Source organism: Eretmochelys imbricata, chromosome 8, assembly GCF_965152235.1.
Source record: "Eretmochelys imbricata isolate rEreImb1 chromosome 8, rEreImb1.hap1, whole genome shotgun sequence".
NCBI classification, from domain to species: Eukaryota; Metazoa; Chordata; order Testudines; family Cheloniidae; genus Eretmochelys; species Eretmochelys imbricata.
In genome coordinates, this window is record NC_135579.1 from 51,198,151 (window position 1) to 51,269,776 (window position 71,626).

General features: G+C 47.7%; 2 protein-coding genes across 4 annotated transcripts in view; both read right to left on the reverse strand.

The window, feature by feature from the left end:
• Positions 1-5,394: 5,394 nt before the first annotated feature.
• On the reverse strand, positions 5,395-41,915 carry SEC16B (SEC16 homolog B, endoplasmic reticulum export factor). The gene is made up of 25 exons (XM_077824900.1): positions 41,650-41,915; positions 40,279-40,385; positions 39,412-39,532; positions 38,042-38,156; positions 36,672-36,819; positions 35,950-36,107; positions 33,407-33,468; positions 32,185-32,320; positions 31,206-31,436; positions 28,790-28,887; positions 28,215-28,296; positions 27,013-27,130; positions 24,921-25,032; positions 22,110-22,215; positions 18,594-18,734; positions 14,838-14,951; positions 13,560-13,629; positions 12,374-12,667; positions 10,864-10,931; positions 9,722-9,868; positions 9,038-9,148; positions 7,178-7,292; positions 6,975-7,051; positions 6,603-6,698; positions 5,395-5,469 (listed from the first exon to the last, which is right to left on the reverse strand). The coding sequence occupies exons 1-25, from the start codon at positions 41,913-41,915 to the stop codon at positions 5,395-5,397; spliced, it is 3,168 nt and encodes a 1,055-aa protein (XP_077681026.1).
• Positions 41,916-56,338: 14,423 nt separating this feature from the next.
• LOC144268889 (quinone oxidoreductase-like protein 2) overlaps positions 56,339-71,626 on the reverse strand; it is a 23,088-nt gene continuing 7,800 nt past the window's right edge. For all 3 annotated transcript variants that reach the window (XM_077824188.1, XM_077824186.1, XM_077824187.1), the window contains 4 exons: positions 68,771-68,852; positions 66,157-66,338; positions 65,064-65,292; positions 56,339-60,437 (listed from right to left, as the gene is read on the reverse strand). In XM_077824188.1, the coding sequence (XP_077680314.1) occupies positions 60,369-60,437; positions 65,064-65,292; positions 66,157-66,338; positions 68,771-68,852 (562 nt within the window). In that variant the 3' untranslated portion in view covers positions 56,339-60,368. The remainder of the gene's footprint in view (positions 60,438-65,063; positions 65,293-66,156; positions 66,339-68,770; positions 68,853-71,626) is intronic.

Consider the following 71,626-nt stretch of genomic DNA (forward strand, 5'->3'; position numbering starts at 1 on the left):
TCCTGCAAGCCTGACACACACATATGAGTTTTCTAGACTAAGACCTCCACCCTGCCAGCCAGTGCCTGGTACCTTTCATTCATCTGTGCAGTTGCTACTATCCCCAGTGAGCTGGGGCTCCTCCAGCACATACTGTCAGAGTGGAGTGTGGAGTAGCCCATGGTGAGTCAGCATACACATACAGGAGAGGCAAACAGGCAACAGTAGTTCCCCAGGACAGGCCATAGGGTTCTCCCCCACAGTCAGAGCATGCCAGTCTGTTTGTGGGGGCAGCAAACACACAGCCCCTCCTCTCCTTGTCACTGCCTCCCTCTATGCACAGGCTGCACATGAGGCCTGTGACTGGCGAGCACCACTAACAGAAATAGACTTTGTGCAATACTAAGGCATGAAAAAACATTCCCTTCCCAAACCCAGGGAAATGTATCTTTGACCCCAATCAAGTTAAGAGCCGGTGCAAAAGAAAAGAGTATGTGTTAAGTTGTATGGATAAGATGATTCAGTATTTAAGAGCATATAATAGTATATTAACTATGTAAGCAGATTATGGAATGAATGATTATTTTTGCTATCTCAAATAAATGCGACAGAGATTTTACAGTAGGCAGCTTCCCAGCTATAGGGGGCGCTATAGTGTGATTGTACACTCATATATAGAGTAAAATCTAGGAACTTAGAGAACTCTACTTTTAGGAAGGGCTAGTTGCAAGAGGACTGTATACATGGAGGAAAAAAGAAAGCCTGAATATTGTACTGTCTTGGCCTCACTCCTAGCTCTTGTTTCAATGCTGAACACCTCATTAACATATCTTTGCAATGCACATTGGGATTTTGTTTGTCTATGGGTAAGTGATTGTATAAAGGTATATGAAAGCATAAATCCTGAATGTTGCACTGTCCTGGCTCTCTTGTGTCTCTTGCTGGACCACTGAACAACTAATTAGCATATACTTGCAAAGCATGATGGGAAATGTGCTTTCAGCTCTCCCTGACCTAGTACTTTAAGCTGTCCGGAGCCTTATGTACTATCCTAAATTACATCACTTTCAGGTCAGAGGGAAGCTCACCATTGAGGTCATGTAGAGGGTGCTAATCACTCACTAGACAATGCCTTTGTGAAGGTCTGAGAGAAAAGCCAATTAGCTGCATTTGCAGGGTATCACCTGCTGCAGGTGAATGAGTTACCACCTATGTGGGGCCCTGGTTTAGGATACATATGTGGCAGGAGAAGCCAGAGTGGTGCTCCCCTGGCAGATGCCCATTCACCCAAAGGGCGTTGGGACAGGCTCATGGCTGGCACTACTGAGCTCAATGGGATAAGATGAGTCCCTATAACCCAACTCAGACTACTCTCCCCCTGACCTTCTCAGGAAAGGCCATGCTTTTAGCATTAGCACTCATTGCCCCAGGAAAACATCATCAGAATTCAGTACCGAGACTGATGCATCCGATGAAGTGAGCTGTAGCTCACGAAAGCTTATGCTCAAATAAATTGGTTAGTCTCTAAGGTGCCACAAGTACTCCTTTTTTTTTTTGCGAATACAGACTAACACGGCTGCTACTCTGAAACCAGTACAGAGGCTGGATATTTATATGGAGACATTTTAAAAACCACCTCAGGGATTTAGGTGCACAAGTCCCATAGTCACTCAGTGCTTTGGAAAATTCTCCGCCTCTGTTCCTAACACACATACACCAGCAGCATTGCTAATCACCCTGGCTAGGCTACACCAAACCACTAGCTGGGGGTTCTCAGCTTAATATTAATATCTGTTTCCTCTACAGCGCTTTTCAGCAGTAGACCACAATGCACTTCACACTCTTTAATATATTTAGCCACACAATAGGTAGGAGAGTTCTATCATCTCCATTGTACAGATGGGGAAATGAGGCACACAGAGGCTAGGTGACTTGCCCAAAGTACAGAACTGAACCTGGGTTTACTATGTTCTGGGCTACTGCCCTGAACCATCCTTCCTCACATCCTTCCTGCCTGCCCCACTAGAGTATTGTCAAGGAGCAATGGGCCCCAGCACAGGAGCCCCTCTTTCATTTACATGTGGTTAAGTCTGATCAGTACAGTGCCTTCTAGGGGGCATAGCATTACAGAGCTGGCCTGATTAGGATTAATTATTGAGACTGCAGGAGCATCCAGAGACCCTAGTCAGGTTCAGGGCCTCGCTGTGCCAGGCACTTTACATGCCTATATAAAGGCAGGACTTCTCCCTAAAGCGGTTACAATTTAAGCTCCATACCATGCAACCCCTTCACAAACAAATGAGTTTTTCTTACTACGTCTGAGCTCAATCCCGCCAGCCTGTCCCTGGGGCTTTTCATTCATATGTGTAAGCACTAACATTGCATCCGACTGGGACTGTTACAACCCCCAACCTCCCAACAGAGCTGGGCCTCCTCCAGAGCTTACCATCAGCCTGAGGCCTGGAGCAGCCTATGGTGGCTCAGTGTGCATGTACAAAACAAGGCAGGCAAGTAGTTCACCAGGCTGGGTGAACTGTGGATAGGGAGCACTACTAATAGCCACAGTAAACACCTGAAGGGCAGGAAGGATACTGGGCAGCAGCTATCAGTCCAGCAGCGCTCACCTGCTGTGGAGGAAACCCATGCCACACCCCTTAGCTGTGGGCCTGGCAGGGAGCACCTGGAAGCACTGTGGCCCTCTGGCCCTGAATAACTCACCACTCTCCTCTCACAGAACGCTCAGTCTTTCCCCAGCACTCCTCAGCCAGAAATGGACTCTTACAAAGACTGGCCACAAATGCCAGGCAGCGGTGTGAGGCCCCTGCTGTGGTCTCAGGGCTCACAGCTCCAAAATCCTATGCACTTAGTCACTGATGTGCAAGCCACTGGTCTGTGTGCAGAGGCATTGACAAAATCCAGCCACACACAGCACAGGCTTATATACATAAAGAAATGCTCCTAACTCCCATAAATAGCAGAACGGAGCAGGGAACAGAGGGTTCCTAATTAACATATCCTTTCAATGCATGCTAGGATATGTTCCCAGCTGCCCCTAATCTCACAATGCCATATGTACTGGAGCCTCAGACACTGCCCTGGCTGGGTGAGCCACTAGCTCAGTAGGAAGCACACCACTGAAGTCACATGCTGCATGGTTCTTACTGACTGCCTCTAAGATGGGCTGAGACAAGAATCAATGGCTGCCATTACCTAACAGGTAGATTAATTACCAGCTTGGCTGGGAGCTGGGGAAGGACACCCAGTGAGCAGAAGAAACTTAGGATCGCCAGCCCTGGTCAACGCCCCCTCACAAGGATGTGGGACAGAATTGTAGACAGCGCCACTGAGTTCAGTGGGAGGAGATGAGGGCAGTGCCCTACCCAGACCCCATAACCCTGTTCAGACTACTCTTCATGCAAGGCCATAGGAGACACATTTTTATTATATACAGAACATCATTAGCCTGTGGCACTCATTGCCACAGGATACGATTAGCAGGACTCAAGCAGGGATTGGAGGTTTATAGGGATAATCAGAACACCACAGTTACATTCACTAGGATAAAGAAATAGAACCCCTCATGCTTAAGAGCAGAATCCAGCCCTTGGGGGACAGGAAGGAACTTCTCCAATAGGCAGGTCATTCAATAATTATTTACTGTGGCCTTTGTTGCATCTTGTTCAGAACTATTTGGTACTGGGAACTGTCCAACACAGTATATCGGACTAGATGACAATTGTTATCTTCCTAATACACTTTTATTGACAGAAGGTCTAATAACTTCCAGAGACAGTCACACCCTGCACTAGTTTACACTGACCCGCTAGCTGCAGATCTCAGGGTACAGCACTATAGCTGTGTACTGAGGAACTGGCAGGGAACTGAGAGTTTGTACATGTTTTGTGTGACTTCCCCCATGCTTCCTGAACCCCCTCTGTGCTCCCATCCACCCCTCCCTGCACCTGGGGGTCACAAAGCACAGTTAGGAAACATGGAGCTAATCCATGATATGCTTACCCTCATTGGGACAGCATCTCTTTACAGCAACACATGCTAAAAGAGGCATTTGCAGTAAGAAGTCCTTATAAAGCAATATCCCACAGCACAGAGTGACAGAGACTGTGTATAAATATAGGTATTGGGCCAAATTCATCCTGGGGATAACTTCACTGAAGTCAATGGAGTTTCACCAATGAAGAATTTGGACCACAATATTTTTATTCTTTAAAACAGGTTTCCATTACAACCAGCCACTTAATTCAGGTTCATCCCCTCCAGAGGTCAATCTCAGAGCCCCATGCCTAGAGCTCTCACCTCCCTCGAACTTGACTGGGCAAGAGGAGCAGGGCTGGGTCAGGCCTAAGCGATAGCATATGTTTGATCTGTGTTGAGTTTGGCTAACAGGAAGAAGACCAGGGAGCAGGGCAGTAAAAGTATTTTGACTTTATTTCCAAAAACATTAAATACAAAGGCAGCGTAGGTGCTATTAGAGACCATACAAATATGTCCTTTATCGTCAGGAATCTTATACAAATGTGAAGGCACTGCAATCTCTGGCTAGCCCTGAATCCCTCCTCAACCATTCCCATGGCAGATGTTTTGTGGGGAGGATGCACTCTCAGTCTCCACTGGCTTTATGTTGTGACCAATGGCCCTCTTGGCTGGATGCTGCTCCCTCCAGAGACAACTAACCCTACTCCTCCAGTTGGCCTGAGGAGGCATTTGAATGCCATGAGCTTGCTCCCATCCAGAGCTGCATTTACTGTCTTCACAGCACTCCTGGCTCTCCCCAGCCTGGGAGCAAACATGCAATATGCACCTGATGCCCTGCATGGCAGCCAGTCAAATGGCCATACATTTTCTCATGTTACCATTGCTATTACATGTATGATGGAAATCAGAGATGGAAGAGATCTGCAGTTTAGAGCCATTCCCTGGGTCCTGCCCCTGGCCACTGTGGGATTGTTCCCTGCAATATATACACCAGTGCTTTGGCCATTCCAGACTCCAGTGAGTGAAGAGATGAGGACTCCAGTATGGTTCTTGGGAAGAATTCCCCAGGCTAGGAGACATCACTGATAGGACGTTTCTTCTGAAATCCAGCCTGGATGTACCTTTCCCCTTACAGGAACTTCCCTGAAACCTCCTTCCACTAGCCAATCATCGCTGACTGGACACTTGGCCAAACGATGGATGCCAGACTCAGAAAGGAGCAAATCCACCTCTCCTCACCCTTCACATTGATGCCCTTTGCAAGGAGAGGTGTATTGGCAGCATCCCAAGGGGAAATAGGAAAAGGAACAGAGGAAGGGCAGGGGCTGAGTACAAATGAATGGTCTGTTTCTGTCCCTGTGGCAAGGACTCTTGCAGCCTCTGCTCCACAGGAGACACGGTAGACAGTCCAGGGTTTCCTTGTCATGGCTGTGTTGGGTAGTGCCGCTGTGAGAGCCGCTTGGGTTGGCTGAGTCCAAGGGATGCAGCCGTGGAGAGCTGTGAAGGATAGAAATACTCTAAGTAACAGGCCAGTTGTGGGGCTGACCAAAAATGGAAGCAGCCCACAATATTTTGGCAAGCAAGATAAGAGCTTCTCTGGTCAGCGAGTCAGAGAAGGTTGGGGCAGGCCCAGTTCTGTTTGTCTGGAGCGAATGCTCATGAGCATGAGGGATAGGCAGTGACAGGAGCAAACATAGTGCCGGCAGGGTCTCTGCAAGCTTTCCCCAAGGAGCTCTGCCAAAACAGTTCAAACCCAGCCTGCTATTCCAGCCCTGACCCCACAGGCAGCTCCTGGCCTGCTGACCCTTCCTACTCCAGTACTGGGTGTCCCTTGGCCTCACAGCATTCTCACCGTACCTCAGTACCCCAGGTCAACTGATTCGGGCTCCTGGGGCTAAAAATAGCAGTGTAGACATTCAGGCTCAGGCTGGAGCCCAGGCTCCAAGCTCCTTGCTGGGTTTCAGAGCCCAGGCTCCAGCCCAAGCGGGAATGTCTACACTGCTATTTTTAGTCCCATATTGCAAGTCCAAGTCAGCTGACCTGGGCTCTGAGACTTGCTGCCACAGTGTATTTTTTGCAATGTAGACACACCCTTAGTCTTGGTCTGCAGCACCCCCTAGGCTCTCCGGACTAGGCTCTCTGGAAATTAGGCAGTCAATTGAGCAGAATGTGCTCATGCTCCTGCTCCTCCATTCCCCCAGCAGAGAAGGAGAAGGCACAGCCAAATCACTTGTCTTCAGTTGCCAGATGGTCCCTTCTCTAATCCAGACCAAGGCTGAGGCCGGGCAGAGAATCAGGGGACTGTCGCCAACTCCCTGATGCCCCCGCCCCACACCCCCACTGTGTACGGTGGATCTCGACAATAGCAGAGAAGCTGGCCCAAAGTCTGCAACTGAGAGGGCTACAAGGACATCTCTCCCACATCTCTGGAGGCATTAGCCATGCTCTCTCTCTGCTGGCAGGGAGACAGGCAAAAGGGAGCATCCATGCCTCTCCCGTCAGAAACTAGATGGGTCTGCCTTTACCTTTGCGAGGATCTGAGCATCCCCCCTAAGTCAGGAAGCGCCTGTGTGGCGTGCCCACCAGCCAAGATGCCATGTGTGGTTATAAGCCAGGAGGAGCCTCCATACCTGAGGAACCTGAGCAGGATCGAAGAGTGGGATCTGCCCTCCGCTATGGGCAAAAAGGAGACCACCAGGGCCAGAGAGAGGGCCATGTGAGTCATCCTGAAAGAGGAAACAGAGGGAAAATAACAGCTGGTGCCTGCTTTGGGGTTCAGAGAAGTGAAAGGAATGTTCTAGGTCACAGGGTGGGGGAGATGGACAGGGCTGGCAGAAGATGCTCCCGGTTTCCTCAGCCACAGCAAACCACAAACAAAGGAGCCATCTGACCTATCTCCCCCTTCCTGTTCCCTCCCGCACACTAAAGATCCTCCCACCAAAACAAGAAACAGAAAGAACAAGAATCACCCCACACTCACAGAGCCTGCCCTTGTCCCTCACCTGACCTCCAGCTCCGGGAAAGTCTGCTGATTCCCTGCCATCGGGGCCCTGCAAGCCTTTAGCTTCGTTCATAGCTGCTGAAATGAGAAAGAGATTTCAAAAACGTTTGGTTCATTCCGGGATCGTGTGACCAAAACAACCTTAGCAACAACATGGGCCTGCTTCCAAAAAAGGACAATGGTCGTGGTCTCTCCTATATTTACCTGGGCTTCTGGAGAAAGGGCCGCGGGAAGACGGAAGCAGGCGAGGAGGGTGAGATGATGAAGGACTTGCTCCAGTGGCTGGAGGAGGGGGAAATGGGGCTGGTGCATCCTCCTCCTGATGAAAGAAAAACACACACCAATTCTGAGGGAAGAAACCTTCTCAGGGAAGAAAGGAAGAGCAGCTCTGTGCTTAGCCCTGAGAGACCAGCTTGTTCCAAGTGCAGATTCATTATGCTCTGCTTTGGGCTGGCCAAGCCAAAAGACTCCATTATATTTGATCATACAAAACCCAGGGAGTTCAGACACGAGGCTAGGCAGGCGGCTGCATCAGCCCTATCTCACGCTGCGGGGAAGTTGCTACGGGGACAGGTTAACCCCACTGCTCGTCATTTTAGCCCTCGATGCCCCGTGATCCTGTCAAAGCTCATAAGCTAAGCACGGTAGAGCCCAGTCTGCTGGAGACAGCTCAATAAGCAGAACACTTCTCTCTGCATTAGAATGGAACCAACACCCCGGTGTGATGCTAGGGGGTACTGTGGGGCAGAAGGTGCCATCTATGGGATGGGAAGTAACAATGAGTTCCTGATGCCCCATGGTTATTTAAAGAGTGGTCGCAAAAAGAATATTGGGAGGGAGCTAAAACCTCATGCTTCAGGGTTTAAACTTATCTCTAACCACCAGAGATGAGGCTGAGACCTTCACGGGGGGTAGGTCACCCCACATCTGTCTGCTGCAGGGTTTCTTGCATCTTCTGAACCATGCGGTACTGGCCACTGTCAGAGACGTGTACACGTATATATGCATTCACACCCATGGGAGAATGTGGCCAGGATCTGGGGGAACGGCACTCTGCCTGCCTACCATTTCTCCTGCAAGTCATTCTTCACTTCGGCTACTAAAAACTGTGGAAGTGTTGCCATCTGCTGCTATCAGCTGCTGCTTTTTCCCTCAGCAGAGGCCAAGCGACCCCCACGGAGTTTGCAGAGTTCTTGGAGAGCCTTCTGGATCAAAGTTACTTTATAAATATACAATTACTAGTAATGAGAATTTGATTCAGGATGGAGACCTCAAGTTATCAGTTTCCGTCCCACTGAAAAATAAATCCCCAAGTACGGTGGCATGTAAAGGACACACAGTTGTAGTGAAAACCCTGGCAGTGGGGACAGCGCGGTGGTGCCCTTGAGATGGAGAGACAAACTAGTGGAGGATGGATGAAGATAAAGATAAGGGGTGAAATTCTGGCTCCGTTGAAGTCAATGGCAAAACTCCGATTGGCTTCAATAGGGTCAGGATTTCACCAATCATTCCTGTTCACTTAACTCTACCCAGCATTAACTATCCTCTGGCCTGTCTATCCACTGGGGTGTCTCCATGCACCATGTTCCCCCTTACAGCGTGTTTGGCACCAGTTAGCTGTCTGAGAACATGCTTGCACCAAGGGCTTAATCCCCTGCCACAGCAAGGGCCACAGGCCTACCTCTGCCCAGCAATGAGCTCTGGGCCATTCAGCCTTGGCATGGAGGTGTGCACGGTGTGGGGGCCAGGGAGGTTACACCAGAACGGGGAGGACACTGGGAAAAGGGAACTTGATCACGAAAGGGAGAGTCAGGGAGGTGACGGGGAGGAATAGTGCAAGCAGTGTGCAAACTTCACACACTCAGACCCCTCTGCCACGGTCCTACATCCCTGACCTACGGCCACCTCTGCTCTTCCAGTCCTGGCACAAGGCTCCATCAGCACCCCTGCTGTCCTGGGAGTGGGAGGTAAGAGGAGAAAGGCCCCTCTTCAGTCTGAGGGTGGGGAGGAGAGCTCCTCCGAAATCCCTGCAACGTAAAAAGCCCCCTCTAGTTTTCTCGTTACCTGGGACGCCAATGCAGCAGAGACTGGGGCAGGGCCGGACACATCTCTGGAAGGTGTCACCTCCTTGGAGGGCTTTGATCGAAACCAGCTGAACCAGCCAAACCCTGAGCCCTAGGAAACACAGGTTCTTACTGGGGCTGAAGTTGTTTAAATAACAGCAATATATTAAAGACACCACCGCACAAAAACTCAGAGGTGGTGGGTGGAGAGGGACGGTCATTGTGGAACCCAGCCTCATCCCTTCCAACCCCCACAGCTTTCTTGGGTGAAAGAAAGGGTTCGGGGCAACTCAGCTCCTTCTCACTGCGGTGACTGGAAAGGAACGGAAACCCATCCCTACCTCACCATGCGGCAAGGACAGAGAGCACGGCTGAGGACCCCAGAACCACCCCCACCCCATTGCTAGAGGGAACAGAAGAGCAGGGGCTCAGCATATCAGCCTGGAGACAGCAGGAAGCCCGTTCTACCCGGGTGGACTGACTGCAGCACTCCCAGCCATACAGTGAAAGGCTGGCCAGGTGGTGAGTGAGAAGTTGGTGATGCCTCCAAACAAGAGGGCATGTGAGGCCTGATTCTGCTGTCCCTGCGGTGTAGATCAGGAGTAACCCTCTTGCAGCCCTGCTGATGTAAGAGGGAAATCAGGCTGGGGGCATGGCTTTGAAAGCAGCACTGTATCCCCCTCACCTTTGCCTCCTCTCGCTCGGCCCCCTCCTTCGACGGCTGCTCTACGGCAACTCCCTTGCCAGAGCCTTCTGGGGGTTGCAAGGCATCCTCCTCCATGGAGATGGTGGAGCTCTCTGAAATGGTTCGGGCCCTGGCATTCAACACGCTCTGGTACCAGAGATAAAGGGCATCAGTGCCATTAGAGAGGGGCAAGGGAAACTGGGCGAGTGGGGCTGTAAAGAACTACCCGGCAGCCATTCCAAGAGGCAGCAGCATTCATCCCAACAGGACCCAGCCTCCTTTACGATACCTTTTATTCCAGGCCCTGCAGAAAGGTCTGAGGCCAGATTCTCTCCTGAGCCAAGCAGACCTCAGAGCAGGAGAGAGGATCCTGTCAGGGAGTTTGTTATGCCTCCCTGATTCTCACGGTGCATCTGTACCAGCCCCAGCCCATCAACTTAAGTTGGAGGAGCTTAGGGGCTGCTCTGTCTCATATCAGCTGGCTGAGGTCCCTATGGAAGCATATGCCAGTCATGAACTGGTGTCACGCAGGCATATACTGCCCCACCTCTGCAGCATGCCCCCTACACCAAGGTTCTGGGGGACAGGGATATTTTCCATCAGCTCCCCTGCACTAGGGAATTCTCAGCTGGCTGGTGAGAGGCAGAAGCCAGCACCTTGTGTCACATGAGCAGCCCAAGACATGGGGAGAGAATCTGGGCCTTGCTCTTCAGTTCCAATTAACACCACCGGTGAAAGAAACGTTAGGGATCAGACTGAAAGCACCAATCTCATCTCATGGGTGATCAAAGCAAGGGGTTGAACCCAGTGTGCAGCACCAGCCCTATGGAAACAAGCTATCTCCTAGGGGTTAATGGCTGAGAAGTACTTCAGCCCCAGGGTTTGAGGAGGGTTATGGTGCCAGAGCCATGACATAGCTGGGGGAAGAAGGCCATGTTGGCAGCTGAAGCCAGGTTCAGGGAGGGGGCGGCAGGCAGCAAGAGGCAGTAGATAGCACGGGCCAATAGGCCCATGGGGTGAGTGCTAATGGGCAGCTGGGGCGGAGAGGTTGTGGAGGGGTCACACTTGGGTGGCAGGGAGGAGAACAGGGTTTGTCTGACCACATCCTGTGCATCGCGGCACCTGGCTCCCCTTGTTCTCACCTGCTGTTCCAGAATGTTCTTCTGAACCCCAAAGGGTCGGGAGCGTCCTTGAAGCCTCACAGCTCTCCCTAAAGAGCAGAGAGAATGATGCAACTCAGGATTCAGCCTGGGAGGCACATGCCCTTCACGGGAAACTCCTGTCTGGTCCAGCAGGGGCAGTTTTAATGCAATCATTGGTGCGGTGTCGAGGTACTGATGCAACTGGCTGCTTAACAGCAAGATGCTGCCATTGGAGGAACAGGCCGAATCAATCTAGGCGCACACAGTTACTCTGTGCGAAGGCAGATGGACGACCAGAGTCCATCGCAGCTGGGCACCAAAATCTGCTTCTCCCCCTGTTCATCCTTCCCTGAGCGTTGGCAGGGCTAGGTGCTGGTCCCCTCTTCCGGCATTAGAACTACCACCTTTGTGGCAATCCGTTGTACTCTCTCACACGCCTCCTCAGTAACCCCAAGGCGCAGGGCCAAGCGCCTCTTCCTGGTGCCCCCAAATGCCAGCTCGATATTGGCCTTGAACTGTTGGCGCTTGTGCCGAGCAGGGAGAGGACTCGCTCAGCCCAGGAATGAAGGCAACGAGGTTGGGCAGGTGTCGGGGAGGGCAGAAGTTCACCCGGTCTAACCTGGATGCATCCTTCCATCTACTGTGCAGCATAGAAGTGGGGCCTCTCAGAGCTTCAGCTTCCTGCTCACCCTCAACACTACACACTAGGAGCTGCAGACACTTCGGGTACGTCTACGGAGCATGCTAAAAATAGCGTGTAGCCATGGCAGCAGGAGCAGCAGAAGAGGCTAGCCACCCTGATGATGGGCTAATGTCTTGGCCAACTACATACTTGGGGTGGCTAGCCCCCCCGCCGCTCCTACTGCCCTGGCTATGCTCTACTTTCAGTGAGCTAGCTCGAGCCAAACTAGCGCAAGGATGTATCCTGGATCTGGGAATCACCCCCCAGCTCCATGTGTAGACATACCCTTGGAGCACTGGTCTTCTCTCTGCTGGATAAGACACTGTCCGGAGACAGAAAATCCAGGGTGAAATGCTCTGTGCGCAGGAGGCACCAGGTTAAAACGCAAACCATGTTTGCCCTAATGGTAGAGCAGGGATCCTATTAAAATGGGACCGAGGTGAAGCAAAGGCTGTCCGTGAGCATCATTCACGCAGACAAACATTTGAGCAGAGAGGAAACACGGGAACTCTCTGCCGACATGCCACGCTTCCAGAAAGAAAACCCACCGCCACAGGCACGTGCGGGAGCATTCGTAGAAAAACCAGTCAGAACGAAGTGGTGGTTCAGACCAACCTCTGGCTCACCTATTCCCTGGAATGGAGAGAAACTCCAGCACTGAGATCCGTGCCTGAACTTCCCAATGTCAGGAGCCCAACACTCCAGTTCCATCTCTCATCTGAACTGTCCAGTACATATGTGACCTGTCTCCCCCACCAAACACATTTTCCCAACCCTCATCCCAGGAATCATCACAGATGGCCTGTAGCACAGCTCAGGCAAGCTTACCTGGTGGCTGGTAGGCCTGTGGGGAATGGTCATTTGACATTCCTCCTAGAGAGTGGTTTGCCCCAAAGCTGACCTCTGCAGGATGATTCTCTTGCATGGCATAAGGTGGCACAGAAGCTATGGTCTGCTCTGACCCATCCACCCTGGAATATGCACCAGGCGAGAAGGACACATTCTCCTGTAGACCTGGCTGGTACTGGCCTGTCCTCTCAGAAGCAGAGGGGTTATACTGCTGGTGCTGTAGGTTGTGCTGGTAGCCTGGTTTATGCGCAAACTCATGACGGAGATCTCTGTCTGGAAAACAGATCCCAGGAATTTACTCAGGATATTTACCGCTTTATTGAATGATTCAGGGTAACAGAATTCCCTTCGGTGTCATTGTACATGGAAAGTGGGCCTGAGAGACACAGCAAGAAAAGACCCCACAGGAATAAGAGTGTTTAAGGCGTGGGCATGGGTACAGGTCAACCAACACAGGAGAGATTTTACCTTCTTAGTGGGGAGAGGGTGGTGGTGAAAGACAGGAGGGACAATATGCCTCTAGGTGCAAGAACTCCTTAGAATGGGGCCATAACGGAGGCAGAGACAACTGAGAAGGGTGAGAAGAAGAGGAAGACTTCAGAAATTCTGAGGGTCCCATTGCCTCCTGTTCCCCTCCTACCTACACACTGGGAAGAGAACAAAACTCGCCAAAAGTTCCGCAACTTCCTACCTGCAGCGGTTAATCTCCACCCTCAGCTTCATGGGGAGGTGCAGCAGGCCAGGGCTGGGTGATGTCACCACTAAGACATTGATCCACAGGGCACCCAGACCCAACCCAGTAGATCCCTGGCCAAGCAGAGACAGGATCACACTCCTGGAGCTCGACTGAGGCCCCCCACCCAACACCCTTTGTGGGGAGGTGGTGATGCACAGTCCACTTCTAGAGTATGTTGGAGAGATTCCCAGCAAGACTCGGAGTCTTTGCTATCCTGGGAGAGCGACACAGAGGGTCAAGGAGGCAGTTTCCAGTCTGTTCCAACTTGTCTCCCATATATCTGGGCATGCTCCACATTTTGAGAATCCATCTATCTCTAACCAGAGCGGCCTAGATCCTCTAAGGTATGTAAACACCTAACTTCCTTTGGTATTTAGGTGCCTAAATATATTTGAGGATCTGGGCCAATGTGTTCATTCCTTTCTTTACCTGCTGTGGATCCGCTGGCTCTGGAGAGCTCTGGCTGAGTGGGTGCTAAGTCGGGGAGGTCTCCTTCCTTCTGAAAGGATTTGAAAAGTGAATGTTACAAAAGAAAGGGAAAACTAGAAAGAAGGATGCCCAGAAGAATTGTCTCCAAGGCACCGGTAATCAAGACATAATTGTCATCGGAGTGAAAGCCACGTGGGCTCCTGGTGGATCACAGCCACATCGTGGATAGCAATCTCTGCCTTGTTTCGGCTCCTTCCATTCTCCAGCTTCCAGTCAGATCCAGAGGCAATGTCGGAGACACTTACCCCTACCAAGCCACCCGCCCCTGCCTGCTTCTCATTCATCCCAAGCACAGGGTGAGCAAGGAGGCATACTGAATCCTGTGGCTCTGTTCTCCTGCTGTGGCAAGTGAACAACTCCACTCAACTCAACAGCTATCACTCGGATCCTGCAGAGGAGAGTGAACCAGGCACAAGGACACTGTTAACGGCTACCTCTGTAGGAAGGCTGGAGCTGCTCAGAAGACAGTTATTGGGCCCGATTCACTTTAGTGGAGGTACTGCTAATTTCCACCATGGTAGATGAGATCAGAATATGACCATTGTCCTTTTTGGAGGGGACAGGATGGGGAGCCACAGGGAGGGGGAAAAGAGGCAAAACATGGAGACAGACACTACATTTTAAGGGAACACGTTAAGGGAAATTAAATTGCTCAGGAGCATATACACAGGGTACGGGAACTGGAGAGAAAGACAAGTCTCTAAGTATATGGAGATTAAACCACCTGCAACATCCTCACACAAAGAGGAACTCTTTGCACAACAACCTTCTCATCTTCTAATCGCTTTCCTAAAAACAAGACAGGGAAAGGTGCTTCTTACCCACCATAATGCTTTTGGGCTCACTTGTAGCAGTCTCTGGGCTAGGCACAAGTTCTGGGCGATACATTCCCTCCCACTACCACGGAGACCTTGAGGTCCAACAGGAGAGGGCCTGTGATGCTAGCCATCACGGAGCTCTCCATAGTATCAACAGTGTGCTTCCCAAGAAAGAAGGGGAAGGAAAAAGCCTTCCAGAACCCAGGTAAGAAATTCCCTTGGGACCTTAGTGCCTTTCTAAACACTTACCTGGGACTTCTATGCAGGAGAAAGACGCCCCTGCAGACTGACCATACCATAGAGACTGGTCGCACAGCACATCCTGTTTTGCCCACCCCAGAGGACTGTGGCAATCATGAAACATGATGGAAAGAGCCACTCCAAATCCCATCATTCTCACCTCCCGTTGCTGGGCTCGGGCTCGGAGCTGGATGAGCCAGTTGGGTTCCAGGTTCTGCTCCTGCTCAGGTCTTTCCAGTAGCAATGGGTCAGAGAGCTTCAGCTGCTCTGCAAGCTGTGCAGTGGTGGGGGAGAAGGTGGTGGGGAACAGATACTTCAACTTTTTAACCTCTCAGATGCAGAGAGCACAGATTGAGAGTCATAGCAATTAATAGCTGCTAGGCATATGGACCCTGGAAAAGCTGTTACCTCAATGAGTTCAGCATTTCCTCATAATAAATACATAAGAATAATACTCGGCATTTATACGCAAAAAGAAAAGGAGTACTTGTGGCACCTTAGAGACTAACCAATTTATTTGAGCATAAGCTTTCGTGAGCTACAGCTCACTTTGAGCTGTAGCTCACGAAAGCTTATGCTCAAATAAATTGGTTAGTCTCTAAGGTGCCACAAATACTCCTTTTCTTTTTGCGAATACAGACTAACATGGCTGTTACTCTGAAACCCGGCATTTATACAGCACCTTTATTATTTCTATTGCAGTAACATCCAGAGGGCCCAGAACTGTTGGGCTAGGTGCTATAGAAACAGCTCACCTTCCCTCAGAGGATCTCAAAGGACTTTACAAACACCACCCCCGTGAGCTAGGTCAGGACCATTATCCTCATTTTCCAAGTGGGCAAACTGAGGCACAAAGAGATCAGTGTGACTTCCCCAGGGGCACACAGTTATCCATCAGCAGGACCAGGAAGAGATCCCAGATTTCCTGGCTTCCACTCCTGGGCGCTAGCCACATAACTCCTGTGGGAGGTGGAGGGAGTGTTCACAGTGGCTAGAACAAGAGTCTGGGAGTCAGGCTTCATGGCTTCCATCCCTAGCTCTGCCACCAACTCACTGCGTGACCTGAGCAAATCTCTCGCTGTGTATCAGTACAATGCGTATAACACTCACCTCACAGGAGTGTTCAGAGCCTGAATTCACTCCTGTTTGTAAAGCACTGCAAGAACTTTAGAAGGGCAAAATCAGGGTCACTTGGCACGTGCCATTGTTCTCTCTTTTTAGGGTACCAAAGATATGCCAGGATGTGTAGCACACATCCGTACCCATCAGCCTTTTCAGGCACAGAAAGTTGTATTTGGGCTTTATGATTTTTACCATTCTTTCTGACGGTCATACAACACACACGGTAACAGGATGCTCAGCTCCCAAAGCAAGGAGCTTTGCCAAAGGAAGGGGAAAAAAATCACACTATTGCCACTTTACAATTGGGGAGATAGCAATGAAAGAACCTACCTAAGGAGATACAGCAAGTCAGGGCAAAACTGGAACTAGAACCTAGGCCTCCTGACTCCCTGTCCAGGGCCCTTCCTGCTGGACCACACCACTGCTCTGCTAAGCTGTGAGCTGTTAGATACCTGGCTGAACTCTTAGCATGACTCTGTAACTGACACACTCATGAAGGCTGTTCCATAGAAGGTGACAGAGACACACTTTAGCCAGACAAAGAGACGGGCTAATTCACCACTAGCCAGAGTAACACCACTGTCTTTGATCAAGTGACAGCTAATTGGCCAGGGGATACTAGCCCAGGACATTAGTTAAGGGTTATTATTAATGATGATGTAGATTGTGCAGTAAACCATACGAACATAGAGTAAAACACATGCTCTACCCCAAAGAGTTTACAGACAAGAGACACACTCACAGCCTGCAACTAGGGACAATAATTAACAGGAGAGCCAGTGAGGAGAGATTCCTGGTGCATGAGCAAATGGAACCATATGGGAGAAGTTGTTTGTCCAGCTGGGCATGGTCAGATCTTGTCAGATCCAGACATGGGTTTATTCTAAACCAATACCAAGAGAGAAGAAATTAGAAGTGTGATTATTCCTAAATGGGAGGATTTTTAATCCAAAAGCTAATAGGTGCTTTGATCCAGTATTAATGAACCAACACTTGGTTGTAAATCGTTCCTGGCTTCAAAGGAAGGGGAGTCTTAATCAAATACTAATGTGGATCATAATTCGTAACACAGTCTGTAACATCAAAGACAAGAAAGTGCTATGACTGTGCTGGTTTTTCATCTGAAAGCCCGGTCTCGCAGGAGAAGTGTTATTCCCAGCAGAACTGCCCATCTGAGAGGCTGTTAGAGGAAATAGGTTTCCACAACAGGTGGATCCAAGTAAGCGCTATAACGTTATGTAACTCCAACTTTAGGGCTAGTGTGATAGGGATTTTCACAGCACCTGCCTCAGGTGTGTATTACCTAAGTCTTTTTTCTCTCTCTCTTTAATCTGCATTGTGGCAATGACCAGAAAATATTTCTTTTGCTTCATCTCAGGTGAATTAGGTTTTGATTGTATTGTTTCCTGGGCTCCACACAATGGAGCTTTAGAAGGAAACAGAACTCAGAGAATGATGAATGGGATAATGTCCAGGACAATGACAAGGTCGTGCTGCAGAATGGGTAGGTGCCACTGTCAGTACTATAGAGCCAAATGGTACAAGAGACAGCTGGCTACTAAAAGGATCGGTGCAGTCACCTGTATCACTGGAGCTCCATCCATGAACAGGGAGGCAACGTTGTCTAGTAGATTGAGCACTGAAACGGCATGCCAAAGACTTGAATTCTAGCCCTGGCACTGGCTTGAGCACATTACTTCCCTGCTATGTGCTTCAGTCCCCCCATCTGGGAAATGGGTACAAGGATACTGCCCTCCTTTGTCAAGTGCTTTGAGTTCCACTGATGAAAAGCCCTATGTACAAGCCAGGTGCTGCTGCTCATTCTTCTGTTTTTTTGGGACAAAGGGGTTGGCTTGTTTTTCTAACACCATCTAAACATGACAAAATAAGACATTTTCTGGTTTAAAATTAAGACTTCTGCATACTTTAATCACTAAAATAGATGTGAGAATTACAACATCCTACCATAAAATAACAACAACAACAATACCCAGCTCTGACAACTTCAGTAACACACCCCAGATCCTGTAGCTGTTGTGAGATCATGATTTCTTGTGGAATATTCCTTCTAATGCAAGTCAGACCAGTTCTAATAGTGAATAGCAAAGTAGCTGCCTATGAACACACACAAACATCCTCGGAATCAGTTATCACACCTGAGTTTGCATCATACCACGCAAATGTTATCCCAGAATGATACATTCAAGAGGAAATATCAAGAACCATTTTAAAATAGATTTTAGCTTCATAAGTCTCCACCATTTTTAACTTTGTAGAAGCTTCAAAGTGAGATTTCCTTCTTCTGCAATTTTGTGTTCTTTCCTAGTTGGCACATGTTGCCCCTTCCCCCTCCACTCCCCTTTATTTGATATTTGACTTGGCTCTTGTGGAGTTGTTTCAGCACCATGGGTGAGCCCAGCACATATCTCATTTAGGCAGCTGCTACAGAAAAATCACCAGAGGCAGCCAGACAGCACAGCCTATTGCATCCCAAAGGACTCACAGCTGTACTGGGTTGATCTTAGTTGTCATACTCCAGCAAATAGATGTTTGGGGCCGATTTTCAGAAGTGCTGAGCTCTTGGGAGCTCCAGGAGCTCCGAGAATGGTCCTCACAACAGAAGGTTGATTGTAAGTAAAATATAGGCCTAGGCAACTTGACAGCATTCCTGAAATCCTGCCTCACGTAAATCAAGGGCAAAACTACCAACAGGGCCAGGATTTCACCCATTAAACACTTCAGCTAACCCCCACCCACAGCCAAAGCAAACAAGGACTGGTTACAAGAGACGCACCTTGATAACCTGTTCTAACAGCACCGGATGGTTGGCCTGGGTCTGGTCTAGCAGAGCTGTGCCAATCCCTTCACAGTAATGCAAGGCCTGGGAGGTGAGACCATAGTCCGCCAGGCGTGCAGCATAAAGCAGTTTATACACCTTGGAAAAGGAATGAAAAAAATGACTGTCCAGGTGGGGAGAAGAAAAGGAAAGAAGAAGCAGCCCAGCTGCTCAGAAGGTGAGGTCCCCATACAGCCTTCATGGAGGTGTCTGGGTCAGAGGCAGCATGGACCAGTGGGTAGCACACAGGACTGCAAATCAGGAGATCTAGAGTCTAGTCTTGCCTCTGCTTTGTGACCTTGAGTAACTTCCCTCTTTGTGCCTGTTTCCCCTTTGCCTGTCTTCTCTGTTTAGACTGTTAGCTCTTTGGGGCACAGACTCTCTCTCCCTATGCATCTGTGCTGCACCTAGCCTAGTGGGGGCCTCTAGATGCCTAGACAATGAAGTACCAACTTGCAGTCAAGAAGGGAAGAGCCCAGCCCTATTGCAGCACCATGCCATATCTTAGAATTCCACATTAACATGTCTGCTTAGAAAGGCACGAAATAAAGACAGGCTCAGTTGGTCATGTCTTGGGTCAGTGGGGCTGAAGGTCTCATTCTGATCTGTAAGGGGTGTTTGTCCATATCACAAACCCACCATCCATTGCAGCAGGCTAGCTGGCTCGGCTCACCTCGGGCTCACGGCTGGAATTGCAGCGAGGCTGGTTTTGAAGTCAGGGTAAAGAAGTGCCAGCAGATCTCTGGGGGAGGACCCTAGCCAGAAATATTTATTTATTCACCTGATTTGTGCAGGGCTTGAGGCTGCAGCAGCTGGGTGCTTATGCACAATGTTAAAAGTACATCAGTTACGCATGGCTATTAGAGAAGGGAAATCTAGGCAAAATCTAAAGCAGATAAATACATGTGGCACTCTGCCCTGAAACTTGCTAGACTCATGCTCTGATGATCTGTGAAGAGGAGTGAATTCAAAAGACCCTCCTTTGAGGAAGCTCTGATGAGCCCAGGGAGGGCCTGATCTCTCACTGCTTCGTATCTGTGCAAAGTGTGTAACCGTCACCGTTCTGCTTTGCACGTCCTCTGCACAGGCGTGAAAGGCAGCGCAGACTCAAGCCCTCCACGTGGATTTCAAGGGCGGCCCCTCGCAGAGCACATGGCAGTGAATCTAGCCGAAAGGTGACTCTTCTTTTCTTACACAAAACTGAAGAGCTGCAGGCTCCCAGGTCACTCGATGATCAAGGAGACTGAGCACCTATGGACCCTACAGAACCCCAAGGCTGTGAATCACCTGGGATAAAAGCAGCCATGCACTCTCAGCAGATAGTGCTGATGCTGCCTTTCTCCATGACTCCAAATGCTTCCCCTTGCCCACAAGTTAGGTAAAGAGCTGCAAGTCGAGAAGGAGGTTGGACTAGCCAGGGTTGTAGTAGCAGGGGGTGCGGCAGGGCAGGGTTATGATGGTGGCAGCGTTTAAGACTGGACGTGGCGAGAAGTGCTACAGGCCAGGGGAGAGAGGGACAGACAGCGATAAACAGCAGTGACACTAGTAAATGGTAAATGGGAGCCCCAAAGGGATTTAGCTGCTGTACCGCCTAATTTTTAGGTGCCTAGAAAATTGCTGGCACAACAATGGGATCCACAAAACCTGAGTTAGGCACCTAGACTCCCTATACAATGAATGGGGAGACCCAGAAGTAAGGCTGGCTTAGCTGCCATGGAGAGGCCCAAGTTTTTGCCATCCACAAAAGCCAGCATGCTAGCCAATGGGAGATGCCAAGGAGAGGGGTGTGCTCTAAGCCCTGCCCCTCTCACAGAGTTCTGAGCCTATGTCCAGGTTGCAAGGAGGCATCTATCTCAGCTAGTGATCCACAAACGGGGGAAAGATAGGCCCTCCTCCACCCAAGCCACATGTGGGAACTGATCTGGCAGGCATGCCTAACTCCATGCAAAACAGCTGAGGGTGGGGAAGGAGGAGCAGATATGGGAGGCTACCAGGTCAAATCTCCCCCTCTTCCTGATGAGGAGAAGGGATTTGTAGAAGGATCTGCCCTATGGAATAGTCTGATATAGGTTTCCCTCAATCTCTCCTATTGAGGTTGTGCCACTTTAATTAAATACATGAATAATTAAATATTAATTGGGCCAAAGCAAGAATGATTCTACAGCCCAGTGGTTCAGGCACTCACCTGAGAAGTGGCAGAGGCCTGTTCAAATCCCTTCTCATCAGGCTGAAGGGGGATTTGACCAATGGTCTCCCACATCCAGGGTGAGTACCCTAACCATTATAAGTTATAAGGAAAGCTCTCTTCCCACCCCTCACTGTTTTGTATGGAGTTAGGCATGCCCACTGGATCAGGCTGCACACACGTTAGGAGGACAAACATCTATCTTCCTCCAGGTTATGGATTGTTCTGGGCATTAGGTGTTAGACAGGGGTCTGGATGCCTACAGTGAGGCAGCAAACTCAGAAGGTAGAAATTCTGGCACCTAGAGAACTTTTACAGTGTAAATTTAGGCCCCGAGTGAGTTTAGGCACCCACAGCATTCGGCAGCTGCTGAGCAGGGCTTTTGTGGATGGCAGTGGGGCCTAAAAATGGGCCTTAGGTGCTTAAATCTGGGGATTAGGTCCCTAAATCCCTTTGTGGATTCAGGCATGGGGGCTCTGCCTTTTTATAGTTCCTTTCATCCTTACCACTTTACAAATACTACATAAAGCCTCACAACCCTACAGCGACACAGATAAGAGTTAGCACACTCTTTACACGGGCGGGGAAAACGGAGGCACACAGCCATACGACTTGCCAATGGCAAGTCCTAGTCCCTTATTCTAATGACTAGATGACACTGGCCATCAACAGAGCTGTATGTAGTACCCAGGAATGGAAAAGCAAGGCACTCTTCAGGTGAGGACTGAGATCCATTGGCAGAGTAAGGGTAGGACAGAAATAACAAGGGCACAGCAAGGCTGTTATTGACATGCACTGGCAGTACTGGGTGAAGAAGCTGGTGCAGTGCCTGCATGTAGTGTGCCAATCCTAATACGTCCTACACTTTCACGAGCTCCCAATTCACTGCCCAGACATAGAGGGGATGAAAATCACCTCTCTCTCACAACTCTGGATTATAGAAATTGAGACATTGCCCTGAGCTGTCTACACTGGGTGAGGATGTACACAGCCATGCCCAGACCAGCCAGCGACAGTTGAGGCTGGGGATGGTACTTAGCCAGGAGATGGAGGAAAAGAAAAGAGAAAAACTATCTGTAAATAACACTGGGTGAAGCAAGACATGGGGGACAGCAGAGTTCTTTAGGGACCATTTGAAGGCAGAACGTAATTTTATACCATAGTCTGTGGCAACAGGCATATCAGAAATGCATTAGGTTGTGATTTGTGGAGAGGTTACATTACAGCACATTGAGCACTGGCAGCTCTGCACATCAAATGTACTGGCTGTACCTGACTGTTTTCATTACCTGGAAGGAGAGGATGAAGGATTTGGGACGTCCCAGCATCTGACAATACTCAAAGACTTCAGTCCTCAGGATAGATTCTGTCCTGGCAAACTGTACAAATGTCTGACTGAAAGGAGAATGCAGAGATGTGAGGTCAGGGCCAGAAAGCAAGACTCTTCCTCTCCATGATAAACCTGCATGTCTGGGATACTGAGCGTCCATCCCTCACCCCAATAATCTTCAGAATGTTAAACTTACTAGCAGCAAAAGTGAAACTGATTAATGCCACAGCCAGTCAAATCCCACCAACAAAAGCTTCCTTATAAAGCAGGTAAGCACCAAACCCATCCACACAAACCTTTAAAAGCAAGGAAGTGAAGAGGTACAGCAATCCTCTGTAACATCCTATAACACCCGCCCCATTCACTCCACGCAGCACTCCCTTGCCCCTCCAGCACCACAGGCACACCCCAAATCCCTCTAGCTCATATAGCAGCAGAAAACCTCTGCAATATTAATAAGTGTTTACTAGAGGCACCTGTGCATTGTCTAAGTGTGTGACATGGTAATTGTAAATAGGGCAAGTCTGAAACCTCCATGATGCTAAAAAGGAACGAACAGCATAAATGGCGAAAAGCAAATTAGATTGTTAAAATCCCCTCACTGGAGTGCTAGTAACACAGCGGGAATTCTTTAGGAAGTAAAATTTCTAGCTGGGCCCTGAGGGAGGTAAGCTGCCTTGAACTCTTTGAAAATCCCAGCCCGTAAAAAATATTTTGTCCCTTTACAGTAAATTACTCTATTTACCACACTCCATCAATGGGGATCTGGATTCTACTAGGCGGTCCTGCAGACTGTGGACCTGCTTTCCACTGCCTTTTACCCTCTGTGCAATCATTCGCACCTGTGCACAGCGACTGGCAAGCATTGCCCTTCCAAGTGGGCAGCTTTTTACATCCACTTTGCCCAGATGTGAACAATAACTCCAGGCTGCAGTGAATCAGACCAAGTGAGATGGGGCTGCTGAGCAGTGACCTTCACTCAGAAATCCAAAGCAAAGAGCCTCTCCAAATGAAACAGATCATTACTCTCTTCCGGAGACACAGAGCTGAAGTCACTTTTCAGAACCAGGCTGATCCCTGTGGAACTGGAGTCACAGTGACATCCAGTGGCCAGTTTGGTTAATGGCAGGTGGGTTCTCCACAGCTAACACCTGGGGGATACACCCAGTCTCCAGTTATTGATAATGTGGGTAGGGGTATTTATGTTTTGGGGCTTGGAAGGCAAGGGGTGGGCAAGGAGGAAAACGTTCACGTGTGTTAAAACATCTCCCCACATTATCAAATTACTGCTGCCCAAACACCCATCTACCTTCAAGCACTGCACACTGCTGCTGCCTGGGTGCTGGGCTGCTTCAATGCATCCCCACTAACGTGACTACAATGAAAGGATCAACCCACACATCCAGGAGGTAATGTGGCTGCCAATTTGCTTGGCATAACCCCTTCAGTGCCCTGAGAGCATCAGAGTTCAGTGTGTCTTTCTCTCTCTCCAGGGACCTACTGTGTGTCCTTGGGAGCATCCCTTGCCCTTTCTGTGCCTAATCCCCTCTACCTGTAGAATGAGTGCCAAGTGGATCGCCCTCCAAGGCTCTTTAGAACGTGGGCTGGGCCTCCCCCATTGTAACTAGTTGGCTCAACACAACCAATCGAATACCCAACAGCAGCATTTTCCGTCACCTAGGGTGCAGCGATTTGGAGTGTTGCTCCAGCTGCATGGCTGCCATGCCACTGAAATGTGACCCAGCCACCCCTCCATACAGACAGAGGGATGACCGGCCCAAATTTCAGTGAGTGGCATTGTGAACTGGCACACGCGGAGTCTGTTCCTGGAGCGCAGGAGAATGCGCCGAGACCTCGGCTCCTGGCTCACGTGGTATGTGGGTAAGAGAGCGGGGAGACTCCCCAGCCAAGGGAACCCTGGGGTTCCTGCGGGGTGGGAGGAATGAGCAGGGGATGGAACAGGGTCTTCACTGTTGGGTGGAGGCAGGGACTGGAATTTGCCCCCTCAAGAAATCTCTGATTTGGCACCATTGATAGTGCCAGTCTCTGAATGGCACCATCATTCCCAGTATACCTTTGGCCATTAGCACAATGCACAGCACTCTAGCGAGGTTAGCAGGGAACTCCTGGGTTCTGTTCCCAGCTATGCCACTGTTGTAGAGATACCCTTAGGCGCAGCATTCCACCTTGCTGTTCCTAACCAGGAAGACCAAGGGCTATGGGTTTGTCAGCTTCAAGGACCCCAATGACTACACCCCATCAAACTGCGCAAGAGCATGTGGAAGGATCACAACATCGATGTGGTGCACAAGAAGCAGAAAGAGAAGAAGAAACTTGGACTGAGATAGCCCGGGGAGGGCCCCCACCCCGGGGCCCCAGCAGACGCCAGGCAGACTTGGCCCCCATCTGCCCTGGGGGCTATGGTGCTGGGTGGCCAGATTCCTCACCCCCCTTCCGTCTGTCTTGTATGACAAGTCCTGGCACAGGGCAGATTCCTCCATGGACTCTCCAGTGCCCCCTTGGGTGCTACCCGGGAGTCCCAGTGCCCATGGGGGGTGGGCATGTGTGTAACACTCCCCCCAGGGCCAGGGGCTCCACTCTAATAAACGTTCATTTTTAAAATAAATAAACAAACTGTAAACTAGGTCTCCCTCCGAGGAGTGTTAGTTCCTGTTTGTAAAGCCCTGGGAGATCCCTGGGGGAGCTGTTCTGACTCCTAAGAATGACAATTGTAAATATTTGCAGGAGCCTACCTGCTTGGCTTACTCACCTGGGGTCACTGCCCAGCAACACCATGTGGTCTGTCTTAACCCCGTAGTGACCAAAAGGGACATTCGCCATTAGATAGCAGAAGTGAGCAGCTTGTATTAACCCTCTCCCAGCTGGACAGGAAGAAGATGGACAAAAGCCAGTCACAAGAAAAATACACCTTCAAATGCGCACATGATAAAACAGCTGTATTCATCTCCCCTCTCTGCCCATCCAGGGCCCCCAACCCCGAGGCAACCCCTTCACCGTACATCCTCTTGCACGACTGTTATTTTGCTATTCATCAAGTTTAATTTTCCATTAGACGACCTGACTGGGTGGCAGAAGCACGTGCCAGTAAGTGTCTGGCTCCCGTTTAGCTTCTTCAGGTTGTTTCCATGTAGCAAGATCTGTGGTGAGACTTTCTACCATTGTCACCGCATAGCTGGCACTAAGAATAAGCTGATTAAGTCTCTCTGTCAGCCACATCTGTGACCCATGCACTAGGGCAGAGAGGTATGCATTTCAGAGCCTGCAATAGGGATATTTCACCAACAGGAGTATACAGTGTCTATTATCTGATTGAGCGTGCAGGGGAGAGCAGTATTCCCATTCCTTTCCCTGCCACCCTGCACACCTGTCTTTACGCAGTTACTTACACCCATGTCTGCACATATACTGCGGTACATCTCCACACACACGTTACATTGCCCTGGAACATGTAGGCTCGCTGTATTAAAGGCAGCCAGGCACACAGGTGTATGGGCAGGGGTATGCAGGCAGATACAGGCCTTTGGACACAAGCACACAGACACACAGTCACAATTGCATACACTACACAATTACATGGAAAGGAGCAGATGCACAATCTTGTCAAGGCTCACAAACATACACACATCGGTTCACAACAGCTTACATAGCCCCGTATGCTGCCAAGGCATCTTATGGCACTTTAATAGAAGCTGTGCAGTAATTTATTAATACAGTCATGGGGCTGAGCTAAAGAGGAAAATAAAGGATTGTTCATCTTGGAAGCAAAGAGTGAAGACAGCAGCAGAGCCCCAAGGTCACAGTGTAGGGAATTCACGAGAGAAAAGACTGCTGCACCAGTCCCCCAGAATGACCTGTGCAGGGGCAGGCGAGATCAGTGGCTGGCATCAGATGGCTCAGGGGCGAGAAGGCATCTCTGAATGTATGTAAGTCGCCCCAACTCATAGTTCCTTCATGGTGGGCAGTGAGTTCACAACAGCATGTACTGCACCCATTTAAACCACTCCATGATACAAACTCACTCCCAACTGCATACAAGCAGCACAAGCCCAAGCTAGCCAAGAGAACTGAGCAGATATCCACTCACGCCACCAATTCCACAGACACAAATCCAGGCTGGCCAAGAGAGCTGAGCAGATAGCCAGCCGTCCCACCAGTCCTAGATGGGCTCACCTTACCCTGAGGGCACCTTGTCAGCCACCTGTTCTCAAATGGCCTCTCTCTGCCCCACTGAAGTATATGTCGGGGGGTCCATACACATAGACAAAAATTTTAAAAATGAACTTGGCTTCTGCAGGAGGTAAGCCTGGCCAGCGGGAGCTCTGTGTACTCAGCATCTCGGAAAGGCCCTTTTCTAATTTAGGTGTCTAACTTTAGCCATCCACATCAGAAAATGTTGACCTGTGCTTTCTGGGTGGCCTGTACATTTCTGAGTGTCTATTTTGTGGCAGCAAATCTTATTGCAACTGGAATGTAAATATCTGAGCTCCTCTTTTCTGGGTAGCAGTAGTAGGAACTTTCCAGCTGTGCACCACCAATGATCCCAACCACTGGTATGAAATGAGCAAGATGGCATTCCAAGTGGATGCTCAGCGCACGCTCCCAGCAAGGCCAAGCTGTGTGTGGTGGCGAAGGTGATGTGGCTGGCTCTACAGTGGGGACAGAACCGAGACTAAGCTTATTTCCATCAGGGTGGTTTTGAACCCGGAGGCATGTTTAACCATTATGTCACCATCCTCCCACCTCCTGTAATGGAGTACGCTAAAAGTGTAAGCACAATGGGGCGTCCTATCTGACGCTAAGTGTGGGCCGCTCAGCTGGGCCCAGTCATCACCTCTCCTCACCCAAGGTGTCTCCCATGGCGACGATGGCCCGGTGGTTCAGCTCAGTGCCCCCAACCTGATTGGACAGCATCACTGCCAGGTGTGGTCTCCAGTCTCCCCACCTGCCATCCCCACAGCACTGGGAGCAGAAACAAAGAAAGATGAATAAATAGTTTGGCTGCTTTAGCTCCTTGATCTGACCTTTACTAGGTACAGAGCTATTGAAGCATCACAAGGGAAGGAACACTGTCTGTGAATAAAGAAATGAAGTGACTACATCTGTTCAAGTGAGACCTAAAGGCAGAGGAGGCAAAAAAGCTACAGTGCATTTCTCTTCTCCTGCTTCTGGCTGTGGCTTCACAAATGTTGCCTGGCAGTTTGTGCCTTCTGCAAGAAGCCAACTTAATAGCAATTAGTTTATGCCAAGTAACCAAAAACATTCACCTAGCATCATGCCTCTGTGTCAGCCTCCACTCCAATCAGCTGAGCTGGGCCGCTTCACCCTCCCTGCATTCCCTCTGTCAGCCTGAGTTTTCCATGTCCCCTCAAATTTCAGGCCTCTGTGCTCTTTCATGCCTCCACAGAGACCTTCTGCAAGTCAGCTCCATGCCTCCCCCACCCTGTGCCACCACAGCACACTGTCATGCAATCCTATGTGGCGCACTAGGTTCTTACGCTGCATCCCCACTGTATCAGGTTCCTATAGAGGAATGCCACTGTGCTGGTGCTAGGAGGGGTCACTACATCATACTGGGGTTGTCACCCATCCCATATTCACAGGACAGCCCCTTTGGCATGAATCTGTCCTGTCCCTGTGAGCCAGACAGTTAAAAGAGTCCGACTGTTCACTGTGCTGCTCACGACGTTGCATTGGCACGTGATGATATTGGGTCGCCATGCATCGAGGCAGCGCACGGACATGCACATGCAAACGCATCACCGCACCAGGATATGGTTACCCCAGTCTCATGGGGCAAACAGAAATAGGCAGGGACCCTGATGCCATCTGGGAGGTGGCAACAGGCAGCCAGCTTAGCAGCACAGTGAAAAATGGCCAGTTACTTTGCTGTTCACTGCAGTGAACATCCTGAAGGACAAATTGATGATACTGAGATGTCATCCTATGAAGCACTGCAGAGTGCCACTGAGGCCCACTCCCCTACCCTACACCAACACAAGGCATTGAGGGCAGGGAGGGAGCCAGATGCTTTTCCATTCAGTACCAGCGCAGCCTGAGGTATCCTTCCGGACATGAGCTGGAAGAGAGTCTGCAGAGGGTCGTTGAGGGCCAGCGTGCTTGTGAACCTGCAAACCGAGAGCAGAGAGACAGGCCATTATGCTGACAGGAAAGAAGGACGGTCCAGTGATTAGAACACTAGCGTAGCACATGGATAGTCTGGGTTCAATTCCTGCTCTGCTACACTTCCTCTATGACCTTGGGAAACTCCCTTAGCCTCACTGTGCCTTAGTTCCCCCTCTGTAACACATGGATAAAACTTCCTTACCTTACAGGGCTGGGTGAGGATAAATACATTAAAGAGTGTGCGGCCTTCAGATATGGCAGTGAGGGGGCCATGTAAGTACCTAAGATAGAGTGATCGGTGAGCCCAAACCCCTTGCTCATCTCCAAGGTAGGGAGAGACAAACAGCAGAAATCCTCCATCCAAGGGCTCAGGTTGTGTGAAGCACGGACAAAGTGGGAGACTCAACAGGGATGTTATGCAGCTGTGAATGGCAGGGGAGGGGGCCAATCACGTGGAGGGTTCTTGAGCACCATGCTCTGGCAGCTCCTACACACCCAGACAGAACCCAGCTGTAGGTCCTCAGGTCCATCTTGCTTGACAGGAATAGGGCATGACCCCACAGATGACTTCTCATGGCCCAGTCCAGGGCTTCCTACAGTCAGGAGAAAAAAAATTGTCCTGTTACCATTTCTCTCTCTCCCACTGCTGTGAAAGGAAGGTCCTTACTTTCCAAGGCCAAGCATGGGACCTACAGATGGATTCCCCTAGCCTGGGGCTTCTTCCCATCTGCAGGGAGCTGGGTTTGCGAGAAATGAATTGATTTTTCCCATGGGTGTAATATGTCCCCCCAAACATGGGGCCAGCTCAAGCCTGCAATGGATGATGTGACTGTTGGGTTTACCCATCTGGAGCCAGCTTAGATAAATTGTTCTCCATCACCCAGGCCTCCTTATGTTTATTCCTACCTGTACAAAAGTATTAGTGCTGTCCCACTGACTACAAGCTCCAGGCTGCCTATTAGCAATTAATGCCACAAAGTCAGAATTCTAGACTGGGCACTAAAGGCTTCTCTGCACTAGAGGTTTTCCCTCCCACCATTGCGACCACCACTTCAGCTCCAACTGTGATAGCAAACGCAGGAGCTCTTAGATGAGATGCCCTTGGCCATTACAATTTGGAAAACTGTGTCCCAAAAGTGCTGGAACTAGGGGTGCTGGAGGGGTTGCCACACACCCCTGTCTTGAAGTGGTTTCCGTCACACACAAGTTTTACAGTTTGGTTCAATGGCTCTCAGCAACTCCACTGTACAAATTGTTCCAGCACCCCTGCTGTATCTATTGGACCCCACCCCAATAAGGCTTATCTGTCACACTGGTTATCGACAGCAGAGCTCCTGCAATTGCTATCATCAGTGGTGCTGCCTTGGTGTTAGCAACAGTGGGACATTTTTGCCCTAATGCAGATTCAGGGGTTAATTCTACAAACAGGGTGTGACATTATCTGATTAAAATATGACCACGTAGATCATTGTTGCTACCGCTATTATATACTTGCAACAAATGTTGTACAAAATATGTCAAGTAAGGTGTCTATGGAAAGGTTATGAGTTGCTGAATATGATTATGCTATTTGTACGCATGTATCATTTTTGTATCTGAAGTTACAATTATTAACTATGTACCTGTATGTCAAATGTTTGCTCCTGTGGTAACACCAACAAGGTATTTAGCTAGCATATTGTGAAGGGACTATTCAAGTTGAATGGCCCATCAAAGAACACTCAGCTTACAATGGACCATGGAAGACGCCTATCTACACTTAATGGACTTTCCTGAGGACATTCTAACTAGAGTATGGGTAATTGCCTCTGCTATAACTAAGCGAAGCATGCAGTATTGTGACTTGCCCATGTGACTCCAAACTCCATCTTGTTACCTGTAATTTTCCACAAACTAGAACAGTGGGTTTCCCTTCACTTGGCAGAAGCTATAAAAGGCCCTGGAAACATCTCCATTTTGCCTCTTTCCTGCTCAAACCTCTGGACTATGAACTTATACTAATGGGAGCATTCCAACCAAGGGACCGAGGACCTTCCAATGATTTGGAAGCAACCACAGGCTTCACAAGCCAGCAGTTTAATTACATCACTGCTACAAGCCTGATCCAAGAACTTTGCAATTGTTGTATGTATTTGATTCCTTTAAACCAATTTTAACTCTCACCTTTCTTTCTTTTTTATAAATAAACCTTTAGATTTTTGATACTGACGGATTGGCAATGGCGTGATTACTGGGTAGGATCTGAGTTATATATTGATCTGGGTATGTGGCTGGTCCTTTGGGATCAGAAGAACCTTTTGTTTGATTAAATTGGTTTTAAATAACCACTCATCATTAAGTCTAGTGTCTGGGTGTTGAATCCAGGACTGGAGTACTTAAGGAGACTGCATTCCTGACTTCTTGTTAGCCAGTGTGGTGAGACAGAAGATTACTTTTGTTGCTGGATTGGTATATTTCATGGAAAAACAACCACCAGTTTTGGGGTTTGTCTGCCCTTTTTCCCAGTAGCTTGTGCTGAATTTGGTATTCTCAGTTGTGACCTCCTAAGGCACAGTGGCACAGGGACCTTCCTTAGCCACTACCACCCATTCGAGCCCTCTTCAAAAGACAAGCCAGTGTTAGACTGGGCCAAGGGAGGATTAGCAACAGACTCCGCACTGCAGTCAGAGAAAGACCTGGACCCAATTCCTGGCTCTCTGAGCCAGTGACAGTTACAGGAGCACTGTGGAGGTATCACTGCCAGCACCCATGGGAAAATGAGAGCTGCGTTGCTCAGACCGCCTCCCAATCAATTACAGAGAGGGGTTCGTGGCCCTGGAAAACCCACCCTTTCCACTGCAGGCAGGGAAAACGTTAGAAAGGGAGCAGTGGGGAGTCTCTGGAGACACCGGTGTGCATGCACCCTACTTACTTTCTTTCTGCCATAGAAGAGGAGCTTGGTGAATTTCTCCACTCTCTGCTCTGGTGTCTCCATGCTGGGTGGGATCTCCCCAGTGAGGAGGTCTGGTGTCCCGGAGCCCTGCACTGGCCACTCTTCATTGGTCAGGTTGATCAGATTAGTTCCTGGGTCTTGCCTTTTATACTTCTCCAGGCGCTTGCAGTCTTGCATCAGCAGCTCAGCTGTGTCTGAACCCACCATGGACTGCACAGGGAAATGGAGGAACATGAGAACTGACATCTTAGAACAGACCAGTGGCCCATCTAGTCTGGTATCCAGCCTTGGCCAGTGGACAACACTGCATAATATGGAGATAGGTATAAATCCCCCCAAATGCACCACACCAAATATTACCGTACTATGGGGAATAATTCCTTCCTGACCCATCACTCCTGGTCAATCTATGCCCTGAAGCATGAAGATCAGTGGCCCATATGATTTTTGTCCTAGTGAGTGTCATTGTCTTAATCACATATACACAGTGTTAGTGGAGAGAAAGTCAAGGCAATGAGTCATCAACAAGGGACATAATAGCAAAAATCAAACTTTATAGATCTCAGTGGTCTGGTCCTGATTCCTTCTAACATTCAGTGGCAGATCTCCTGCAGATTGGGTTTGATACACTAATCTCCTTCTGGACAGAAATGTTGGCTCATAAATTAAGTTGACAGTGTCTCTTTAGGTGCTGCTGTTCCATTGGAACATTGGTATTTCAAAGGTGCTGCACCTGGTTTGGGGAACAGCCCTGGAGAGGTGTCTCTTCAATGTACCTGGTGCTTTGGGCCGCACTGGTGGTCAGCATTAATGGGGGAGTGAAATGCATTTAAGATCCCCCATAGCAGCACCTGGCTGCTTCAGACACACAAAAGGGACTCTCACAACGAGCCATCCTTAACTGAACCAAAAAGACTCAAAAGGACTGGAATGCATCACAACGCAAAAGGACACACACCCCGTTCTGCCGGCAAAGGAGGACCAAGAGTTTCCAGAGCAGGGCTGAGTCTCTGCCTCTCTGAGTCTCCAAATCACAGCTCATGGCCACTCTGCGCTGGCAAAACGTCATCACATCCACCTTGTGCAAATCCTCCCTGCAGGAACAAACAAAGAAGATGTTGGCAAGTGCAAGGCAGGACATCCTTAACCGCATAAGGGAGGATTCCCAGGACTCTGTGAGTTATGTGGAGGACTCCCGAAATTCAAGGAGAGGTAGAAAATCAGAGATATTCACATGCATATCAATAACACCACAATGCATCCATCAGACAAAACATGTAATAAAGCTGGTTATTACGATTCCCATTTTTCAGATGGCCAAGCCACAAACATTTAGAACGTATCTGAAATCCCTTCTTTGTGTACCGGTGACATTTTTAACCTGATCCAGATCAATCTATCTGCAGAGAACATCACAGCTGATTGGACTCTAGCACCTACAATGCCACTCCACTAATATTGTCTCCTTCTACTGTGCTGTTAACCTCTGGTCCTCAGACTTCCACCCAGCCTCTGTGCTTGCTCAATGCTTTTTGTAATTTCATTGCTCTTCTTTTAAGTAGGCCTGTTTTATCTCTCAGCTTTTCTCATGAGTGACTGAACAGCATCTCATTATAAGCAACATGATGCAGAGCAAACCTGATTGAACATGATGGGTTGAGGGAAGATGTTCCTCAGGTCTACTCTTACTGAAGCTCAGCTCCCAAGGAGCACGACATCAGACTTCGGTTCTGCAGAGCATGAGGGGACTGAAACATCTGCTCATCCGAACCACTGTGGCTGTCCCACAACCCCTTCTTACAACCCAGGTTTCCTTGAACTTGGTTACGAAATAAGAACCAAACAGTCAAACAATGTTCTCTGAGCATTCCCAATAGAGCAAACCCACAGATCCAACCAACCACATGCACATTGCTGAATCTGGACCTGGACTTTGCCGATGGTCCTTATCTTTACAGAGGGCCTAGCCAAAACCCGGACCTGAACACCCCGAGGCTTTGGGGAGTTTGAAACATGAATCCAAATTACATGGCTTGGGCTCATCTCTAATTCCGGGTGACCATATCCTCTTTTAACGGTCAAGCTGTGTGTGTAGCAGCCTGGAGAGAAGCTGAATGCTGGGACAGAAAGGAATGCTGATAGGGCGCATGGTTTACTGTACACCTCCAATGGCATTGTACCTGACCAGAGGCCCTGGGAAGGCTCGCATCTCCTCCTGCTCTTTGGTGTCATGAAGGATTACCTAGGAGGCAAGAGCAGAGACTTAAGAACAGTGACCAAGGCCTGTCTGAAAGCTAAATTGCTTTGGCAAAGGCTTTACTAGTACTGAGGATGCTTTTCTCAAAGCCGTCTTTGGGCATACATGTTATCCCGGAGCATATGCACGGATGTGTTTACCATCTTGATCCACACAACTATAAGAAGCAATTGCCTTTTACAATGGGATCTGGCTCCTATGATTGCAGTCCTTTGGGAGGGAGAAGGCTCCAGCTCAGAGGGGAAAAGAGGGGCAGACGCTGTGGAACACAATCTACCTAAAGTGCTTATATGGCCCCCATCATTGCTATATCTGAGCACCTCACAATCTTTAATGTATTTATCCTCCCAATACCCGTGGGAGGCAGGGCAGGGGTATTACCCCCCAGCACAGATGAGGAACTGAGGAACGATGCAGCTAGGGGACTTGCCCAGGGTCACACAGAAAGTCTGTGGCAGAGCAGGGACTTGAGCCCAGGTCTCACAAGTCCCATGCTAGTGCCCTAGCCACCAGATTGAAAACTCTCTTCTTAGGAGACAATTTGAGGGAGCACAGAGTAGCAGCCGTGTTAGTCTGTATTCGCAAAAAGAAAAGGAGTACTTGTGGCACCTTAGAGACTAACAAATTTATCTGAGCATAAGCTTTCGTGAGCTACAGCTCACTTCATCGGATGCATTCAGTGGAAAATACAGTGGGGAGATCTATATACACAGAGAACATGAAACAATGGGTGTTACCATACACACTGTAAGGAGAGTGATCACTTAAGATGAGCTATTACCATCAGGAGAGCGGGGGGGGGGGGGGGGGAAGGGGGGAAGAAAACCTATTGTAGTGATAATCAAGGTGGGCCATTTCCAGCAGTTGACAAGAACGTCTGAGGAACAGTTGGGGATGGGGGCTAAACATGGGGAAATAGTTTTACGTTGTGTAATGACCCATCCATTCCCAGTCACTATTCAAGCCTAAGTTAATTGTATCCAGCTTGCAAATTAATTCCAATTCAGCAGTCTCTCGTTGGAGTCTGTTTTTGAAGCCCCTCTGCCATGTACTTTGGTCAAACTGGACAGTCTCTACGCAAAAGAATAAATGGACACAAATCAGACATCAAGAATTATAACATTCAAAAACCAGTTGGAGAACACTTCAATCTCTCTGGTCACTCGATTACAGACCTAAAAGTGGCAATACTTCAACAAAAAAACTTCAAAAACAGACTCCAACGAGAGACTGCTGAACTGGAATGAATTTGCAAACTGGATACAATTAACTTAGGCTTGAATAGTGACTGGGAATGGATGGGTCATTACACAACGTAAAACTATTTCCCCATGTTTATCCCCCCTCCCCCCGCAACTGTTCCTCAGACATTCTTGTCAACTGCTGGAAATGGCCCACCTTGATTATCACTACAAAAGGTTCCCTTCCCACCCCCACCCCCCGCTCTCCTGCTGATAATAGCTCACCTTAAGTGATCACTCTAGTTACAGTGTGTATGGTAACACCCATTGTTTCATGTTCTCTGTGTATATAAATCTCCCCACTGTATTTTCCAAAGAATGCATCCGATGAATTGAGCTGTAGCTCACAAAAGCTTATGCTCAAAGGAGAGAGTTGTGACTCCAAGGCCTTTGGCCCAATGAGACCAGTCATTTGGACAGCTACAGGGTATAAGAGCCAACCCAGGTAACTCACACAGAGGACCTGCCAATAAAAGCAATTTGTGCAGAACCTGGAACTGCCTTGGAGTCTCATTCAAGGACCTGTAAGAACCAGAATGGCCCTAGTCCTGTGTGAGATCCCTCCGTCTGCACTATGGCCAAAGGCTCCAGAGCAGAGTACCACAGCTTTGGGTGATTCCATTTTACGATGGCAGAGCGTGCTGGCAAAACATGCAGCCCGCTGTGAAGTTGCACATGATGTCCTCTTGAGCCCAGGTTAAGGACACTGCTCAACCCTAAAGTCTTAGTCACTGTAAGGCATGGCTAGTTCCTAAGGGCATGTCTCCATGGTGTGGTGGGAGGGGTTGATTTCTAAAGCACACTAACATGTTGTTCCTTAACTGGTCTGTGTAGATCCTACTGTGCTTTACCATAGCACTGTTTGAAACAGTGAGACGTGGGCGGGAAGGGAGCTGGCACTGCTCAGGGAAATGGAGAGACAGCACAAAACTCAGGTCCCTCAATCTGGGGCCCTCAGGTTTAAAGGGGCAGTGTGGGTGGTGGATGGAAGGGTACAAAGTGTTACAGGGGCAGTGCGGGCGGAGGATGGGAGGGTATGAGGGGTTACAGGTGGGGGATGGGAGGTCACAAGGGGTTAAAGGGCTGTGCAGGCAGGGGATGGGAGGGTATGAAGAATTATAGGGCAGTACAGGCAGGGGATGGGAGGGTATGAGGGGTTATGGAGCAGTGCGGGTGGGTGATGGGATGGCAGCTCTCAGTTGCAGGTGGCTGGGTGGTTGGTTACCTCCAGGCTGTGCATTTCGATGAGGGCGGGCTGCCCATCAGCTGGGGAGTTAGGGCACACTCGGACCAGCTGGCCTCCTGCTCCGAAGCACACTGGCACATGAGGGAGAGAATACTTCTGGGGTGCCACGGGGTGCGGGGTGGACAGCGAGACTTCCTCTAAACAGCAACAAATGTACACACAGTCCAGAGCCAGCCCTTTCACAGCCACTCAGCAAGCTTTGTTACTGGGGGAAAGCCCTAGGGACAGCACCAAACATGCTTCCAGGCAGCACCAAGCTTTCTCCACCAGCTGGTACAGGGGCCAAGGCCCTACAGACTGTGCCAGGCAGAATTCAGGGAAACAGCCCTTCTCTGAACTGACTGAAGTCCCTACTAAATCTAACACTGGGTTATATGGACATACCCTACAGTACTGCTGGGCAATGCCCAGCATCACCCTGCCCCCACCCTCCAGTACTGCTGGGTGATGCCCAGCCTCACCCGGTAATTTCCACATGCTGCTTTCCAAGTGAGATTGTCTGCACCGTTAGGTGCCTTAAAAGCTTTTTAAAATCTGGCCTTAAGCATCAGTACTGGCCATTCGAACTTCCCATGATGCTTTACAGGCTCATACGTGAGGGCAACAGCCATATTCTCATACAGCCCACTATCCCCGCTGTGAGAGCATCTGCATGTGCCTGCCCACCCCATGGAGGCCTGGTGCCCTCACCTCACACCCACCTGCTTGAACTGGACTCCAGGTCTCTGAAGGATCTGGGGCATACTGACTGGGAGAGTCGCGCATGTACTGACTGAGTTCATAGCTGCTGGAGCTGAGGCCGGAATCCTTGTACTGCACGAGCCAGCTGAGCTCACGTGGGGCGGGGAGCTGAGGGAAAAGAGAAGCCACAGGAGCCATGGGGAAAGGGAAGCAGAGAAAATGGTGGCCTGAGGTTGCCAGACGGGAAAGGTGGGAAGGGAGACTGGCAAGAGGGGTGAGAGTTGCATTGTGTGGAAATGGAGCTGTAACACAACAAAGACATGTTGCATTTATACAGTGTCACAGTGCCTAGCTTGGCCAGCACCGGCACTGGACCAGCGCCTGCAGAACAAACAACAGGGGTCTCTTCAGCTTGAGCTAAACTGCCTAGTCTCAAGCTAAGAGCTGTAACCAGCTTGTGTCCTCTGCGGATCTGGCACAGGGGGACAGACATTGCCCCCACTGATGTGTGTTACAGCAACGTCTCCCCTCAGATGATCGCAAGCACTTTAAGTTCTAAAACTCTTTCAGTCACACTTTGCTTATTCCTGGTGGTTTTGTTGAATATGATTTAGATGCTCGGTTGGTGTAAATCCACATAGTTCCATTGACTTCCATGGAGCTATACCATTTGACACCAGCTGCGCTCTAGCCCAATACCTCTCACTGATCTGACACAGACACCCGCGTATGCTCCTGCGGAAGCAAATGAGCATTTTCTAGATACGTTTTGTCATTTGATCATTTGCAAAATGCAGTCACTCAGACAGAGCCTCCTGTCACTCGTGGAAATAAGCAGTCCTCTGTCATAGGCAGCTGTCACCACCTCTTCTGGGAGCAGATAACCGTGCTGCTGGACAGCCCCCTGGTGTGTGGAGGGACTGGACTAATATAGAGGTCCTAGAATAACAGAGGGTGGAGAAACCCACCAAGACCACCCTTTGCGCCAGTTCCAGGTGCAGCAAAGGTGGGCCCTGCCTCCAGATGCCATGGAGAGTACAAGTGACAGCCCCACAGAAGAAGCCTTTGTGGTAATGATACTAATAGCCCTTCCATCATGTTTCCATGTGAGGCTCTCAAAGCACTCTGCAAACAGTAATGAATCAACGCTGGAAGATAGGGAAGTAAGGCTACCCTCATTTTGCAAACTGGGAAATTGAGGCACTGGGCGGGAAGGCAATTGCTCAACGTCACACAGAGAGTTGGTGGTAGATCCAAGGATAGAACTCAGACCTCCTGAGTGCCTGGTCTAACAACTATGCAACACTCCCACACAGATGGGCTGACAGACACTCTCCAAAATCTCCAGAAGAACCTCAGATCTCCGACTCATCTGTCTCTCTGTGGTTACCTCATACTGCTGGAAGCTGGCGTCCTCCACGTAGTTCCCCCGGGATTCCTCCCCAGTATGCTCCTGCCTGGGAGTCGAGATGTACCTCTCCTCGTAGAAACTGTAGCTCTTTGAGCTGTGGGAGGGAACAGAGTGCCAACCCAACATGAGGGCAGATGTGTTGTGAGCCATCCACAGAACCCACTGCAGATGTGCTCATCAAGTTCCAGTACTGATGACTTTCTTAGGTGAAAAGCCAGTGGCTGCTGCCACATGGGGGTGAAGACTCCTTCTCTTTATTCAAGGGAAATGAGAATACACAGAACCGGCTTGTTAGAACAGACTCAGTCTCCTGCAGAAAGAGCCAGAGCAGTAGTTTTGCAGTCCAATGGCACGGATTCTGTCTGCATCCTGCCAAGATGAAAAGCTGGGTACTGGCTACTAAGGGCCAGATTTTAAAGGTATTTAGGCCCCTATAGAGGCAGATTGGCACCTAGAGGGATTGTCTGCACCATTACGTGCCTTAAGAGCGTTTTAAAATCTGGCCCTAAGCATCAGCCCTCTTCTGGCTGCAATCACACAGGCCAAACCACTGAAATGCATTTCACTGTCATCATTGTTTCCTGCGTGGGGTCAGTGTGTCCGGTGCTGGACAGACACAGTCCCTGTCCAGTAGAATTTTTAATCTAGAGGCCTGATCCAAAGCCCTTTGAAGTCAATGGGAGTCTTTCATTAGGGATCAGATCAGGCCCTAGGAGCACTAGGATGGCTAGCCTGATGCTAAGCATGGATAAGGCACAGGGAACCCTTTCTCCCTTGCCATATGCACACATCATAATCCCACTGCCTGTGTTTTAGGAAGCTAAGGGGATGTGGCTAGTGCTGCCCAAAGCGCTAATCAGCTCCGCAGAGCACGTGACTGAGCAGGGCCAGGCCATGTACACCGACAGAGTGATGCTGGGGGAACCCTGGCTGCACCAGGTTTGAAATACAGTAGAGGACATCCTTGAAACTGACCTGAGAGGCTATTTCAAGAGTGATCTAATGGTGACACCATGGGAAGCTGCAGGAGAGCCAGCGAGCACCGTGTATGCACATTAACACAAAACAGCGTGGGCCAATGGAGCCGCTGGCTGCATAACTGAGACTACTTGCTCAGGTCACAATTCACTAAGCAAACCACAACAGGTTCAGGGTGTGCAGCGTGGGGTCCCACCGGCACGTAGCTACTGGAGACATTCCATGCCAGTGCATCTGGGACGACAGCATAACCACACCCCCCTATGTATCACATGTTATTGCTTGGGTTTTGACGGGGGAAGTTGGAAACCTGCCCGAAAAGCTCATGCACAGACATTAGGTTCTTCCCTTCCCATTCACATCACCCTTACCGGTATTGTGACACATCATTCTGCCCAAATGGGCTGGTCTCGTGGTCATGACGGGAGTCTCTGTAGTAGTTCTGATACCAGTAATTCATGTGCCTGCCATAAGGATCTTCGTGCCCTGGATCTGCACACTCAGAGAAAACCACCATAAAGACCTAGTATTTTTCTTCAGTGCAATTAGTATTAATAAAGTTTTAAAAGGGACAAGATTGAGTCAGGATTTGTCATTTGCACTCCATTGCTTCCAAATTATTCTGCCTAGCTAGTGCTATGATATATGTATGTATGCGTGTATGCCTGTACGGCCAATACACACCTATAAATTACATGCACAGTAACAGACATCCCTTCCTTCACATTTCCTTTAGCTCAGAAATGTCATCAGGTAGCGAGCTCTGATCACACAGTGAAATCAGCACTATCTTACACTGTCTGGGACTCGTAATGACCTGATGCTTCACCTGTTACATGGCGCTCAAATGCTCCTGTATGTCACTGCTGTGGATGTTTCTCAGATGCAAACCCAAATCTTGCATCATGAGACCAGGATTCAAGGGCTGAGAATGGAGGCACTGAATTCAGCTCCTCAGGAGAGGGAGAACATCTTGGGATGCTCTTTGGAAAGCCCATCTAATCAAGAAAAAGTGAGTAGCTGGTTCTGGAGGAGGCAACAACCAGCTCTCCTCCTCTAAGAGGGCTGGTCACCATGACATAGAGACATATGTATGTCAGAGAAGGGATGCATTGTACAGGGCTAATGCTAAAAGAACTGTCAAGAATTGCCAACAGACCAACAGACCACTAGACTGGCCAGGCCAGCAAGAAACAGCAAGCAAAGTAGTTTTCATTTCCTAGAGGAATGTACAGTACCTCTCTCACGCTGCAGTACTTGAGAGGGTCTGTGATAACCTCTGTAAGCGTAGTCTTCCCCGGAGCTTGGCGATGGGTAGCTCCAATAGGGGTCCTCATAGCCTTGCCTGAAATGAATCCCAAATATACAGAACAGAGAGGGCAGAGAACCAAAAGGACAGCAAGAGAAAGGAATCCCCATCAGAACGATATTGGCACTGGGCAGCTCCCATGCCCTCATTTCCAGATCCAAACAGAGGATCAGGAGACTAGTCCTGCATCAGAACTAGATCTAGGGTCAGGACACCAGATTCCATTCTGGATCAGTTCCAAGGTGAAAAGCCAAGGGATCAGGTGTGGAATGAAATGCTGGGTCAGGATCCCATCCCAGTCTGAGATTTTTGGGACTCCGTTGTGAAACGAGGTCAATGAAATAAATGCCAGGGTCTCATCAGCCCCATATTCAGCTGCAGGGTCACAGTCAGGGCTATTGTCAAGGTCAGATGTTAGGGTGCGTGTTCTGAAGCACGGAGCAAGAGTGGGAGGTTTGGGGAACAGATTCCCTTCGCCTCCTGTTCTTAACAGAGAAGCGTCATCTCCAGGCTACTGGAGCCCTACCAGCTTTGGTGGAATTCTGAAATCATTTGGCTGGACACCTCTGGAATATCCCTAGGAGCTCTGCTGGAGGGATCCACCCTCATGAGCAGTTTAGGAGATTTGGAAAAAATAGCCTCTTTCCTGCAAACAATTGAAGATGCCATGCTCCTAAAGGGCTTCCCAGTAGGGCTCCCTTCTCTGCTGAATCCCAAAGTGCCCAGAGCTCTCCCTCAACCCCTTACAGTTCACTCACACCACTTAGCAGAGCATTTCACAAGCTTTGTGAAAAACCCACTGCAAAGTGGACTTCGCAGGTACAACATGCAATTTTCAAAGGTCCGTACCTTGGTCAAATCAAAACCTGTATCTGCCAGGACACTCAAAGCCACTTCTCCTCAATAAATGATGTGTCCATCCCACATTTTATCCTTCCTCCCCTGAATGTTTCTGCAGCAGAGTTAATATGGCTTAAATAATCTGTGTTACATTATTCTTTATATTTTTATCACTTTCCTAGCACTCAAAAGAGCTGAATTATATTTGTTCCAATTTTCAAAAGAAATTCACTGATGGATAGAGGTCAAACCTGGAAAATTTCAGCCCCAAAAGTGAGTTTTAGAAAGTTATACATGACCATAAAGAGGGAATTAGAATGGAAACTGTTACACAACCCTAAATAAAGCAGCCACTGCAGCTCCTGTTTTAATAACTGGCTATTTAGGAGACTGTGGAGGGATAAGCACCCACAGAGGACAGTTTGATCCATACAGTTACTTAATTTTATTCAAACCTTACCTTGAATACGGTCCAGTGAGATAACTGCTTTCATAATATTCTGCTCTGGAGCCTGGTCTGATCTGGTCCCCTGGCCATGGGTCCGGCCACAGATGAGATCCTGTTCTGAGGTCCTGTTGCTGGTGATAATACCTCTCACCATTATGCCTGGACTGGGGTCGAGGTCTGTGGTAGCCTTCTTCCCACGAGCCTCTGTCCTGGCCCTCCATCTGGGCTACATGCCTCCCTCTTGGTTGGGGCTGCCCGGGGGGCACCCAAGGGTCCATCTGGGTCTTGCTGTAGAGCTCCTCCTCCTTGGTTTAGTTTTTTGTAGTTTTGTAGCTTCCTGTAAACAAAGAAATAAATCCCAGGGCATGAAATCTAAACCACCTCAAAGTCAGCCTGCAAAGTACATTGCCATGTTTCCAGTGCCATAATACCAATCAGCTTTGTCGTTAGTTCATGTCCTTTTGACTCCCTTCAAGATGCCAATGTCCACGGGCATGGAAAATCTACCTGTCCACTCACCAGTGGCAAGTTGGAAGCGTTCCCTGGCAAGTGAGGTGGACTAAAACAACAATTTTTGCAGAATTTAATTTTCCATTTAAAAAATCCCAATATGTTTCTTGCCTTTCCAGTTGCAAAGAGAACCTTCCATATATGAGCTAATGCAGAGCTGTTTTCCTGAATCTGCAGACAGACAGCCAGAAGGACTCTGGGACCGGTTTTGTTCAATATCTTCATTAATGATCTGGAGGATGGCATAAAAACCCTCTGCAAGTTTGCAGATGACACTAAACTGGAAAGAGAGGTAGGCACGCTGGAGGGTAGGGATAGGATACAGAGGGACCTAAACAAATTAGAGGATTGGGCCAAAAGAAATCTGATGAGGTTCAACAAGGACTAGTGCGGAGTCCTGCACTTAGGAAGGAAGAATCCCATGTACTGCTACGGACTAGGGACCAAATGGCTCGGCAGTAGTTCTGCAGAAAAGGACCTAGAGGTTACAGTGGACGAGAAGCTGGATATGAATCAACAGTGTACCCTTGTTGCCAAGAAGGCCAATGGCATTTTGGGCTGTATAAGTAGGGGCATTGCCAGCAGATCGAGGGATGTGATCGTTCCCCTCTATTCGACATTGGGGAGGCCTCATCTAGAGCACTGTGTCCAGTTTTGGGCCCCACACTACAAAAAGGATGTGAAAAAATTGGAAAGCGTCCAGCAGAGGGCAACAAAAATGATTAGGGGACTGGAACACATGACTTATGAGGAGAGGCTGAGGGAACTGGGATTGTTTAGTCTGCGGAAGAGAAGAATGAGGGGGGATTTGATAGCTGCTTTCAACTACCTGAAAGGGGATTCCAAAGAGGATGGATCTAGACTGTTCTCCGTGGTAGCTGATGACAGAACAAGGAGTAATGGTCTCAAATTATAGTGGGGGAGGTTTAGGTTCAATATTAGGAAAAACTTTTTCACTAGGAAGGTGGTGAAGCACTGGAACACATTACTTAGAGAGGTGATGGAATCTCCTTCCTTTGAGGTTTTTAAGGTCAGGCTTGACAAAGCCCTGGCTGAAATGATTTAGTTGGGGATTAGTCCTGCTTTGAGCAGGGGGTTGGACTAGATGACCTCCTGAGGTCCCTTCCAACCCTGATATTCTATATTCTATGACTCTCTTGCTGCTCATAGCTTTCCCTAAGCAGAAATTAACAAGATTGATCAGTCACTCACAACCCAGTGGGCTGCAGTGAAACTGTCAAAACACAATGCTGCTGCTGAAGATGGCTCAGAAAACTATGAAGAGCAGCAAAAGCAGGAACTACAGTTAGTCTCATAGAATAAGAAAAAAATAAATACAAGTGGGAAATGTAGAGTAGCTGAACCCCTGCCGCATAGCAGCCAGAAGTTTTCAGGGTAAAGAGACAGGAAGCTCCCTCTGCCTTTCAGCAACTGGAGGCGTGTAGTTTCAAATGTATTAGACATCTATTAGCTTCTCACCAGGGCACTGTCCCTCAGCCTGGCTGGTAGAACCCCATCCCTCTTGCTGATAGGAACACTTTCAGCTAGTAGAATTAGTCCTAGGGCTAGTAGGTGTCTGAAACATTTTTCAAGTCTTGATGGGTGAAACTTGTGCTGGGAGGAGAGGGAGACAAGCCAGCCTTGCAAGTGCAAGTAACTTGGGCAATATGTTTCCCACAACCCCAAAATAGCAAGTACGTTTCAGGGGTGGGAGGATATTGCAAAGGGGTCTTCAGAGAGCCTTCCCCTCAGACACTGTACAGTCCTGACCAGCTACCTGACCTCAGGAAAGATGAAGGCATGATCCAGGTCCCACAGCCTGGCCTAAAATAGGATCCCACCTCCCCACTGCTGGAGTTGTTTGCCAGGAGCACCACTGGCCCTGGGAGCAATTTGGAGGCACCACCATTTTAGTCTGCCCTTGGCTACTTGCCCCCTTTAATGCCTGGTGTAACAGCAAAAGTCCTGATGAAATGAACTGCATGGAAGCCATAGAGTGGGCAATGAACCCACTAACAGCACTCACTTTGCAATGTTATCAGTCCCCACATCCAGAAAGTCAGGTAATAGTAAAAACATTTCTAGAGAATGGAGCGCTTGGAGACACCCACAGCTCTATTATAGCTAATGCCCAAGAAATGGTCCCTAGCCACAAAACCTGGATCCAAATCTGGATTTCAGGGGTGCTCTGGTGAGGGTTTTTTATCTAACCCATTCTAAAGGGTAAGGCATGCTCAGCTCTTTAGTCCTTTGTGCAGTCACTATGGGGCATGTGGAATCAGGGGCTGACACCAATTCGTTTTAATAAACCCTCTGCCCCTTCCCACCCAAAAAGCTACAATCTCTTCCCCTCTCCCACATCTTTACCAAAACTGTTCTGTGCTATTCTAAGGGTCAACACTCACAATTCGCACCAATGTGATCTCGACTTGAGACACACACACCCCCTCCACACCACACGAAGCATAAAATGCTGGACTGAGCAGCTTTCTAGAGCACACACTTGTCTGTGTGTCAGTCTATTCTGAGTACATGTCATCCCACAGCCCAGAACTAAGAGCAACGGGTTGAAATGGTGATTGATTTTCCAGGTGCCACGGGATGACAAGCACCTGGAGAAAGCCCAGCGAGCAGCAAAATGCCCATCTGCGTACACACACCTGTTCGAACGTGCCCACCACCGGCAGCTTTGCAGATCTGGCCTGAGCTCTCTCCGTCCCCAAAGGCAGCTGTCAAAGTCCACCTGCCACATCGGCTGATGCCTGCCTGACCCTCAACCTGGATCAGCACTCCCGGCTCTTTGCTGCTACAGAAACATCCCCCCCCAGCTGACGAAGCAGAGCAAAGTGCAGGCTGCTCACCTGCCTCGGGACAAACCCTTCCGTGCCTGCTTTCTCTGCCCTTGTCAGGGATTTGCTTTTGCGTTTATTCAGGCTTCCGGAGACGCTGAGATTTAGGCAGCCTGGGACACGTGGAATTTAAAACCATAACAGCTAAAGGAAAAAGGGAGACAAACTTCCCATGGTAACTTGTTAACCAGTTACCTCCCTCCCTTATAATACAAGTGGAACAACTTTACTCTTTTTTTTTCATTTGTTCCTCTCTTCTCATTGGTTAGGGGTCCACCATGCAACATATGGAGTCCAAAAAACCCACAGATATTTTTCCTTTTATTATTAATAATAAATAGTGGATCTATTCTATTCTATTTATGGTCTTATACCATACTCATCACCACAGTATTTGATCTCATCATGTAGCCAACAAGCCACCTGAGAAATAAATGAAACTTGCTAATTAAGCTTCCTAGTTAATTTACTACTAACTGTGGATGAATATAGTTTGAGCAAATGTAAACCTCCCCCCTCCCCGCAACCCCAATCACGTTTGATTGTTCCATCATCTGTAACTACTGAATGATCTGGAGGTCAAAGGTCAGAGCAAAGACTTTACTGAAAATCTCAGAAAAGCTTCCTTCCATGTGGTGTACAACTGTCAGGGACCATGGGGTCTCAAACCCCAGTCCATAGAGCTCTCCAGAGCCAGTAAATTCTGACCTGCCATCAGCTACTAGAACTAGTAGGCAGACAGATTGTTCCACTACCTCAGTTGCTGCTTTGTCAGAGTAAAATTAACAAGTCCCTTGTCGGTTTCACTGCTGCTATTCAAAACTTTGTCTGTTTCAGGACTGCACAATCATATCAGTTTCACATTTCTCTTGCCCATCAGAAAGTTGTAAGCAATACACAGGCACTGATGCGGTTACTCCTGTTGATAACTTTTCTACAGTAACTCCTCACTTAAAGTCATCCCATTTAATGTTGTTACATTGATGGTCAATTAGGGAACATGCTTAAAGTTGCACAATGCTCCCTTATAACATTGTTTGGCAGCCACTGCTTTGTCCACTGCTTGCAGGAAGAGCAGCCCGTTGGAGCTAGTGTGAGGGCTTGGAACCAGGGTGGATCAGCAGCCCCCCATCAGCTCCCCACTCCCCTAAGTTCCCTGTGCGCAGCCGCCGGGCAAGCTATAAATTGTGGGGCTGTTCAGCTGTCCCTCCCCCCACTGCCATGTGCTGCTCCTGCCCTCTGCCTTGGAGCTGCTCCCAGGAGCCTCCTGCTTGCTGTGCAGAGGTGGAGGGAAAAGGGGTGCTAATGTCAGGGTGTACCCCTCCCCTCACTCCTGCACCTTATCTCCACAGAGCAAGGGGGGGACATGACAGGGCTCAGGAAGCTTGCTGGCAGCAGCTGCTGTCTCAACTTGCTGATCTACTTAAAAAGGCAATGTACTTAGAGTGCGGTCAGCGTACTTAAAGGGGCAATGCTTGTCTCTCTCTCTCTCACACACACGGTGTGTCTCTCTGTCTCTCTCTACCATGCTGTCTCCCCTCCCTACTTTTGTGCTGCCTTGTAGAGTGTGAGGCTATATTAACAACAATGTGTTAACACTTAAGGGCTCAGCCAAGTGCTAGTTCATCATTTAGCAGTAAGGCAATCCCTGGGAAATATCCTACCGTCTTCCACCCTCTGACTTCACCATCTCAACCAAGCTTCACAATCATCACTGCTGTGTACAGTATTAAATTGTTTGTTTAAAATTTATACTGTATGTGTCTGTGTGTGTGTGTGTGTGTGTGTATATATATATATAAATAAAAATATAGTCTTTTATCTGGCAAAAAATGTTCCCTTGAACGTAACACCCCCCCTCCCCCCCGGAGTTACATTAATTCTTATGGGGAAAGTGATTCACTTAACATCTTTTCACTTAAAGTAGCATTTTTCAGGAACATAACTACAATGTTAAGCGAGGAGTTACTGTATTTACTATCACCTGATTTTTCTATTGGTTTCTGGCTGGTAAGTTTAGGCCTCTCTCTAGTAGGCAACTGGTACTTTTTTTTTAAAGCCTGCCTCCCACCAGGGCATCATTTATATTAGGGATCTTAAAATTCTCAGCCACTTCAGGATGAGCAGAATCTTTGCAAAGGGGCATAATTTCCAAGACTGCAGTAATCCACTAAATAGCGAAGGACAGTGTGTGTTGTGAGGAAAAAGCCACAGTTTAAACTGCACAAAGCAGCAGTCATCAATGCTATTTATGTCTGAGATGACCAGAGAAGCTATACTACTCAGGCTGTGCAAGGAAAGAAGATGTAGGGAAACACTACCAGGCCAGCAACATAACGTTTCCAGAAAGAGCAGCCTAAACTGGACAGCTGCAAAAAATATCAGTTAGGAAAGCCAGGAAGCACAACAGAAGAGCTGGAGGCTGGGAACAGAAGAATGAGGGAAGAAGAGACAGAGATGGAAGAAACAAAGGGACAGTAGAAAGATAATAAAGGATGCTCAAAAAAAGAAAAAGTAATATTAAATATGTGTGGGAGACCTTTTAACTACATTTCTGATGGTTAACGCATTATATATTCAATAACAATACTTTCTAAACAAAGCTAAAAGAACAAGATCTTAGAAATCACATTTCTCTGACAAATTTTACCTATGATTGTTTTACTAAGATTAGATGGGAAATATTTCCCCGTTTCTTCAGTTTGCTTGCTTTGTGCATTTCACACCACTTGGCTTATAGTCAGTGTTACTGCACCCCTGGTAGTCAGCCAGTTTCCCTTGTTTGTGTGAGTCCTTCAAGGGAAAAATTGAAAAAAATTAGGAATTTGTGATTGTAACACCCCATACATTGGCAGAGGAAATTGGGCGTAGATCTACTGCCTGGAACTACTTTTAGCTCATTTTTGTTACAACTTACTTAAATTTTCATAGTATCCCTTTAAATGACAGGAAAATAGAATAAAAAAATAGAATCAGAGTAGTGAGAGGTGAAAAGACTTCTCAGTTCTAGACCCTTAAAAATGTATCACATACATTGCCTTTCAGTGCGGGCAACCCAAATAATCTAGTGCATTGGGATCCCAACCCACAGTTTGAGAACCGAAGTGGGTCGTAACCCCATATTAATGGGGTTGCCAGGGCTGGCATTAAGACTTGCTGAGGCCTGGGGCCAAAGCCAAAGCCTGAGCCCCATTGCCCAGGCTGAAGCCACAGCCCAACGCTGAAGGCCTTGGGCTTTGGGTCCCCCAACCTGGTGTGGCAGGGCTTGGACTTTGGCTTTCCCCTCCGCCCAGTGCGACGGGGCTCAGGCTTTGGCTTTGGCCCCCCCACTCAGGGCGGCGGGGCTCAGGCTTTGCCCCCCTCCCCACCCCCCGGGGTGGCGAGGCTCAGGCTTTGCCCCCCTCCCCACCCCCCGGGGCGGCGAGGCTCAGGCTTTGCCCCCCTCCCCACCCCCCGGGGTGGCGAGGCTCAGGCTTTGCCCCCCTCCCCACCCCCCGGGCGGCGAGACTCAGGCTTTGCCCCCCTCCCCACCCCCCGGGGCGGCGAGGCTCAGGCTTTGCCCCCCTCCCCACCCCCCGGGCGGCGAGACTCAGGCTTTGCCCCCTCTCCACCCCCCAGAGCGGCGAGGCTCAGGCTTTGCCCCCTCTCCACCCCCCGGAGCGGCGAGGCTCAGGCTTTGCCCCCTCTCTACCCCCCGGAGCGGCGAGGCTCAGGCTTTGCCCCCTCTCCACCCCCCGGAGCGGCGAGGCTCAGGCTTTGCCCCCTCTCCACCCCCCGGAGCGGCAAGGCTCAGGCTTTGCCCCCTCTCCACCCCCCGGAGCGGCGAGGCTCAGGCTTTGCCCCCTCTCCACCCCCCGGAGCGGCGAGGCTCAGGCTTTGCCCCCTCTCCACCCCCCGGAGCGGCGAGGCTCAGGCTTTGCCCCCTCTCCACCTCCCGGGGCGGCGAGGCTCAGGCTTTGGCCCCTCTCCACCTCCCGGGGCGGCGAGGCTCAGGCTTTGGCCCCCACATCCAGGGCGGCGGGGCTCAGGCAAGCTCAGGCTTTGGTCCCCACTTCTGGGATCGTGTAGTAATTTTTGTTGTCAGAAAGGGATCACAGTGCAATGAAGTTTGAGAACCCTTGATCTATCGTCATCATCTGAGCTGAGAGAAATACAAAAAGTAAACATACAGCACAACGTATGAAAATTGATTTTTAAAACTTTTGGTTGTAATAATATTAGATGCATAGATTTTAAGGCCAGAAGGGATCATTCTGATTATCTAGTCTGATCTCCTGCATAGCACGGACTGTAGAACCTCACCCAGTAATTCCTGCATTGTGTCCTTTTAACATCTTGCAAGACACTGGCTAACCTAGGCAAATCAGGACTGTATTAGAATCCAATGCCTCCTCGTTGATGCCAATGTTGTGAGGGCTCAGATCTTCACAGGTTTAAGCACAAAGAGAGGAGGCAGCTTCTATATCAATTCCTATTTATTAGTGTGGGTTTTATACAGGACAAAATATAAAACAAACAATACTCCAGCACTGCCCCTGAAAACAGCTGGTAACTCTACTAGTGAAATCTCCAGCAGTAGCATAGCACCTCTCTATGGATCTGCTCCAGGTGTTGATTTATCATTTCTTGGCAGGCATTTTCCCATTACCAAACAGATAGTTTGTGTGTCTAAATTTTCAAGTCTCCCTGCCCCACATTCACTGTTTTCAATCCCCCAAACCACCGGACTTTGCCACCTTCACCCCTGAATTATGCATGGTGATATTTTAATAATATAATTAACAAGATTGTCTGGAATGGATCTCTGGTGATTTTAAGGAAAGTTCAATAAACTGCAAAAAAGGGTCACTCTTAGCCTACAGCAAATTAAGCAAAAGGCATTTTACATCCAGCCCATGCTCCTCCAAATAAAGAAGTGGGTTTCCAAAGAGCTGGCATTTGTTAAAATCAAAGCATGTTTTTATACGGATTATAAAGTTCTCAGTTTGGCTGTAGCAGAAAGGCAATTAATCTCTATTGGGTCCTATTACAAATCAAGCCTCACAAATCTGGAAGTCCCCCCCCCGCTTTCTTCCCCCTTCAATAAATCCGGTTATTCTCTACCGTGAATACTGAAAAGTAGCTACTTACACCGCCTACCCCTAAAGCAAAGGCTAGGCTGCTGCATCCCATCCTGACAGGCTCTGCCCCGGCTCCCTAGCAAGGATGCTCCCACACACACAGGCTCTGCCACGTCAGCTGGCCGGAATCTTCATACTGAAGCCTTTGCTGGTGGTCGGAACGATTAGCTCTGAGCACCAATGCAAAGAGAGAAGGCAGAAAGGCCTCTCCAGCTGCTGAATTCTGCCATATTGAGAAGGTCCTTGTGGGGGAAGAAGGTCCTTCAGTGCTCATGTGCCACGCGCCCCTGGAGTTTCTGTGTAACACTTATAATGTTCCTCCTTTGTCTCTCCAGCCACAAAACTGATGTTATCTCACTCTGAACTGTACAGAAAGAGTATCAGCGTTGCAGATTTACTCAGTGGCAGATAAAATGGGGATAGGCTGAAGGGCTAATCCCAATGACTGGACTCTGTTGTATACCTGGACTTCTGTTGCCACCTGGTCTGTACAATGTTGCATGGTTAATAATAAAAAGAAAAGGAGTACTTGTGGCACCTTAGAGACTAACCAATTTATTTGAGAATAAGCTACTCTGAAACCCATGGTTAATAATGTAAATTAAAACATGCCAACTGCAGGAACATTCCAGGGGCAAACTGGCCCCATCCAGGGGAACACCTGCAATGACAGCATTAGTCACTTGCTACCCAGACCAGAGAAACATAATTTAGTATATATTTAAATTCACTAAAAATCAAAATGATATATATTTTCAATGCTATAAAACTGGCTCCTATGTATAATATTGAAAATCCATGACAAAGGTATATGATTCTTATACATGTGTTATTAATATAGTTTAGTTATATATTTGGTTAGAAAGATTGCTTCATATACTGACAACATTATAACAGAAATGCCATAGTTGTCACATTAGATTTAGATATCATTAATACTTGCAAGTTAGACCATCAACTTTTTAGGGCAGGGGCTGCCTCTTACTATATGGTAATGCAGGGCTCAGCCCAATAGGCTGTAATCGTGATCAGGGCCTCTGACACCACTAACAGTGCTAAATCTCAGCCATGTGAATGATCCACTGAAAGCCTGCACAGTTAGGCCTGTACTTTGAAAATTATACAGACTATATATGTGCATTACTGCTAAATCAGAAGGTTGCCTTAAAAATTGTGAGATTTTAAAATATAATAAATTCTGGGTTCTTTTTATTTGCCTTCTATTTCTGAGCCTTTAAGGTACACTCAGAACATGTGTTAAAGCTTTCTTTTACAATCACTAGCCCTACAATCTTACTTTTATTTAACTGAAAGCTGAAATTCTCACGTAATCGTGACTCCAGGAACTGGGGATTTAAGGAAAACACCAAATATCACAAGACTCGCAATAAAACCGTGGGAGTGGTCAACACTGCCGAGACCTGGTTCAGATCTCAGCTGTATCCCATAGATTTCTAATATTAAGAAATACATATGAAAAATGTGTTGCTCCCATATGAGCTAGAGCCCAAAACCTGGACCTAATTTGAGCAAAATGCAGCCATATAGCGCAGGGAAGGCAGCAGGGGATGAGTAGCCTTTGAATCAAGATGCAGCACTGCATGCTGGAACCTACTACTATCTGCAGCCCACTCCTCTGTGAGCTTCTCCCTTGCTTGGGAGTACCTTATAAACAGGGGAGCAGCAAACTGCTTGCACAGAGGAATGGGGTGCAGATGGTAGTCTCAGCATGCAGTGCACCATCTTGATTCAAATAGGCAGATCAAAATGGAGCTGGGGCCTCCCATCCAGCCTGCAGAAGAGGGCAGCCATGGGCTACACTGTAGAATTCCGTGCGTTCCACTCGGTCCACCCTGCTGCAGAGATGTGTTTTCCTTTAGAAAATGTGAATCAGAGCCAACAACTCTCTGGCATTGGCGTCTCCTTTTGTTGCAGCTTTCATTTTCTTTCCGAGGGGAATATATTTGCATTTCAAAAACGAACAAAAAGACTTCTATTATGTGACTAGGTAACAATGTTACTCTCCACCAAGAATGAGGCAAGCTGCACATAGCTATCCAGCTGTGATATGGAATCGCTGCTTGCTACTGTTAAAAGGGTAAATACAATAAGGAATCGGTATTGGCAGAGGGTTGAGCAAAATCCGCCTAGGAGGTCTTTTCTATTAAAATAAGTTTAAAACTCCCAGGTGGTTGGAAAGGAGCATCAGAATGAGCCTGTGGGACGAGGGAAAATGTTGGCACTTTGCTTGTGGTCCACCAGCCATTCTTCTTCTCCCCACCCTCCATTTTTTCCTTCCCCCACCCAACTGGTGGCTACTCACACTCTGCCACCTTCCCTGCTCCATATGGTAAGCCATGTTCCCTGTCCCACAGAGCTTTAGGGCCCAGTCATCCAATCCTTTACTCACACAAGTCAACCTTGCGCTTGTAGGCAGTCCCAGCACCTAAATTATACCACTGAAATCCAGGTGGCTGTTCAGATGGGTGAGGATTATTTCAATGAACAAGATCTTGCAGGAATCTGATGGAAACAAGACAGAGGTCCCAGCTGCAATGTAAAATCTACTGTGTCAGGAGCTGTTACGACATGTCGTCCCATGACACAGTTCAAACACAGTTTGGTGTTGCAGCCTGTCATAGATGGGACAAAACCATGTCTGAAACGTTCACAAATCAAGCTACTGTCTTAGGGCTTGTCTACACTTACCGGGCACCACTGTAGTGCTTCATTGAAGACTCTGGCTATGCCAACAGGAGGGCTTCTCCCATCGGCATAGATAATCCACCTCCCCGACAGGCAACAACTAGGTTGATGAGAGAATTCTCCTGTTGACCTAGCCCGATCTACAGTGGGGTTTAGGTAGGTTTATCTGTGTCGCTCAGGGGTGTAGATTTTTGACACCCCTGAGCAACATAGTTATAGTAACCTAATTTCCTAGTGCAGACCATGCTGGAGCTCTTTTGCGATTCTGGGACTGCATGGTCACCTGTGCTGATGAGCTCTGCATGATCACCTGTGCTGATCAGCTTGCCATGCTGGCCAAACAGGAAATGAAAGTTTCCGGGACTTTTCCTGTCTACCTGGCCAGTGCATCTGAGTTGAGAGTGCTGTCCAGAGCAGTCACGATGGAGCACTCTGGGATAGCTCCCGGAGGCCAATACCGTTAAATTGCGTCCACACTACCCCAAATTTGACCCAGTGAGGTTGATTTTAGAGCTAAACCCCTCACCGGGGAGGAGTACAGAAATCGATTTTAAGGGCCCTTTAAGTTGACAAAGCAGGCTTGGTCGTGTGGACAGGTGCAGGGTTAAATCAACCTAACGCTGCTAAATTTGACCTAAACTCATAGTGTAGACCAGGGCTAAGAGCTCTGAGCAAGGAGCTGAGGAAATTGAACACCAAAGGCATAAAACAAAACCATAAATAACGTTCAAGTCAATAAGAGTGTCTAAAATCTTCAGGGTCATGATAATTTATTTCTACAGCTGGTTTAAAAATTCATCACAGCAGAAGCAAGTTGGAGAAAGGCCAGAACAAAGGAAAGGAAGCAGAGAGTTGAGATAAAAGCAAGAAGAGATCGGGGTTTGCCACTCACACCTATTTTCAGCCTGTGTCCTACAAGGCTAATTCAAAAGCTGCTAAAATTCCTCTTTGCGTTACAAAATTATCGCATCGCAACAGAACATCCAGTGGCAATGTAAACATCAGAGCAAGTTATTGTGCAGTAACCTCTCTAAGGTGACTCTCAATGATACGTTATAGTAGTTGGCATATTTAAAAGTGTGCCCTGCCATACAGACTCAATGCATCATGAATTCAGTAGTGTCTTGGTTTTGCAATCATCACAGCATAACCATATGGATCCAGATCCTCAGCCAGTGGAAACTGACTTCAATGGAGCTACTCCACATTACACCAGATAAGGTTCTGGCCCAAGATTCAGTACAAAAGACCTTAATCTGAACAAATTAAGGCAGTTGGCAATCCCATCAAGTACCATCATAAAGTGGTAAAAAGAGAATTGTGAACTTCCCAGAGGAGAGACAAGGAAAGACACAACATAATGTGGGGCAATGGTGCCTTGATTTCAACACAGAGTTACACCAGCAAGGGATCTGGCCCCGTCTACAGTTCCAGCTACAGCCAATCTTCAGAACAACACACAGCTCAGAGCTGGGATTTGCACACCTACTGCTGAATTTTTAATGAAAACACACACTTCAGTTCACTGGCACTGCAAAACACAAAGCATTTTGTACCTTCTCTACCATGTGTTCTGAAATTAAAAGGCTTCCTGTTAGGCAAAAAGAAAAGTCAAGGGACCTTGACTACAGAGCATCCATTATTCAAAGTTTTGCTGAAATCTGATTGTGGTCTTGAAAGGAAAAAAATCACAGAAGTTTTCTAGTCCATGCTCAGTTTATTTCCAGCTCGATTTTTTCCTAATTACAAGTATCAAAACTCTGGGCATTTTGGAAGATCAGAAGAAAACATTCACCCTGCCTGACAGAGCTCCTTGGTAGCAGCTATAGACTTTTATTTCAGTGCTGCAGAGGTGTGCCCTTTTCTAACGCATGTTCCTTTTCCATTGGGTTTGTGTGAAGGGGCTCATGATACTTGAGGAGAGGGTAGCGTTGGAGTCATTGGATGCCTTACCAACCTTTGCCATGTGAGGAGGTTATTTACCTTTGTAATCCTGAGTCAGGTTGGGTGACAGACTGAGGCCAGGAAATAAAGTTCAGTTTCTTGCAGCATGTCTGGGTGTCACATCTTTAATGCCTGGTGTCACAGCTAAACTAGGGCCCAGATTCCAAGAGGGCTTTGCTCCTGTTATGACGCTCCACACCCACCATCCTATGCTCTGTTGACAATCAGGCCCCAATTGCAGGTGCTGAGCACTTGAAAATCCGGCCTGCCATCTTGCACAAAGATGGAGAGGTAGGGTCAGAGGGCAGGGCAAGGGTTCTGAATCTCCTGAGCGGTACGTTCTATAGGACATATTGTGTCAGCAAGCCCTCCAGGGATTTCAGGTCACGCAGCCCCTTTTCCACAGGCTGTCTGGGAAACAATCCATGGAAATCCTTCTGACTTATCCCATCAGGGAATGAATGGAGTTGCTGGCAAGGCCCTCCAATCCCATAGATGTTGGTACATATACCCAGAAGGGCAGGGTCTCTGTTCTGTGCCCCAGCCCTCCCTATTCCCTCCAGCAAGGATCACAGCTCCCTAGACTCCCTGCTGTCACCTAGGCTCACCTTCCCTCAGAGGGTTCTGAGAGCAAGGAGGAGGAATCAGCTTGATTTTACGTGGGGAAATTATAGGAGATTTGAGGGCCCTTCTCCCAAGCTGCAGATCCCACCCATGAGAAGATCATACTTATGTGGCTTCTGCAGCGTGAAGCAGAACGTTATGCCATAGGGTCAACTCAGGCCTCCCCTCCCCACACGCAGGCTTCTTTGGATAAACAGATGAAAAGACCTGGAGACTGTAGTCCTGTATCCCCGATCTAATGGAGTGTACACCTATACACCTCCCCATTTCTGATCTGAAGGGACTACCGCTAAGCCACAGAAGGTAGTTCAGCCTCAAACGCATTCATTCCTTGGCCTCTCTGTACACACACACCTGCCAGCAAGGCAGCTAAACTGTGATGCTGACTTTTGTCCCTTGGGCCTGGACTGAGTTCACTAGCCAGATTCCAGACAGAAATGATTGTCACTGCTGACCCACATAGGGTTGACAACCCTCCAGGATTGTCCTGGAGTCTCCAGGAATTAAAGATTAATCTTTAATTAAAGATAATGTCATGTGATGAAACCTCCAGGAATTCATCCAACCAAAGTTGGTAACCCCAGACCCAGACCCCATTCAGACTGGCCAGCTAGAGGGGACTGGATGTGTATTCTATTTGCTAGCCCCCAAAAAAACTATATCCCCAATCCTGCAATCTGATTTGCAGACAGACAGACCCTTATGCACATACAGCCCTAGAAGCAGGGCCACTGAAGTCAAGGGGGTTCCGCACAGACTCAGCCGCCCACCTTTGTGGATCAGATTGCAGGATCAGGACCCATACCACGCACAGTCTCCAACTATAAACTACACTAATATCACCTATCTTAATAACTCAACGCAGCTCAACTCAACTCAACCACTTTAATTCTACTGTAAAACATTACAACAACACTTCAGAAAGGGGCCTTTTGCCAATAGTAACATTTTAATTCTTTATTTATTTATTTATTCTATTGTCTTTACAATTAAGACCAACTGTACAAAAATAATTAATTCAGTTCTTGGCAAATTCACACATGGGAAAAAAATTCTTCTTTCATTTCTCTCCTTAAAATATTTTGATTCAAGGCATGTGACAAACACATGTACAGTAATGAAATTTACAGTCATTATAAAGAGTTAATTAAGAGTCCAGATACCCATTGTGTTTGGTCAGCTATTGGAAGAAATAGGAAAGAGAGGGAGAACTGTTGTGCCCCATAAAGGTTTAATCACAGAACTAGATTTATTTGAATTTGGGGCTAATGGAAGCAAAAGGCTAACAGCACTGGCTCAAGACAGACATAGTATTACCTGACTATACAACTCAGCCTTGATGCAGCACCCTGTGATTCCAGTGCTGAGTCTCCATACACTTCTATAGATGCAACACAGCTCTGAATTGCAGGGCAGCCCTGTATTGCTAATCCTGGGCTCCTCGAGTCGAGATTCACAACGATGCAGTGGGGGAAAGTTCATTTCATTTAAGTGGGATTTGAACCCAGGGCTCCAGAGATGAAAAACTAGTTGAGTTATCGACTTTGCCACCAAGCCTCCTGCACCAATATCACTGGACTTTGTTTTCTCACGCTGGCGCTTGGTGCTGCTGTCTTCCCTCAGTGAATCCCAAACATTCTCCTAATCCCCAGTTTCACTTCCCCCATGTGGGACACCTCGCTAATTCTTTTCAAGGATCAAGAGACTTGCAAAAATGATCAGAATTAACACAAAATAATTCACTTCCACCTATCCAATCAAGAACTGCAGGAGGGAGACAAAGCAGAGCCAGCCTTTAGCCCCTTCTCCCTCCCCCCACCCATGGATTAGAAACATCATAGCTAATCTCATCTTTCATTTAAAAATAGTTTGTCCTTTTTCTTTGAAAAGGTCTCTGAAAATAGCCACAGATTCCAAGGTCAGACGGGACCACTGGAATCATCTAGTCTGGCTTCCTGTATAACACAGGCCATAGAACTTCCCAGAAATACTTTCTGTATGAAAGACAGCATCTCTCTCAGAAAAATACCCCATCTTGATTTAAAAACTGCCAGTGACAGGGAATCACTGGCAGCCTTGGTAAATTGTTCCAATGATGGATAGTCCCTGTTGCTGCTAAAAATGTTTGAGCCATTCCCAGGCTAAATTTGTCTAACTTCAAGTCGGGCACTGATTTATCCTAATATCATGGAGGTTCATTCCAACCCCCGCGCCCCTGACACACACAGCCCCCCGCACAAGGCCTTTGGGGTTGCTGAAACCCTGAGGCCCCACTCCCTCAGTTTCTGGGAGGACCCAGAACCAATTAATGACCTGGGGAGAGGAGGCAGTGCTGCCCTGGCTGCTGCCATCGCCACCAACTCCCTTCCCAGCAGCTGGCTGCTGCTGAGCTTGCTCCTTCCTCTGAGGAGCAGCCATTGTGATTTGTATGAGGGCAACTCAGCAGCCCAAGAGGCAGCACCATTAAGTAGACTAAGCACGGGAGCAAGTCCACAGAACTCCTCTGTTCTAATGCCGGCTCTGAAACAGACACAGGCCCTGATTCAGCAAAGCACCTAAGCAAATGCGTAACTGAAGTGGTCCTATTAACTTCAAGAGGATACATGGAATTAAGCATGGGCTTCCTTGCTTGGCTGCACTGAGGCTGTGGTTTCTGCATCTCTAAAGTGGATCATATTTAGCTACCATGCACTGATGGTGTAACAATGAATGTTTGTAAAGTGCTGTAAGCAGAATGCACACAAAGCACATCAAAGGCAGCAGGTTTAAAACAAACAAAAGGAAGTATTTCTTCCTACAACACACAGTCAAACTGTGGAACTCCTTGCCAGAGGATGTTGTGAAGGCCAAGACTATAACAGGGTTCAAAAAAGAACTAGATAAATCCATGGAGGATAGGTCCATCAATGGCTATTAGCCAGGATGAACAGGGATGGTGTCCATAGTCTCTGTTTGCCAGAAGCTAGGAATGGGCAACAGGAGATGGATCACTTGAGGTTTACTTGTTCTGTTCAGAGGGAATGATGCTAGAATGGGCTAGATGGACCTTTGGTCTGACCCAGTATGGCCATTCTTATGTTTGTGGCCTCCAGTCCCACAGCTTAGATTCACAGACTCTAAGGTTAGAAGGGACCATTAGGACCCGTCTGAAGCTAGTCTGAAGCTTATTTCAACAAGCTGTCCTTTTCAGAACTCTTCTAACTGTTCACAACTATGTAGGACACTAACAAGCAACCAATATCCCAGTCTCCTGCAGCAGGAAGCTGGTGGCAATCTGAGGAATCAGTCATGTTTTTAAGGGGTGAAAGACTTTTACGGGCTTCTCCAAATTACTGGACAGAAGCAGGGTAGCTGGTCATCGCTCCACAGCAGCAAAGACAAGAGCAAGGCAGCCTGGTCTCCATAGCTGCAGCAAAGTCATGTTAAGAAAACCAAAAGGTTTATTGTACATTTAGAAAGCGCTCTAGTCTGATGGAAGTTCAGAGGCGTACGGATTTGGACTGCAAGTCAAAGCAGCAAACAACAGCGTGGAGGAATTCAGGTACTCTCTCATCAAACAGTTCTACCAGAGAGTGTTCTGCGGGACGTCATGGGTCCAGCTCTTTTCAGGCAGGCTCGAGAGAGCCAATGGTGCTTGTTAAGAGTGTCTCAGACTGAAGTCTCTCCTGTTCGCAGCCACGCTCACCAAGGTCACCATCCGTATAATTACACCTCTGGGGTCCAAGCTAAGCTGACACAGGAGTCAGGGACGAAGTCTTTCGTCCCACATGCAAGTGGCTGGGTACAGCAATTACTGGGGGGTCGTTTGGTTCTGCTTAAGGCAGGTCAACAGGTGATATGGACCAATGGCTGGTTACACTGTTGCAAAAGTTGTGCCCTCACCTCATGGTTTTTCATGTCTCCTCATTTCAACTCCACCCCTCAGCCCAAGCTGCCTGGTTCTAGCTGACTGTTTTGTAATGGCTACATTCAGCAGTGCTGCTCTATCACCACCAAGGGCAGCTCCTCTCAAACTGTGGTGGGTGGAGCACTGACTGGCCTCATGGCACTAATTCCCCTCCTCACTTCCAGCTCTTAAATTGCATTACAAGAAGCTAAAAACCATTTTGCTTATGTGGAAAGGTCACATGAGGAAAGTCATGACTGTGGTTGACACAAAGGCTCTGACTGCAATTAAAAACTCATGGCTAGCCTGTGCCAGCTGACTCGGGCTAAGGGGCTGCTTAATTGCGGTGTAGACATTCAGGCTTAGGCTGGAGCCCAGGCTCGAGGACCCTGCAGCTGATGCTGGAAAGTCTACACCGCAATTGAACAGCCCTGCGAGCCCGAGTCAGCTGACACGGGCCAGCCGCAGGTGTCTGACTGCAATGCAGACATACCCTAAGATACTAGGTCATCACCAATAGAAAGGAAGCAGTCTGTGCAATCATAAGTGTGAGAGATGGGGTCTGCACAACCGCCAGCAGAAGCGGGAGATGTCTCCAACATAAAAACCTCTGTTAAAAGGTGAACCACACTATGGAAAAAGAGTCTGAGAAGCCCTGTTCTAGGGACACAAGGATGTTATGGGTATATTATACAGAGCACACACTGCTCACAGTGGGAGACTTAAGATTTCCCAATGGTGATTCCTTTAAAGAGAGTCTGGTTTACGTTTGTATTAATTGCACTGCTCTGCATCTATTCTCTCTCTTCCCGTCACAGTGAAACCTTTTCTCCCCTAGGACTCCTGGCACTGTTTGTCTAGCACCAGTACAACTCCACCAATGCTAGCAACGGGCGCAAGTATTTATATCATCATGTCATTTAAACCTAAGCAGGAGCCCCTAACCCTCTACATTACTGGTGGTGGTAGACGAATCATGAAAGAAATCATAGGGTAGATGCAACTTGGCTGTCTGCATCCATAAGCCAGAAGGGTGATTCTGCTGATTAGTCCAACAGCAGCAGGGGCTGTGTTCTGAAGAAACAGGCTGATTTATTGCATTGAGATGACAACCTTTCCTGTTGACTTGCGCTGGGTTACACGGCTAAAGGCTTCATTCACCTGCAAACACAAAACCTCAGTTGTTTATACAAAAGGGCATGTACGTGTACACACACACACACACACACACACTCCTGCAACTGTTAGTTGCTACTGTAGCCATCTTAATTTGCATTCTCTACAGTAATTTCTAGAGACAGATGTATTTGGCCAAATTTTTATGATTGCCCTTTAAAAATCCCCCTGCATTTTTTTTTGTGTATAAAGATTTGGGGCACATGAAAACTTGGATTTGTGCATGCAGGAAAAACAACTATGCACAAGGATTTCAGGGGCAGTTTTAGAGGGCAGGTTGGAACACTTTAAAAATCTGACCAAGTGACTTCACCACTGTCACATTCCAGAGTGCAATCCAGGCCAGCGAGGGGCTGTGTCAGCACCTGCCCTATAACCTTGGCTGCCTCATGATGCTTTGCTGTTGTAGCTCCCAACCTGGGCTGCCCACAAACAGCATGCAAGTCACACCCTGAATGTCTGTGTATAGCTGCAGCCCTGGCCAAGCAGCCCCAACCCCAGCAGCCTGTCCGCAACACACCAGTCACACTCTGGCTTCCACTAGCCTCGGTGACTACCTGCAGGGTGACCCCAACACACTACCAGTCCTGAGTTTCCCCACAAAACTTTGTTCTGCACTGTCCAGCCCACTCCTGGAAAGTCCGGATATTAAGATTCGCTGCTCCTGTGAAGAGTCAATATTCAACAGTTTGCTACTTTAACTGGAGTTACCAAACAGTTCTATTTAAAACACAGCACTGGATGGGTTTAGATTAAAAAATAAAAAGTTTGTTAACAAAAGAAGAATTCATTTAAAGTCCTATCAAGTATAAGAGATGAAGTTAGAAATGGGTAAAAGCAAATAAAAGTGAAAACACAACTAAACATTTAAAACCTAATCTAGAAAGTTTCGGTTCAAGGTTTTGTTCAAAATGGCCTCTCTGACCCCCCGTCCCCTTCCCCTTCCAGCAAGATGGGAACTGACCCTTTCCTTCGTCAGGATCTCTCTCCAAGACCCAGAGGCGCTGGGGCCTTTGTCTTCTTAAGTGAAAGAGAGAGAACTTGAGGTTCTCTGCCCCTTTCTTGATAGTCCAGTGAACCTTTGAAGCAGAGTCTTCTGAAGGTTACCCTTCAAAGTAAAGTTTATTCATGCAGTAAAGAAGGTGACACAGAAGCTCGTGGTGAAGGAGGCTCCATGTCTTTTTTCTCCTCTCCTGTGTTTGCTGAAGTGAAAATTTGCTTTGTGGCCTGCCATTTCCCCCTCTTACTGTCTTGAGGACTCTGTTTACTACTTATCTGTAAATTGAGATAAATACACATTCCTTGTTTAGGACAGACCTGCTTAACAACCATTGCCTAGGCTGCGTGGGAGTGAACGTGTGCTAATAATGTCAGACAGGGGGATGTCATTACTTTACATAGAATGTTGCTACATACATTTCATCATGATAATATTGATCAGCGAGTTATTAGTTTTCCAGTGATACCCCACAAGGTATATTTTGTACAAAGGTTATTACAAGGGTGCGTAGCATGTGAATAGAGGGATGCTTTTGGTCACAACCACAGAACCATGCACTTCTTTACCCACATGCATACCTCAATTAAAATCATTACCCACAAAAAAATGGAAATTCACAGAGATCAAATTTCCCTACCCACTCACCATGGGGTAGCATTAGAGACACTCAAAAGCTTAATCCTTTACTGGGTGGGTTAATTTCTCTATCTTTGGCCTAACTATTTCTATCAGCCATTTTCAACTACTGCAAGGTGAAGACAAAGTCAGTACCAGTTTCGTTCATCATGCTAAGGAGTTTGGCCAGAACGGCCCCCAGGGTACCTGGTGCTTTCTTATCAGCTCAAAAGAATGTTACTCAGATTGGTCTCTGCAAAGTCTGACACTGAAAATATCAGAGACTGTTATTGCTAGTTGCATTTCCCAGAGTTTCCTGGTCAGTCTTGTTGCCACTGGCCCATCATCTATGAGGCGCAGATGTCTGGTTTAGGTGGCTAACATGCTCTTTAGGTTTTAGATGTAATTATGTGTGTGACGCTATGAATAGTGGAATTTAAATGCAATCAGATTGTTACTCTAAAGTACAACAGGTGGTAGTCGTGACCCAGGGAGCCCCTGAATGCCAGCTGGCAGAGGGCCCACCACACTGTAACTCACATCAGGCCTGACACGCACATTGCTCCAACACACTGTTATCATAATCTATATCTAAAAGGTGTCATGTAAGGCATCATACTCAAACTTATAACATACTGGTCATTAATATTATTGCGTGGTGTATGTACAGACAGTGTATAAAGAATTATAGATGTGTGCTGGAAATATGTTCGTAGCACGTGGCTGGGAAACAGTGCATAAGCCCAGCCTGTCCGAGACAAAAGAATGTATTTCAGCCACTTGACTGTGTCACCAGTGTAAATTGAGTAAGACGAGGCCAGAAACAATGGAAGTATATTTACATGGAAGGTAAACAAAGTCATCAAACTAGCAAATGGGGGAGATGACTACTTAACAATCAGGGCAGTGGATAGAGGCTGTACCCCCAGGAAGCCTTCCTGCCTCTTGAAACAGAGACGATGGACTTTGGAAAATATACACCGAAACAGTAAAAATTTTTGGCATCCATCACCAGAGGGACACAAAAGGCCAGAACTCTTCATGTCAGAGAAAAGCAGATCCCTCAACCGAGGGAGTTGAAGTCTCTAAGAACTGACTATAGGTGCGAAACCTGCTTTGCAAAAGATTGTAACTTGCTGAAGTTTTAGTCACTAGAAAGTGTGTTTTGTTTGTAACTTTTCATGTTTCTTTCACTCTTACTTGAAATCATTTAAACCTATGTTCTTTGTTAATAAACATTCTTGTTTTATTACAAAACCATCTCAGTGCTGTGTAGTGAAGTGAAGTTTAAATCGTCAGCTAATCTAACAGGCTGCTGTATGCTCTGTCTTTCTGGAGGCAGCGAACTTAACAACTTCTATGAGAGGGACTGAACAGTGTCGAAGGATGTCTCTGCGGAACTCAGGCTCACCGACTGACCAGCAAGGCAAGGTTTGGACTGGCAGAGTCCTGAAGAGTTTGCTGGCAAGGCAGACAAGCTGGCACGCCCGGGAGCTGGCACATGGCTTATCAGTAGCAAAGCTCACTCTTGCCGAGGCAGAATGGTGACCGAGTGGCTCCCAGTTCTGGGTGACCTGAGCAAGACATCACTGCAGTGCAGTTTGTTCTGGAGGAACAAACAGCTCAGCATTTGTATTGGAATTTGCTCTTTGTGGGCTTTTTGCCTCAGGGATCCATTTATGAGGCTGAAATAACACAAGAGCTGACCATCTCATGGCACTTCCATTAACCAGGAACTGAAATGCCAGAAAATTACTAACCAGCGTGTAATTCTGACTCCTCTAATGCAGGGGTTCTCAAGCTTTTTCCTTCTGAGCCCCCCCGAACATGCTGTAAAAACTCCATGACCCACCTGTGCCACAATAACTGTTTTTCTGCATATAAAAGCTAGGGCTGGTGTTAGCAAGCAGGGCAATTGCCTGGGGCTCCATGCCACAAAGCTACATTGCTCAGGCTTCGGCTTCAGCCCCAGGCTTCAACCCTATGCAGTGAGGCTTCGGCTTTCCGCCCTGGGCCCTGGCGACTAACGCTGACCATGCTTGGAGGACCCCTGAAACCTGCTAGCGGCCCGCAGGGGGCCCCGGACTCCAGGTGGAAAAACACTGCTCTAATGGCTCCCAGAGTGAAAGATGTAAATTAAGACATAGCTGCATCCCCCAATTCACCTTTAAAAAAAAAAACAATTTTACCCCATTGTATTACTGACTCTTAAGTTGTAAGGTCTTTGTGAAAGGAGCTGTCATTTTTACAGGTCTGTACCATGGCTAGCACAAGGGGGGCCCAACCTGGCACTTCCAAAACATAAATACTAAATAATCATCATACATATTGGAGACATTTAAAGCCAATAACACTGGAATGAAGGAGAAAAAAAAAGGGATTTCTTGAAGAACCGGGGTTCTGTGCCGTGTTTGAAACTGGAGGGTTTTTGTACGTATCAGAGGGCATTCACCACACACAAAATTCACTCAGACGCAAAACTTTACTCTAAACAAAGCAATCCTGAGAGCTTGACACTGCATAAGGTCATCACAGTTTATGAAAATATACATGTCAAGGTTTTAATTTAATCAACAGCAGCATTTACTTCCTATAGTGATGACAGGTTCTTGGCAGATACCGGAGTTTAGAGTTAGTTCTGAGGCATAGATCAAACCTACGTGTCTCCTAGTTGTAACTCATATTTTTCCCTCCCTAAGAGGTATGGGGCATAGGTGCTGGAACGAGGGGGGCGGGGAGGATGCTGCATCCCCTGGCTTGAAGTGGTTTCCATTTCAGGGTTTACAGGGTTTACAGTTTGGTTCAACGGCTCTCAGCATCCCCACTATACAAATTGTTCCAGCGCCCTTGTACAGGGGCTCAAGCTTTGGGCCTTCCCATTCCCCAGAGAAGTGCTGATAGCAGCCCACCACATTAGACAGCTTCTTCCTTCTATTCAGCCTCTCTCAGAGAACTGTGAATCCTGCCAGCGAGTGTCATCTTGGGCAGCACTTTACCTCTTCCAGTTTGAAGACCGCTCCTACATGAGGTTGGATCCGTCTTTCCTGGCAGTACCAAAGAGCAGAGGAGAGTGATGACGAAAAAACAGGAAAGTCCTCTTCCCGGTATCGACCCCAGAACACTCCCAAGGCAGACACGTTCTTCAGAAGCAGCAGGTTGGCTGGGACAGAGGGGATTGCTCCTCCAGCAAAACCCACCACCACAATCCTGCCCTCCCAAGCCAAACTGCAAAGGGGAGGGAAAGGAGATGTATTTAATGAGGAAGAGCAAGCATAGGGTAAAATTGTGATCTCACTGGGGAAAAGGGGGAGGGGGGTGCCTCTTCTTCATTGGGACCAGAGTTTGGTCCTTAATGAAACACTGTCTCAAACTCAACACTAGGGTTTTAGCTCATTGAAGACAGGACTTTGCCACTACACCATCTGCAGGTAGGATCTCATCAGAATTTGTCAACTAAAAGGGGAGCATCTGGGCCAACCGTTTCCAAGTTTGAGCACCTGCTGGTGGCCTTTAGAGAGCTGGCTGGTCACATGATGCTGACTGATCCATGTTGTTTCTAGCTTTTACATTGCATTAAGGACAGGTGAAAACACATTAAATATTTTCCTACTGTTACTTTTCCAGGTGAGCAGTTACTATATTTCACACAGGTACATACTGCGATTGCCAGTGAGGGTTACCCACAGAATGATCTCTTTATTAAGTTTCAGAACCTCAGCTCTAGTAGTACTTGCATGGGGCCCCCTAGGGAAACTGGCTCTGCACGAACTGGTTCTGCTAATTAATCAGAGACACTTTCTCCCAGTCAGTACTCAACCAACGCCCCAGTGTGGCACTAAGTAGCACCCCTCTTTCTGATTACATGTGAAAAAAATCAAGGCCCTAAATATCTGTGGTCAGTAAAGAGCGAGATTGGGTGCTATATCCAAACTCCAGCTTGCAGAATTACATTCTGGTGGCTCCCTATATTCCCTTGCAGTTTCAACTGGATACTTGTGAAGCATGCAGAGGGAGGGTCCCAGGAGACCACACATTTCATACCCCTAATGCACGTCACTCAGAACGTAACAGAATCGTATTTCAACGCACCTATGTAATGCCTCTTTGAAGATGTCCCCTCCAACGGCATCAAGAACTACATTGACCCCTCTGTTATCTGTAAGTTTCTTCACCCCCTCCTTTAGGCTCCCTTGGGTGTAATTCACGCTATGGACTGCACCCTTCTGCAGAGCCAGGTTGCATTTGTAATTACTTCCAGCTGCTGCTATCACCTGAAAACAAAGGAGGAGCGAGTGTTACAGTCTGGTCTTTCATGGTGGAAGACAGCATGAGCTCTCCGAGGCAGGGACTGTCTTTTAGTTCTGTGTTTGTACAGCACCCTAGCACAATGGGGTCTGAGGCTCCTAAGCACTATGATAATGCAAATAAAATAAAATAAAATAATAAAGGCATCTTTGCTCAGAGTGATACAATAGGTGCTTTAGCATGTTATCATAATCTATTACAGTACCAATAACTTAAATAAAAGCTCCATAGTAATGTATCTTCTATGTAAATGTCCCCAAAAATGCTTTACAAATTTAAAATGATGTACAAACTGTATCTATATCACTGTACCATTCACTGAAGAACAACCACTGCTGGGATGGAACGCAGCAGCTGTTGGACAACGCACAGCAGCACTATATAACAACTTAAGGCAGAAAGAGAAGACCAGTCCCATCTGCAATTGAAACTTCAGGGGAATTTAGAGAGAGACTGCATTTACCCAAACTGGTCCCTGGTCTGGGTTTAAGCCTAGTACTCCTACCAAATGTGCCACAGGATTTTTAACATACCCCAGTGCACTTGGAGGAGTTTTCCATCCCTAGAAGCATGATAGGATTTCACTCAGAGGGGAGACTACCAGCCGCTGAATTACTTGCTCCAGATTTCTCCAGTCAGACTCTGTGCTTTGTGGGAGCTCTATCACGCACAACAAACCATTTTGTTGGATCATATTAAAGAAGTTCTGTATTAAAATCACAAATGAGTTTGATTCCCCATAGTTTAAATTCCAGGGTATTACTAATTAAGAGGTCTCTTGGTTTTTGGTCTCTTGCTTTTACTGTTTCTCTCCCTCTCTTTGTGAAACTTGCAAGCTGCTAATTGTGTTAGTACATCCTAAGACAGTCAGTTCTCAAAGCTATACTTTGTAACAACAGAAACAGCACACAGAGACTCCCTTTATCTTGCTTTGTTAACAATTGTGATTAAAATAGAGATAGAGGATGTATGTGGATGGATGCTTGGTGTGGATAATAACTGAATGATCTGGGAGGTGCCAGCCTAAGAATCCAGTGTCTATCGGCCGAAGAAGGCATAAAGTGGAAACAACCAGAGGACCCCCGGAGGGCAGACTGGAATCCACCCAACAGCCTCAAGGATGGGAGAACCGAAGAACAATACGGAGCCATCAGGAATGTGCCATCTGCTGATTGATTCAGCAACAGCATGATGAACTAATTCCCATAGACTGGCATAGGAATAAATTCCTATAAAAATGGACTCTAGAAACAGAGCTTTGTGGTCTGACTCTGCAAACCAACTTCCAGGAGCATCAGATGTGCATCTGACAAGGCCCTGCTCCCTCCTCGTGTCCAGGCCACCTGGCCAGTGGCTTGGCACGAGCAACTCTAAGACTGGTAACTATGATAACCACCTTGCAGAACCTGTGTGTGTGTGTATGAATGAATGTGTGAATAAATATGAAATTGAATGGAATGTTATAGCTAAAACTAACTGCTTACTATGATTCTTTCTGTATTCACCATAAATGTGGCATTTTGCCTTATTCCCTTTAATAAGATCCTGCTGGTTTTTATTTTATTGGTATAACAATTTGAACTGGAGTTATTTCTGCCTTGTCACTTTGTGCAGTTCTTTTTACTGAGGGGTGTTCTACTTATAAAAAAAAAAAAGCCTCTCTTTTAAAAACCCTAACAGCATACTATTTCCTAACCCGATTTATACTGTGATGGTTGGAATAAATTCATCTCTTATTCCCATAAACATCAAACGCTATTATCCCTTAGATCTACATTGGTTCAAATCTAAAGGATGAAATTTTCAAAATGACCCAGTGGCTTAGGACCCTAAGTCCAATTGACTCTCAAAATGAATTAGGCCTGTAAGTACGTAAATCACTTTTTAAAATGGGACTCAGGAGCCTAAGTCACTTGGGCACCTTTGAAAACATTCCCCCTCTATCTCCCACTTGGATAAGAGCTCAATTCTGCACTGGAAAGAATCAAGGGAAATTATGGGGCTCCACGGCGGAGCCCATAGCAGGAGCACAGGGAAGGCAGGTGTTTCATGAGGGGAAAGTGCATTAGTGTGTGTGCTGTGTTTGAGAGATGGAGCCTGAGAGATGGAGTCTGGTTTACTGGATTACCAGCCCCTCTGACTTTACAAATCTCCTGGGTTCTGTTCCCTACTCTACCGATAATTCATTGGGACACCTTGGGCAACTCCCAACATCTACGTCCTTTTTAGTAATGCACATCTTGAAAATGGAGAATAATACTTGCCTACTTTGTGAAACTTAATTCATTAGTGTTTGGAAAGGTCTCTGAATGCTCAGATGGAGCATGCTATAGAAGGCACACTCATTACTACAGTGGGACACACGTAGAATACAGATTCATTTGAAAAAGGGACATACCTTTGCCTTGAGAACGTTAGCAGCTACATCGATAGCAGCAAGCCCCGTGGCCCCAGCAGCTGCTGTCACTAAAACCGTTTCCCTGAGACAGAGACAGAGACTGAAATAAACAGAGCTTCCCTCCACAACAGAAAAGCAGTGCATTGCGTGCCTGCCTACTAACAATACACAGTTTCCCATTTGTCTTGAAGATGAAAGATCTCCTTGATCAGCTTAAAAAGACTCCAGCAATTGATTTTACCCCATGATCCATTTCAGTAGTAAGAATTTTCCACATCTTCAATGGTATTCTCTTTCCCAGAATCTTTCCCAAAGGCATGAGTAAGGGGAGCTTGACTTTTCCCAAACACCAGTTCATACCCGGATGAAATGAGTCACCGTATCCCCCATCGAGTGTGAATCTTTTACATTCCAAAGTGAAGTGATCTGATAAGAGAATATCTGCATGTTTTCAATTACTGTACAAGTAGATATACATTTACTCCAGTTCAGGTGTAACAGCAAACTGTGCTGTTTGCAGAGTTGGGGCAGGGGAGAGGACGGTTTTTCTGTTAAGGCACAAGAATTGGCTCTGGATGCTGTTCTTACCTCTGCCACGGACTTCCTGTGTCAATGTAGACAGGTCAATTCTCTCTCTGGCTTTGTTCTCCCTATTTCACATACACACCCTAAAGTCTCCACAGAGCACTTGCTGCACTTCCAAATCCCAATCCAGAAGTTAAAAAATTCCCAACCAGGCTCCTTTGCTCCCAAAGGGACCAATGTTTCCCTTAAAACCTGCCTGTAACAGTACAAGCCTACTTATCCAAAAGGAGAGCTGTTGTCTTAGGATAAATTAGCAGAGCAATGCATGGCATGCACTGATATTGGGCAGGAAGGCTAATTTTCAGCTAAACAACAGGTTGGATTTGGACACAATTTGCCTGCCTGGGATACAGCCCAACCCTACCAGCTATTTCACAGCAATATGCACTGGTTTCTGGGGCTTATAAAAATCCCTCTGTTCAGCAGGTTTTTGCCAAGAACATCACAAGGGTATAAAATGCTTTTTAAAATATGTAATTTTAAATTGTTGAAAAGCTATCAATGTGTTTGTGTACTTTGAGTTTATAAAAGCAGCCCTCATGCAGGCTATGGGCGTTGAACAATTTTAAAGTGACACATACACAGTTTGTTGACTAGTGTATTGCCTTTTCACAGTGACCATCTTCCGTGTGGGAAGTGACCCCATCACCGTAGTATCTGAGCACCTCCCATACATCAGTCAATATTATTTATTTATGACATCCCTCTCAAATAGGGAATGAGCCCCATTTTACAGATGGGGAAACAGAGGCACAAAGATTAAGTAACTGGCCCAGGGTGACACAGTCTGTGGCAGAGAAAAAAACTGAGCCTAAGGTCTCCCGAGTCCCAGTACAGGGTTAACCATGAAACTATCCTTTCTCCATAAATGTAAAGGTACCATCAATATCTGTGATGGATTTCCCGCCATATGAACCCAGGACTCCTCACACCTCCATACTCCCAGACCGCCAAGCCTCTCCAGCATGTCCCAGGTCAGCCTGGAAGGGTCTCCCCTCCACTAATGAACCATGTATCACTGTCCTTATAATCAGCCCCCACAGACAAAACTAGGACTCAAAGCCCAGCATAGTGAGCCCTCCACTAAGCTCACCCGATGAAACCAGAGAGCAGCATAATCTCCCGAGGAAGCAGCAGACATGTCATCACTTGGAACTAGACAAAGGACTAGAAAATATACTGTAAAGAATAGATCTTCCCCAGCTGGGAGAGGTAGGGAGATGGGCTGTCTGTCAGAACAGGTCATTTCTATCCCTAGCAGCTATTATTCTATCCTAGTATTTTCCCATAAAATACTAATGGATGCAGATCTGAGACTTTTCTTTTTTTCAGAAGCATTGCTTCATATGTCCTCAAGGCAGATCCAGCATCCAGTTCTGGTTTACTTTGTGGTTCTCTCTTGGTGTGGACAGTGACACTTAACAAAACACTCATCTTCACCCATACACACAATGCATATTAATTTCTACTACACTCTTGTCAAACTCATTGTGAATCAGTGGCCAGGGAAAACCAGCAGCCTCACTCCCCACGGGACAAAAAGACAGCCTGATCTAAGAAAAGGAGTACTTGTGGCACCTTAGAGACTAACCAATTTATTTGAGCATTAGCTTTCGTGAGCTACAGCTTACTTCATTGGATGAAGTGAGCTGTAGCTCACGAAAGCTTATGCTCAAATAAATTGGTTAGTCTCTAAGGTGCCACAAGTACTCCTTTTCTTTTTGCAGATACAGACTAACACAGCTGTTACTCTGAAGCCTGATCTAGTGATCTGAGCAGAGTTTAGAAACCGGGAATGCCTGGATGTTATTCCCAGCTTCACCACTATCATACGGCATGACCTTGGCCACAAGACCTCTTCTATGTCTTTGTTTCCCCATCTACAAAGCGGTAACAATAATAATACTTAATGAGTTCACTGAGTGCCTCGACATTATTTTGATGTATGCCTAATATGGGAGATTAGATGTTAGGAGTATAGCTGGCTGGAGAATAATTCTGTTTCGTGACAACCTTCCAGACTTTGAAATTTGTTTTTGTTCCCATACAGAACACAAGCAAAAACACTTCAAGCATTTTTGTGAAATGGAATTATGTGAAAATGTCCTTCTTGAATTGAAAAGGTCAGGTTTTCAGATCTGGGGGCTCTCTCTCTCTCTCTCTCTCTCTCTAGAAGTGAGCAGAAAGACCACCCTGAATCTCAGAAGCTTTCCCATCAAAATCAGTAGGTCTCCATGAAACATTTGGACTTTGACAAAAACAGTATATTCC

Excerpts from the sequence above, each read along its gene's own strand:
- SEC16B (XM_077824900.1), bottom strand. The coding sequence starts at position 41,915 with ATGGACCCTTGGGTGCCCCCCGGGCAGCCCCAACCAAGAGGGAGGCAT. Across the intron at positions 39,533-40,278 it reads AGTACTGCAGCGTGAGAGAG|ATCCAGGGCACGAAGATCCT; the intron begins GTACTGTACATT and ends CTGAGTGTGCAG. Across the intron at positions 32,321-33,406 it reads TTCCCAGGGCCTCTGGTCAG|GGAGGATTTGCACAAGGTGG; the intron begins GTACAATGCCAT and ends TTGTTCCTGCAG.